At 52.2% G+C, this 57,874-nt stretch overlaps 1 protein-coding gene and 5 long non-coding RNA genes across 6 annotated transcripts; all 6 read right to left on the reverse strand.

Moving 5' to 3' along the window:
* Nucleotides 1-13,684: 13,684 nt before the first annotated feature.
* LOC128804499 (uncharacterized) lies at nucleotides 13,685-20,707 on the reverse strand. Its single transcript, XM_053972271.1, has 5 exons — nucleotides 20,665-20,707; nucleotides 17,740-17,954; nucleotides 17,324-17,483; nucleotides 15,011-15,092; nucleotides 13,685-14,667 (listed from the first exon to the last, which is right to left on the reverse strand). The coding sequence occupies exons 1-5, from the start codon at nucleotides 20,705-20,707 to the stop codon at nucleotides 14,466-14,468; spliced, it is 702 nt and encodes a 233-aa protein (XP_053828246.1). The 3' UTR covers nucleotides 13,685-14,465.
* Nucleotides 20,708-32,301: 11,594 nt separating this feature from the next.
* Nucleotides 32,302-32,670, reverse strand: LOC128804460 (uncharacterized). The gene is made up of 3 exons (XR_008436081.1): nucleotides 32,598-32,670; nucleotides 32,490-32,517; nucleotides 32,302-32,389 (listed from the first exon to the last, which is right to left on the reverse strand). It is a non-coding gene; the product is annotated as an uncharacterized LOC128804460 (long non-coding RNA).
* Nucleotides 32,671-33,945: 1,275 nt separating this feature from the next.
* LOC128804464 (uncharacterized) lies at nucleotides 33,946-34,314 on the reverse strand. Its single transcript, XR_008436085.1, has 3 exons — nucleotides 34,242-34,314; nucleotides 34,134-34,161; nucleotides 33,946-34,033 (listed from the first exon to the last, which is right to left on the reverse strand). It is a non-coding gene; the product is annotated as an uncharacterized LOC128804464 (long non-coding RNA).
* A 9,457-nt stretch (nucleotides 34,315-43,771) lies between these two features.
* Nucleotides 43,772-44,140, reverse strand: LOC128804463 (uncharacterized). The gene is made up of 3 exons (XR_008436084.1): nucleotides 44,068-44,140; nucleotides 43,960-43,987; nucleotides 43,772-43,859 (listed from the first exon to the last, which is right to left on the reverse strand). It is a non-coding gene; the product is annotated as an uncharacterized LOC128804463 (long non-coding RNA).
* A 6,128-nt stretch (nucleotides 44,141-50,268) lies between these two features.
* LOC128804459 (uncharacterized) lies at nucleotides 50,269-50,637 on the reverse strand. Its single transcript, XR_008436080.1, has 3 exons — nucleotides 50,565-50,637; nucleotides 50,457-50,484; nucleotides 50,269-50,356 (listed from the first exon to the last, which is right to left on the reverse strand). It is a non-coding gene; the product is annotated as an uncharacterized LOC128804459 (long non-coding RNA).
* A 1,275-nt stretch (nucleotides 50,638-51,912) lies between these two features.
* On the reverse strand, nucleotides 51,913-52,281 carry LOC128804462 (uncharacterized). Its single transcript, XR_008436083.1, has 3 exons — nucleotides 52,209-52,281; nucleotides 52,101-52,128; nucleotides 51,913-52,000 (listed from the first exon to the last, which is right to left on the reverse strand). It is a non-coding gene; the product is annotated as an uncharacterized LOC128804462 (long non-coding RNA).
* Between the last annotated feature and the right edge of the window lie 5,593 nt (nucleotides 52,282-57,874).

The raw sequence follows: 57,874 nt of genomic DNA on the forward strand, positions 1-57,874 counted from the left end.
GGCAGTTCCACCTTATGGACCCAAGATTGCTAGTCCAAGATGAGTCATAGGCCGATGATGCCAAAGGAAAGAAAGCCCTAGGGCAATAGCATATGATGATGAAATTTAACTCCTTTCAAGATGTTAGTGCCAAAGGACTTAAGAGGAAGCCTAAGAAGCTCAGTAGGCCTAGACAAGAAAGCCATGACTACGGCGTGACCGTGGCTAGAGCTCCGGACGTGAAGGCGGGCTCCTCGGGTGAAAAGATCCACGACGACGTCGAGAGTCGAAGAAGGCCGCCGACGCGAACCTCGCGAGGACGCGAAGACGGATCGGAACTGCCCTGCCCGGCGAAGACTCTGGTGAGGCTGAGGAGAAACCCTCTCCCTCTGCTTCCGAGGGGCCCGGCCCACTATGGGCCTCTCCTCTAAGCTAACATCTAATTGTCTCCTGTGATAGTAAAGGTTTTTCCCCTTCTCCCACCTACTGGCCCCGACACTTAGCTTTTGCAAGACGACCGGTAAACATCCATCGTCAGCCGGACGTGGACGGCGACGCGTTCTCTACGTCCGCTTCGGTGCTGCCGTTTCCGAACTTCGGCTATGCGCCTCCTCACGGTACCTAAGACAAAACAGAAAATGCAACTGGCGCCCTGCAAAAGAGGAATCCCCGGAACTCTGACGCACCGCTGCCCCGGCTCACCTGAAATCTTGATGCGACTCAACAGGCTGCCGGGAGGATACCTACAAAAGGAAAAGGTACAGGCTTAGCGTGCTGCCGCATAACGGTCACCTATGAGTCACCCAGCCTAAATGCCGACTCACCCGCTTGACTCTGTTCCTTCACACGCCTAGGGCGGCAATGACACCTGCAAAGAAACAAAGCAAAAAAAACCACACTGAGATACCGAGAAAAGACCACCACCCTGACCCGACGAGTACGCCCACCTACACCTTAAGCTTGCACCCACCTGGCCTCAGACATCTGGGATCAGAGACATCTCGCAAGAGGACTGCCTAAAATAAAAAAAATAAAAAAAAAAAAAAAAGGGGATGCTTAGACTTTCACCAGAAACTGAGACCTGTGCGAGAACAAGTGCTTCTGTCCGCTGCTCACCTGGCACACTTGGCCTTGACTGCAGCTATCTGCCTGGACTTCCTAATAATAGACAAAGAACAGTGCTGTAACATAGTCACCATTTATGCTTCCCCTGCAAATACAAACAGCAACTGACCTTCTCAGGGAAAACCCCCTGACCCGGGAGGGGCGCTCTGCCACAGATCTTAAATGTCTGCATCTGAAAGAAAGTTAGGAGAAAATTCAAACAACTGTAGGATAACTTAACAGGTCCAAGCATCCTGTGTGAATCTAGGAATACCATCTAGAATACAACTACATCCCCCATTCCAAATTGCAGGTCTCCAGGACTTGTGCAATTACACCAGGCTATGCAGCAGGACAGAGCAGCTCCGGGACAAATACGTGCAGACACCCGTGACACGGGACGGGACACGACAAACGAGGGGACGCCACGAGGAGAAAAATCTCTTGGCGAGAAAAATGCCCGCGAGGACAGAGAGATTGCGGAACGAGATGACCTAGGCGAGACGGCCGGCTCGGAGCCGATGAGGCTCAAAGAACCCTGCAGGAAGAAGATGCTAAGAAAACAATGTCTTCCGAGAACCGCACAAGGGGATGCCTGAAAAGCCTACGGTAAGAATGAGCTACCTAGCTTGGCGTTCTCACAAGTCCTAAGCCGCTATAATGGATCGTTGGGGTGCGCGGCTGTCGCTACAGCTCGGAACGAGACCTTAAAAGACATCCGACCAGATGCTTCTAAAGACAGATACGACCGCGATGCCTGTCCGGACTCCCGAGTCAAAAGGCCTGTGGCGTTGGTGCCGGGCCGAGGAACGCAAAGATCGCAGATGCCAAGATGACCCTCAGACAGCTAAGGTAAAAAAAGACAAGTGACGTGACAGACCCAAACAACAAAGAATGCACGAGAGACAAGTGACACGACACACGCCGGAACTGCTCTGCCCTGCGCGCCTCAGCGCTGAGATCAAAAGAGACGCTTTCCCTTCAGGTGGCCTAAGGAGACGCTTCTTAGACATCCCCATCTCCAAAGCAGACTCCAAAATCCCTTCCGGGCAGTCCCAAGCCAGCACCCCCCGCTTCCCTCCCCTCAGTGGGTCGTAGCCCTGGACTTATCTTGCACATTTCTGGGCATGCAAATCCCTGTCGAGTGCAAAAGAAGGCCGCCTCCCCGTCTGGGAAGTTCCAGCTGTCACCAGGCTCTTATCTCGTCGTCTGCCAAGACAAAGAAAAGGAAACATCAGTGCGCAATCTTAACGGCACATGGGCCAAAACCTGACAATTCTGCTACTCACCTTCTCCTAAGAGGGCCCTGGCGCTCGGGCCGCACGCTTCGGCCGTGCTCCGAGGCCGACGCTGCCGCCACGAGGTACGCCTAGGTTAAATGGAGACAAGGTGACTGGGCACGGCTGAAACTGGAGCGGACCCCCCGCTCCTCCTCCCTACCTCCCCGACTCACCGCAGCTCCTCGGCCGTTCCCGTGAGCTACCCAGACGGGACCTTGAAATACAAGATGTGTGGGCTTCATCACGGGGTCCCCTCATACTTCCGGAGGGCTCACGAGTGCAGGAAACCCGGTCCGTCCGCCGCCTGATGACAGGGGCTCAGCGTACGCCGAGTGGATGGTCTAAAGCACGCAAATGAGAACGGATGGTTAGAGGTGCACCAGAAATTGAGACCTGTGCGAGAACAACTGCTTCTGTCCGCTGCTCACTGACCTTGCACGCTTGACCTTGTCTGCTGCTATCTGCCTTGACTTCCTAAAAATAAAGACAAAGACGAGTGCTGTCACATAGTTACCATTTATGCTTCCCCTGCAAACACAAACAGTGACTGACCTTCTCAGGGAAAACCCCTTGACCTGGGATTGGGGGCTCTGCCACAGATTTAATCCATCTGCATCTGAAAGAAAGGTAGGAGTAATGTCAAATGGCTGCAGGATAACTTAACAGCACCAAACGTGTCAATCTACAAATACAATCTAGAGCCCAACTACACCCTGCATCAGAAATTTCAACTCATGGGACTTGTCCTGTTACAGGCCATGCAGCAGGGCAGAGCACCTCCGGGACAAATATGTGCAGACACCCGTGACACAGGACAGGACGTGACAAACGAGGGGACGCAACAGGGAGAGAAATCTCTTGGCAAAAAGAATGCCCACGAGGACTGAGATTGCGCAACGAGATGACCTAGGTGAGATTGACGGTGAGCCGACGGGGCTCAGAGAACTCTGCAGGTACAAGATGCTAAGAGAATGATGTTTTCCAAGAACTGCACAAACTGATGCTCAAGAAGCCCATGGTAAGAACGATCTACCTAGCTTAGCATTCTCACAAGTCCTAATCTGCTATAATGGATCGTTGCGGCGCACTGTTGTCTGTACAGCTCAGAACAAGACCTTAAAAGACATCTGACTGGATGCTTCTATAGAGAGGTGTGATTCCAATACATGTCAGGGCTCCCAAGTCAAGAGACCTAAGGCACTGGTGCCAGGCCAAGGAACGCAGAGATCACAGATGCCAAGAATGAGGCCAGGGTGACCCATATGCTCCTCAAAGGGCTAAGGTAGAAAAAGATATAGGACATGAGAGACCCAAACAACACAGAATGCACAAGAGACAAGTGACACGACACACACCGGAACTGCTCTGCCCAGCGCACCTCAGCACTGCGATCAAAAGAGACCCTTTCCCTTTAGGTGGGTTAAGGGAACACTTCTTGGACATCCCCATCGCCAAAACGGAGACAAAAACCCCTCCCGGGGAGTCCCAACGCAGCACCCCACTTCCATCCCCCCTGTAGCCCCACGACTTATCTTGCACGCATCTGGGGATGCAAATCCCTGTCGGGTGCAAAAGAAGGCCGCCTCCCTGTCTGGGAAGTTCCAGCTGTCCACCAGGCTGTTGGCTCTTAGTCTGCCAAGAGAAAGAAAACCAAACATCAGTGCACAATCTTAACAGCACATCGGCCAAAACCTGACAATTCTGCTACTCACCGTCTCCTAAGAAGCACCAGTGCTCAGGCCGCGCTCTTCGGCCACGCTCGGAGGCCGACGCCATTGTCGCAAGGTACGCCTAGGTTAAGTGGAGACAAGGTGACTGGGCATTCCTGAAACTTGAGTGGACCCTCGTTCCTCCTCCCTACCTCCCCGACTCACCGCGACTCCTTGGCCATTCCCTCGCCCTACCCAGAGGGGACCTTGAAATACAAAATTTGAAGGCTTCATCACGGGGCCCTGTCCTACTTCCAGAGGGCTCAAAAGCGCAGGAAACCCGGTCCATCGGCCAGTTGGTGACGGCGCTTGGCATACTCCGGGTGGATTCCCTAAAGCACACAAATGAGAACGGATGCTTAGAGTTGCACCAAAAATTGTGACGTGAGCGAGAACAACTGCTTCTGTCCACTGCTCACTGACCTTGCACACTTGACCTTGTCTGCTGCTATCTGCCTTGACTTCCTAAAAATAAAGACAAAGACGAGTGCTGTCACATAGTTACCATTTATGCTTCCCCTGCAAACACAAACAGTGACTGACCTTCTCAGGGAAAACCCCTTGACCTGGGATTGGGGGCTCTGCCACAGATTTAATCCATCTGCATCTGAAAGAAAGGTAGGAGTAATGTCAAATGGCTGCAGGATAACTTAACAGCACCAAACATGTCAATCTACAAATACAATCTAGAGCCCAACTACACCCTGCATCAGAAATTTCAACTCCTGGGACTTGTCCTGTTACAGGCTATGCAGCAGGGCAGAGCAGGTCCGGGACAAAGACGTGCAGACACCCGTGACACGAGACGGAACGTGACGAACGAGGGGACGCGACAGGGAGAGAGAGATCTCGGCGAGAAGAATGCCGGCGAGCGCCGGGAGAATGTGGAACGAGATGACCTAGAGACCTGAGACGGACGGCTCGGAGCCGATGAGGCTCAGGGAACCCTGCAGGAACAAGATGCTACGGAATGATTTCTTAAGAGAACCGCAGAGATGAATGTCCAAGAATCTTACGGTCCGAAGGCTCTAGCTAACTTCGCGTTCTTATCGGTCCTAATCGGCTATAATGGACCATTGCGGCTTGTGGCTGTCGACACAGCTCAGAGCAAGACCTTAAAAGACATCTGACCGGATGCTTCTAAAGAGAGATGCGATTCCAATGTCTGTCAGGGGCTCCCGAGACAAAAGTCCTAAGGCGCTGGTGCCAGGCCAAGGAATGCAAAGATCACAGATGCCAAGAATGAGGCCAGGGTGACCCATATGCTCCTCAAAGGGCTAAGGTAAAAAAGATATAGGACATGAGGGACCCAAACAACACAGAATGCACGAGAGACAAGTGACACGACACACACGGGAACTGCTCTGCCCAGCGCACCTCAGCACTGCGATCAAAAGAGACACTTTCCCTTTAGGTGGGTTAAGGGAACATTTCTTGGACATCTCCATCGCTAAAACGGAGACAAAAACCCCTCCCGGGGAGTCCCAACCCAGCACCCCGCTTCCATCCCCCCTGTAGCCCACGACTTATCTTGCACGCATCTGGGGATGCAAATCCCTGTCGGGTGCAAAAGAAGGCCGCCTCCCTGTCTGGGAAGTTCCAGCTGTCACCAGGCTGTTGGCTCTTAGTCTGCCAAGAGAAAGAAAACCAAACATCAGTGCACAATCTTAACAGCACATTGGCCAAAACCTGACAATTCTGCTACTCGCCTTCTCCTAAGAAGCGCCGGTGCTCAGGCCGCGCTCTTCGGCCACGCTCGGAGGCCGACGCCATTGTCGCAAGGTACGCCTAGGTTAAGTGGAGACAAGGTGACTGGGCATTCCTGAAACTTGAGTGGACCCTCGTTCCTCCTCCCTACCTCCCCGACTCACGGCAACTCCTTGGCCATTCCCTCGGCCTACCCAGAGGGGACCTTGAAATACAAAATTTGAAGGCTTCATCACAGGGTCCTGTACTACTTCCAGAGGGCTCAAAAGCACAGGAAACCCGGTCCATCGGCCAGTTGGTGACGGCGCTTGGCATACTCCGGGTGGATTCCCTAAAGCACACAAATGAGAATGGATGCTTAGAGTCGCACCAAAAATTGTGACGCGAGCAAGAACAACTGCTTCTGTCCGCTGCTCACCTGGCACGCTTGACCTTGTCTGCTGCTATCTGCCTTGACTTCCTAAAACTAAAGACAAAGAAGAGTGCTGTCACATAGTCACCATTTATGCTTCCCCTGCAAACACAAATAGTGACTCACCTGCTCATGAGAACCCCCTTGACCTGGGATTGGGGGACTCTGCCACAGATTTAATCCATCTGCATCTGAAAGACAGTTACAACTAATGTCATAGGGCTACAGGATAACTTTACAGCACCGATCGTGTGATGTCAATCTACAAATACAATCTAGAGCCCAACTACACCCTGCATTACAAATTTCAAGTCCCCCGAACTTGTCCTATTACAGGCTATGCAGCAGGGTAGAGCAGGTCCGGAACAAAGACGTGCAGACACCCGTGACACAGGACGAGACGTGACAAATGAGGGGACACGACAGGGAGAGAGAGCTCTCGGAGAGAAGAATGCCTGCGAGGACCGAGAGATTGCAGAACGAGATGACCTAGGTGAGATTGATGGCAAGCCGGCGTGGGTCAGAGAACCCTGGAGGAACAAGATTCTAACGGAATGATTTCTTCAGAGAATCACAAAGATGAATGCCCAAGGATCTTATGTAAAGAAGGCTCTAGCTAGCTTTGCATTCTCACAAGTCCTAATCTGCTCTAATGGATCGTTGCGGTGCGCAGCTGTCAACACCGTTCAGAACGAGACTTTAAAAGACATTTGAGAGATGCCATTCAGATGCCTGTCTGACCTACAGAATCAAGAGTCCTATTGCATTGGTGCCTGTCCAAGGAACGCAGAGATCACAGATGCCATGAGGCCAGGTTTCTGATAGGCCCCTCCAAGGGCTAAGGTAAAAGCCATATGACATGATATACCCAAACACACAGAATGCACAAGAGACACGTGACACAACACACACCAGGATTGCTCTGCCCTGAGCACCTCAGCACTGCGATCAAAAGAAACACTTTCCCTTTAGGTGGCCTAAGGGGACGCTTCTTGGACATCCCCGCCACCAAAGCTGACTCAAAAAGCCCTCCCAGCGCCTCGCTTTCATCCCCTCTATTGTTTGTAGCCCTTGACTTATCTCTAGGATGTCCGGGGATGAGAATCCACATTGGGTGCAAAGGAAGGCTGCCTCTCTTCCTGGGAATTTCCTGCAATCTCCGGGCTGTGGTCCCTTGCTCAGCTACAATCGAGAAAACCAAACAGCGCTGCGTGATCTTAGCTGCACGACAGACAAAACCCACCAATTCCGCTACTCACCGTTCTCCTAAGAACACCCGGGTGCTCGGGCCGCACGCTTCGGCCGTGCTCGGAGGCTGACGCAGTCATCACGGGGTATGCCTAGGTGAAGAAGAGACAAAGTGATGTGCCATTGCTGAAACCTAAGTGGACCCTGGCTCCTCCTCCCGATCTCCCTAACTCACCGCAAATCCTCAGCCATTGCCAAAGGCTACCTGGATGTCACCTTGAAATACAAGATTTCAAGGCTTCATCACAGAGTCCTGAAATATTTCCAGACGGCTCACAAGCACAAGAAACCTGGTCCATCAGCCAGATGGTGATGGGGGTTTGGCATACTCCGAGTAGATCGCCTAAAACGCACAAATGAGAACGGAGGCTTAGAGTTGCACCGGAAATTAAGACCTGAGCGAGAACAACTGCTTCTGCAACCTGCTCACCTTGATCGCTGACATCCGGATTTAATGCCTAAATATAAAGACAGAAAACAGTGCTCTAACACACAGTCGCCATTTACACTTCCACTGCAGAGAGAAATGGTGACTGACCCACCCAGGGAACCACCTCTCCAGGGATGGGGCGCTCTGCCACGGATTTAATCCGCCCGCATCTGAAAGAAAGTTAAGGACAAAAGTCAAATAGCTGCAGCATAACTTAACAGCTCCAGACACCTTACGTTAATCTAAGAATACCATCTAGAGTCCAACTATACCCTGCATTACAAATTTCAAGTCCCTGGGACTTGTCCTATTACACCAGGCAATGCAGCAGGGCAGTACAGCTTCGGGACAAATAGGTGCTTACACCCGTGACACAGGACAGGACGTGACAAACGAAGGGACACTAAAGACAAACAACGCATTATGTTAATAAGATTGTGACAGAAGGATGATAGAAATCTTCCTGGCAAGAAGAATAATGGCAAGGACCGAGAGGATGCCGAAAGAGTTGCCTGATGCTATGGCAACGGTGGATGGCGGAAGCTCTAGGGAGCAAAAGAAAAGACTGACAGAGTGACCTGTTAGAAGAACTGTTGGTCACAATGATCGAGTTGACCATGAGACAATGCTACATTTAGAATGCTCTCTGTATCCCTACAATCTTATAAGCTCCAGGACGTTACAACTCATGGCTGGAAAGGATGGACGGTGATATTGCTGGGAGCAAGACCTCAAAAGTCATCTGACTCGATGCTTCTGAACTGGGACTCGGAGACGTGGCCGAGGCCGCCGGGAAAAGAACAAACTGTATCGGCGTCGTGCCGAGAAGCGCGAGCGTTCGAGAACCTAGAGATCGTGGCCGATGCTTGCGGTAAGGCCCTCGAGGGGAAAAGGCAGATACCTGATCCGAGGCACCCCAATGATACGCTACGAAACACGGTACACGACACAACACGACACAGACCGAAACTGTTCTGCACTGCACACCCTACAGCTGCAGTCAAAAGTAGGGCCTCTCCCTTGAGCTGTCCTAAAAGCCCCTTAGAGGACATCCCTTTACCCTCTGCTAATTTTTAAATCTGTCCCAGGAATTTCCAGTCCACTACCCGACGATCATGCCATCTCCAGGCCGTGGCCCGTGACTTATCTTTCGGATGACTGGCGATGTGAATCCACGTTGGACCTGAAATGAGTCAGGCCTCGGAAGGCCCCGTGATCGCCGGTTATCCTCTTAGTGAGCTACAATAAAGAACACCAAAATCAATGCGTGACTATGTAGCGCTATGTGGGCCAAATCCCAGCGAGTCAGCTCCTTGACCTCTCCTAAGTATGCCTAGGTCCTCAAGGCTCCAGCTTCACCCTGGGTCCAAGGCCATAGCTGTTATGACTAGCACCTGGGTTACAGAGATCCAAAGTTACATGGTATTTCTGCGAGTGCTGTAGATGAGCTGGGGTGCTCTAAGACACGTGAATGCCTCTGCCACGCTTGCTAAAAACCTTGGGGGGGCCCTCAAATAGACACCATTTCTCACCCTGCTGCCCCCCTCCCCCAGTAACTCCTAACCAGACATCTACTCACCCTCCCTCTCCTGGTCACAATCCTCAGCTTGACTCATCCGAAGCCTCAATCTCAAACATCATCTTCAACACGGAGCAGATCCCTCTTGTGATATGATGAATTTGCTGAAAAAAATCTGAAGTGTCACACTTGACACAGCCCAGAATTTCAGGAAGTTGGCCTCCTTGTAAAAAAGAAAATAAAAAAAAAACAAACCCAGAAACTACAAAAGCACCTAATCGCCCCTGAACACACAACCCGAAATCATGAATTTAAATACTCCCTGTGCTCATTTCTGTATTCTTCGCAGTATGTTCAAAGCCCCTATTGCTTCAGAGGCTGAAAAGCACCTGCTGAAAACAAGCTGAGATAAGCTGAAAGAGCCTCTTCACTGAAATGAGAGGAGACCTCTTACCTCAATGGATCCCAAAGAGGGAATGAAGCCCCTTAGCGAAGGCTGGGGTTAATATACCCCTGATTGGGCCCGCCTCTCGTTCCCACAATGCCCGGGAAAAGGGAGGGGGGGCAAATCCCACCGGGTATAAAAGCCCTCCCAGGAGTTACAGCTGTTTGGCTCCTCTGACTTGAATTCAAGGTGAGTAAAGGGCTTGATCCTCAGGGAAATGACAATGCTTTTGCTTTTTTTTTTTTTTTTTTTTTTTTTTTTTTTTTTTTCCCCTTCTATAACTGCTTTGAGCAAAAGGGCAGAAAACCGGTAAGAAATAAAACTTTATGTTTAGGTAGCACAGTTAAGTAAGTTGGGTAACTTGTTATTAGCTCACATAATTATTCTTTAGTAGCTGCTAAGTAGTATTCCACATGTGACTAAGTAGGGTGGAGAACAATACTGATTATATAAATGGCCCAAGTCTCCTTAGGACCTCTAATTAGGGCTATCTATATTATATATAAAAATAAGAAAAATAATAGACTCCTGGGCAGCATTAGGGTTAAGTACAGGCCTGGCTTGCCCTTGTCTGAGGTATTCAGTCCCAGGGCACAGATACAAGTGCCCTGAAATGTAGTTTGAAACCATTAAATTGCTGAAAAAGACAGAGCTTCCATCAGGTGAACCCCTCAAAACAAGGAAATTAGGCGGTTACGTCTTTAGTTACCGGTCTACTGAAACTGATACAATGGCAAATAAATGGCTTCTCTCCTTTAATTTAGTCCCATAAAATATTGGGAAAAGAGGGGTGTTCCTCGCTTTAAATCTCTCCGGCGATGAAACAAAGTAGGTACGGCTGGCTTCCCCCTCAATTTGAGCCTTAGGACAACAAAAAGGGGCAGTGACCCTTAATTCAAACCCGCAAGTAAGCTCTGCCAAGGTTTTCCCCTTCTATTTAAAGTGGAAAATAATGAAAAATGGGAATTGCCTGTTAATTAACACCCCTAACAGCATAAAAGAAGCAGGAATCCTTTCAGCTGAGACCGTTAAAACTGCAAGAGAATGGGATTCCCTCACAATGTGAACACAAAAAATAATGGAAAAGGAAGCTTTTTCCATCAATTTAAACCCCTTATCTCTGAATAACCCCTCGGTTTTCTGGAGGTGCTGCAGAAGGACACAGGACTCTAGGGAGGGATTGACACGATAAAAGCAGACAGTTGAAAGCTCTCCCCTGGAACCCCGCACGCTGCCCTGCTGGCTCAGGTGCTGCCCCTCGGTAAGAGGGCTTTTCCCTCGGCGTTTTCTCGAATGGATGTTCCGTGAACGGACGCGTCCGGCTGCCCCCCGGGCCCTCAAGGATGGTTCCTAGAAGGACAGTGGGATAGCCTCGTTAGCGCCTCTGGAGTAACAACTCCCTGTGCGGGTGTGCCCGGGTGTGGCGGGTTTGGTGTTGGTTAATTACTAAAACACTTGCTTCTTGCTGGCAGATAGGAGAAAAGTAAAGTAGATTGAAAACTTTAAAAGGGTATAAAAAAATTTTAGTAAAAGTAACTAGAAGATAAAAAAAAGATAGTAAGAATTAAAACAAACCTTTTAGAACACTTCTCTTCCCCCACAACTTTTTCTTTCCCACTGATAATATAAAGAAACTAAAGGTAAGATTTGCAGACCGTTTATTACTTTTATAATAGTTTTTTTCCACTTAGCGAGAGAAAGCTGTGTTGTTAGGGTGATGGAGATTTCTTTACAAGAGGGAAAAAACCGTTTTCTTGTGGTGCTTAATTCCGTTATGAATAACGGTTGTCTGGGGAATTCTGCTATTGTGAATTTTTTTTCATTTTTACGAGCCTTCCCACACCTTGTTGATGGGCTTTGTTGACTTATGGGGGATTGTTTTAAAGATGAGCTGTTTAAAGGCAAAAGTTTTTATTATTCATCTCTAAAATTACTTTTATCTCTGATAACAGAAATCTTTTTCTTTTTCTGTTTAAACTTCTTATGGGATTACAGTTATTTTAACATTTGTTTCTTTTAGCACGGAGGCTTTTCCTTGATATCAATTTGAACACTTTCATCTCTTTATAGTTTCATGCATTATAAGGAAAAAGAGTCCTTCTTTTAATAACTCGTAAGAGGATTTTAGCTCTAAAAACAAGGCATCTCCTCCTCCCTCCCATTCGGGACTTAACTTCTTCTTTACTGACTTCGATGCCTTTATGTTGTTCTTTTACGTGCTTGCATTTTGGTTTTTTCTCTTACTCGAGAGACGACTGAAGTATTGAAAGGGTTACCATTACGCCCGAGGCCCACCTGACCCGCCGGTAACTCGCGGCGAGGATCTGCGACTGGGCTGTGTTGGGACTGGCTTCGCGGCAGGTTTTGGTTTTGGGCGCGAGCCGCAGGGGTCTCTGATGTCAGCCACGCTGAGGGGGACGGGCCCTGACGGTAAGCGCTTCACAGCCACGGCCAGCGCCGCTCCGGCCAGGGCTCCGCAGCCTCCCCCGCCTTCCCGCCCGGCAGCTGCTGGGGCCCGGCCAGACCGGAGCCGATGGGGGAGCCGGCGGACGGCCCGGGGAGGGGAGAAGGGGCCCGGCCCGCAGCGGGACCGCCTGGACCGGCCTGGCTGACATGGGGGGCCGGGGCCCGCCACCTCCTCACCGACCGAAAGGAAAGAGAGAGTTCCCGGGTTTTTTCGTCTTTAACGTGTCTGTTTCACTGAGGCGTGTCCAGCTTCGCAGTGGTTCAACAAGCTTATAGCATCCCATGAACTCTCCCACCTCAGTCAATTCCCAAGTCCTCACCCCTGGCAACGGCAGTAACTACTCACCGTAGAGTTAGTCCTCCTGAGGAGAAAAACAGTCTGCCCTTTGGGCTTCGGCCGCAACTTCCCGCGTGTAACTTCCCCTGGTTTCTCCTTTCCCTGTCCTCTCGCTGGATTGGTATCCCTGGTGGCCACCCCCCTTTCCCTGGAGACCAAACCCCTCTGCCCAGCCCTTAGCTCTGCCCCCTTCCCCTTAAGCTGTCTTCTCCACATGGTCAGTCTCTTTTTTTACCTCGCTGGGTTCCCTTCAGCCGCGTGTGATATCCTCCGCCAGAATAAAACCATGTAAAAAGAGCCTTTCTTGCCTTTATCGCTGAGCCACCTGCAGTGAGTGTTGGCTGAGGGTCTGACCGCGTCGCCTGAAGGTTATCTCAATTTGCTTTTCCACGGGAGAGGCTCGTGGGGGACGGATTTTAGGCAGCGGCGACCGCTACTCCGACACCGGCACCTTTACGAGCTGTCAGTTACGCACAAAGCTTTGTATCGCTTCCCTGAATTTCCTCCCGTTCGAAACCGTGACGCCGGGTAACCCTCTAAAAGCAGCCGGTCACACGGGGAACTGCTACGCCGTGGAGTGGGGGATGACGTGAAGAAAGGTCCCGTGGGCAGTTCCCTCCCCTACAAAACCCTTCGTCTACCCCGTGAACGATGAACTTTACTTTCCGAGGAAATTAAGCGTATATCCTCTCTCCGTGCCCGTGGCCAAAACTGGGATTCGACCTCCAAAACTGCAGACAGTGAACGATTCCTGAGAGACCGCAGCTGCCGACGCTGAGAACTCTCGATGCCCTCGGAGTGCCGCACGCCTCCTGCGAACGGACGATGCGCAGGGAGGGTGAGTTTGGTTTCACGGGGAAAAGGGGCAGAAGATGTGTCCGGGGGCCTGTGGCCCCGAGTGGCCTTCTGCCTCCTCCAAGTCCGAACACGACGGGATTTTTCCCGGAGCGAAGCTGCCTGCGCCAAGGACTCGGGCAGCCCTTGAAGTCTCAAATACCTCCTCTAAACTGATATCAACACATGGGAGTGGCAAGTTTTGTTTCACAGGGCATTCACACTGTGGCCCCGAGTGGGCTGCTGCCTCCTAAAATTCCAAAAGGCGCGGGATGTCTCCCAGACCCAACTTGGTACTGCCTCCAGCTCAGGCTACCCTGGCAGTGCCAAGTACCTCCTACAAATTGACTTCAGGAACCCAGGGTGGTGAGTTTTGTTTCACAAGGAAACGCGCTGGCGTTCGTGTTCGGGGGCCAGTGACCCTGAGTGGCCAGGCGCCTCCTGAAATTGCGAACGGCGCGGGGTGTCTCCCGTACCCGACCTGCCGCCGCCTCCGACTCGGGCTGCCCTGGCAGTGCCGAGCGCCTCCTGCAAACTGGCGTCAGGAACCTGGGGTGGTGAGTTTTCGTTCCCACGGAAAATGGACGGCGTTCGGGTCCGGGGCCCTGCGGCCCTGAGCGGGCTGCTGCCTCCTAAAGCTCTAAACGGCACAGGATGTCTCCAAAAGGCAACCGGCCTCCACCTGCTACTCGGGCTACCCTGGCAGTGCCGAGCGCCTCTTGCAAACTGACGCCAGGAACGCGGGGTGGTGAGTTTTGTTGCACGGAGGAGAGGGCCGGCATTCGTGACTAGGGGCCCGTGGCCTTGAGTGGGTGGACGCCTGTGGAAATTCCGAATGGTGCGGGATGTCTCCCGAACCCAACCTGCTGCCACCTCCGATTTGAACTGCTCTGGCAGTTCAAAGTGCCTCCTACAAACTGACATCAGGAACCCAGGGTGATGACTTTTGTGTCACAGGGAAAAGGGCCGGCATTCGTGTCCAGGGGCCCGTGGCCCTAAGTGGGCCGGTACCTCCTGAAATTCTGAACGGCAAGGAATTTTGTCGGTTTCAGTTTGAAACTGGGCAGAAATGGTTCTGAAATACTTCGTGTGAACTGTGTTGTTAAGCTGTACATTAAGGTTGAGCCTGAGTTGAAGGGGTTAAGCAACCCTTTTCGAAAAGTTTTAACTTGAGCCGGTGTTTGTGGGCTAGCAGAGCTGTAATAGAGAGAGCATATTCTAAGCTGATTCCCTAGATTTCAGGTACAGGGGAGTTGTGTGGCTTTTTCCCCCGCATTGTGGTAATTTGATTCTTGAGACTGTATAGTTGTGTCTGTAGAGATTTTAAGATTTTGTTTGCAACAAGTGCAGCATTTTATGTGGAAAAACTAGTGTGGGAATTTATATACGTTTAAAACAAATTAAAAGAATTGCAGGAATTGCCCCCCCCCCCCCCCCCCCCCCATTTGTGTTTGTAGGCGTATCAGAGCTTTTGCTGTAACAGGCACGGCCTTTTCGTTTGTTTTAATCGTGGTGAAACGGATCAAAGGAGTCCCTTTACCTCACTGCTTTGGACTTGATCTTGGGGAATGTGTGCAAAACAATATTATTGTTATTCCACGAGGCAGCAAATTGAGTGTGCCCTGTATCAATAGAAACAAAACTTTAGTTGAGCAGATTTTGAACCAGAGATTTTAAAGTTACTGTGTTCAAAGTCATACTTAGTACATGAAGATTGGATTATGCAGGAAAAACTAGGAAAGGACTGTAAAATTTTGTGAAATAACATTTAGGTACAGTGCATAACAATAAGTAGCTCGGGTGTCCTATAAATAAAATCAGAAATCAGAAGAGACAGAATTTGGTAGAGGTTGCTCATTGAAAAAGCTACCCTTGTGAACCCTGGGTTTGTTTTTGCTGTGTTCGGTGTAAAACGTTGAGGTATACGCAGACGTTTCGGTAGAGAAGGGCGAGACTGGCGCTTTATCATCTTAAAGAAACAAAGGCTACTCGGAGAGCTATAAGGATTTTAGTAGCCGCTGGTCGTGAGGAGCAAGGAAATAACAGCAAGTTCTTGGAGAAAAATGGCAATGAAGAAAATAGAATTTATAGTAGACGTGGGGGAAACCTACTCGGTATTAAGTAAAGCCTTAATGTCTATAACAGATAATTATGTTATGGGAAGGGGAGCAACTGGCCAATCTGAAAAAGCGTATTTTTGTAAATTTGGAAAACAAGTGGGCATTTATAGGTTTGTGTAGCAGTTAAAAGCAAAAGATGGGGAGATTATTTTGGAGGTAAAGGAAAATGATGGATCAGGTATCTTCTGAGGTGTGGGCTTCTAACATACCAGGAAGAGCAAAGAATGCACCCTCGGTGCAAGTTAATCTTAAAGAAAGGAAACAACCAGTTAGAGTTAAACAATATCCCTTAAAGAAGAAAGAAAGAAGGGATTAGTCCGTAATTGAGAATTTTTTATATGTAGGGCTATTAAAAGAGTGTCGGTCTGAGTGCAATACTCCTATTTTACATGTTAAAAAGCCTGATGGATCTTACTGAATAGTACAAGATTTAAGAGCTGTTAATAAGATAACCGAGGATTTATACCCGGTGGTTGCCAACCCCTGCGCTTTGTTGGCCTGTTTAACAGCCGAATTAACCTAATTTACCATTTCTGATTGGAAGGGTGCCTTCTTTTGCCTCCCTCCTCGTGAAGCCAGCCAGAAAATTTTTGCCTTCGAATGGGAAAATCCCAAAAGTGGGCGTAAGACTCGGCTCACGTGGACGGTATTAATAACAGCCCCGGGATATTCGGAGAGCAACCTACAAGAGATCTAGAGTCCTGGGCAGCTTCATCAGAGGAAGGACAGCTGCTGCAGCGAGTAGACGGCCTCCGGATAACTACCGGAACCCAAGAGGCGTACGTGGAGTGGACGGTAAGCCTCCTGAACTTTCTGGGTTTACAAAAATATAGAGTACTTCAGAAAAAGGCTCAGGTAGTAAAACAAACAGTCGTCTCCTTGAGTTATGAGGGCAGTGCTGGACAAAGACTCTAATGCAAAATGAGAAGGAAGCGATATGCCAAACCCCAAAACCCCAGACGATAAAGGACTGTAAGTGTGTGATAAGTTAGAGAAGACTCTTTGTTCATCAAGACAGAAAGGAGAAGCCTTGTGTAGATAACAGAAAATCAAAGGAGAAGCCTTGTGTAAGATAACAGAGAGCCAAAGGAGAAGCCTTGTGTAGATAACAGGAAACTGCCAGACAGAAACTAGCTAATATGTTGCTTACTTAAGCTAGTTGTGTAATTAGAACTTAGGTGCATATAACATATAACCTTATATGGAAAAGACCATTACAGGGCCGTGGACTTTCACCAAGGAAGAAGAGAAGAGCCTTCGTCAAACGACCATCAGAGAGTAGAGGACGACCCCCTGGCAACAGAAGGTGCAAGCGCAGAGTACACCCAGAGATACCGCGGCCCCGGGAAAAAAAAAAGTATAAAAAGACTGTGGGAAGGGGGAAAACGGTGTGTGAGCCGTAGGCGGAGCGGGGACTCCCCGGCTGCACCCGGCGCCGTTTGCTTGCCATCGCTCGCTGTAATCAATAAATTTCTGATTGACTCTTGAAAGGCTGAACAAATTATTCGCCTCTATTTATAACAATCTGGTGCCATGACTCAGATAAGGGCTATCCGTTGGAAGCTCCTCACGGGGAGGTGCCCTCGCTGCCTTGGCAGCGAGCCCCGTTCAGGAGACCTCCTCCTGGGACCCTTACCGACGAACCCAAATTCGGTGGCAAGCAAAGAATAGCCGGCAACCCCTTAATCTTTGTGCACCAAGTCCCGGGCGAAGACACAGGACTGTGTAAGTACCTTTCAGTGGTCCTTCGGGGCTACTGAGGTTGCCCCGTTCGGAGGCAGCGGGGCCCGCTCTGTCGGGGTTGGGATCCCGGAGTGTGATGAGTGAGACGTCTCTGTGAGACGACGTGAGTGTGGACCTCGTAGTAGTGCGTTTCCCACACCCGGCGACGGGCTGGGCCACGAATTGAGGGAAGCGTAGAGGTGTGTGTGAGAAGGCGCTCTGGAAGATGGGACAGAGGAAAAGCAAGCCCTCTGGTCCCATGGGTAGGGGAAACCCTGTAAAGCTTCCCCAAATTCCTCCAGATAGTCCATAAGGACTAATGATTAAAAATTAGGATGCCTTCCCCTCCAGGAAAGGACGAGGTAGGATACAGACCTACCCGACTCCACCCCTCCACCCTACATACCTCCTCCCCCTCCACCCCTACCTCCGCATTCACCACAACGTCCCTCTGCCCCGGTTCGGAGGGGGATGAGGTGAGAATGAGGTGAATGTTGAGCTCCAGGGCAATAACCAGCGGGTAACTAGAATCCAGACTAGGAAAAGGCAAGAGGACCTCCCCAGCTGATAGCGCGGCTCGGGGAGGGAGAAATCTCGATTTCAGTGTGTTGTGTGTTGTGTCCCGATTGCAGTGTGGTGTGCCTCAGTTTCGGTGTGGTGTGTCTGTTACATCCGGACGTGCGTGCTTGTGTGTGTGTGTGTGTGTGTGTGTGTGTGTGTGTGTGTATGTGTGAAGCGCGGTGCGGCTTTACTAAGATACAGAGACGCGGCGCGGCGGTGCCGAAGAGCGCATGCGCGGGGCAGTTCAGCTGCACTCCCTGATGGAGCGGGTGGTGCGCATGCGCGGCACGGGCTGTCTCTGGTGAGCGGGCGGAGCGCGGCGCGGGGCTTAAGTCGGGGCTTGCAAAGGTGCTTTAGGCGCGGCCCAGCTGATAGCGCAGCGGGCGCGCGGGCACAAGCCGCGGTTTGAGGAGCTGCTTTGAACGCCGCTAGCTGATAGCGCAGCTAGTGGGAGCGTGGTACAAGCTAGGAGTTACAAGCACCGCTTACAAGCATCGCTAGTTGGTAAAGAGCTTGCAAAAGTAGCCAGCGAGCCCGGCTGGGCTAAGAGTTAAGTGTTCGTTATACAATAGCACTGCCCTTTAGTGTTAAAAGCTGTCATTGGGAGATCCTTTGCATTACAGGGCGAATAAAGGGGGGATGAATGTGTGTGAATGAGAGGCGGGCTGGTTACCCCAGACCTGCTAAGCGAGAGCGGTAGTCTCCCATGCTGCGTTTCCGTCTTTTTCGCGAGAAAAGCGGCCAGTAAAGAGATGAAGTGAGTGATAAAAAGAGTGAGAGAACCCCCCCTGGGACTGGGTCTCAGAGAAAGAGTGGGGACCCCTTGGTGGGGGGGGAATAAAAGGTAATTAATTAGAAAAAAAAAATTATTAAAAGGTAAAAAGAGGGTTTTCTTGGCATAATCTATTGGGGAAAAATAAAAGGTAAAATGTGTAGGAGGGGCCCCTAAAAATTCTGCTGGATTGAGGGATAAGAATGCCCAAGAACATCCACGGTTGATTAAACCTGCTGGATTGACGGATTAATATTCCAAGAGCATTCAGGCTTGATTAAACCTGCTGGATTGAGGGACTAATGTTCCAAGAGCATCCAGGGTTGATTCAAACCTGCTGGGTTGAGGGATTAATATTCCAAGAGCATCCAGGGTTGATTCAAACCTGCTGGGTTTAGGGATTAATATTCTAAGAGCATCCAGGGTTGCTTCAAACCTGCTGGGTTGAGGGATTAATATTCCAAGAGCATCCAGGGTTGATTCAAACCTGCTGGGTTGAGGGATTAACATTCTGAGAGCACCCAGAATTAAGTTTGCTGGGTTGAGATATTAATATTCGAGAGCACCCAGAATTGAATAAAAATTTTGCCAGTTTGAAGATAAATCGGAGAGGATCTGGAGTTAGGAACAACACAGCTGGATTGAGGGGTATCCGAGAACATTGAGACTGGCCAGGGAAACCTAAAAGTGTAAAAAGTGTGTTGAAAAATAAAAGGTACCTTGTTGTTGTGATTGTTTTGTTGTGCGTGAGAGTAAGTGAAAAATAAAGTTAAGATAATGTGGACGAATAAAAGTATACGTATGCATCCTGCCCTGTTAGGAAGCCTCACTGTGCTCCCCTAGTGTGACCCACAGACGCAGGTTACAATCCGATAGACAAAAGGACTACAGCTGACTGTTGGAGAGTAACGAGCCGACCCGGAAACCTGAAGGTCACCTCGAAGAAAAACTGTCAGACTCAGTCTGGGTAATCCAGATAGACCAAGAAGGGGAACGGAAAAGATACACTTACCCCTTGGCTGATGATTATGGAGTAGTGTGTAAAGAAATACGTTGTGATTGTTATCCTTTTGTGTGCTTTGTTTGTAAAGCTTGCCAAGAACGGTGGTGAGTCCGTTGCCGCAAAGGAAAGCCACCTACTGGGATTTGCTCCAGCTGCTACAAGCTAGAGCAAGGATTAACAAGAATCATATTAGAGTTAGGGGAATTGGAGAATAAGTGGGTAAGGTTCAAATCAGAAGAGTGGTGGGAGGTTCACAGAAAAGGGGTTAACCCTGAGAATTTTTTTCCACCTGAATGAACCTGTCCCCCCCCTTGCTGCCCATATTGTAAACCGGTGTTGTCGGAAAGAGCTGAAAGAAATCCCATGTGACTCATCCCCGGTCAAGGATAAGAACTGGGAGCGGTATACGGCTAGAAGGGGAAAAGGTAACGGATGCGCTGGAGAGTACCGCTGCTGCCGAGAAGATGGTAATCCCCGCGGCTCGAAGCACCAGAGTCGGCGGGCGAGGCAGAGGGGCAAGAACCAGGCTCTTCCCGATCCCAAGTGGAATAATGCAGAGATACTCCAAATATTACCGACTGGGTATTGATAATCTCCCCAAAAGGTACTGACTCAACCACCCTGGGTAAACAAAAAGGGCAACAAGCTAAAAGGGAAATGGTAGGAAATTATGAGTTAAGTACAAAACCTGGACTCTGTCCTCCTTGGCAAGTTATCGTTATTGTAATTCTGATGATGTTATTACCAGGAAGATATTCTCAATTTTCACATCGACCCTTTAAATAGATATTACCCCGAGTAGATAGGAAGGAAATTCAAACTCAGCTATTGTCCAGATCTCCTAGTTTTACATCGTCATTATGCACATTGGCCCCCATCGATGTGTCCAGCATCAAATCCAGGAAAGGGATATTGCAATTACCCCGGGGAATACTTCTGTGGGTATTGGGGCTGTGAAACAATAGCATCGGATTGGTCAGTAGGAGGAGATCAATGGCTTACTGTTTCTTAAAGACCCCATGGCTGTAAAGCTCCGCAGAAGGACTGGTCGAGCGGCATGGTCAATCCGGGGAATTGTCAATTTGTGTATATGAATGTAACTAAACTGTCAGATCCGAGATAGACAGTAAGACGAACGTGGGGTTTTCAGTACATAGAACCCAGTAAGAAAGAGCCTATCCCACCAGATACCCGGCCAGTAGGCCCTAACCTGGTAATAGCCAAAGATAGAGAGCCAGGTTATGTTGAAATAATCAGTAATCAAAGTAACTCAGGAATAGAAAATTCAACAAGTGATAACCAGACAATAATACCCACTAGCAAAGATTCTCTATTTAACACCCTTTAGAAGCTAGTAGAGAGAGCGTGCCTAACCCCCAGATTACAAAACGTGGTTAGCTTTGTTTTGATGTTAAACCCCCATTTTATAACACTGTTAAAATAACTAAAAAAGTTTGATGAACAAAAGAAAGAAAAAGAAAAGGGGGGATTGTAATAAGGTAGAAAAGACTCTTTGTTCATCAAGACAGAAAGGAGAAGCCTTGTGTAGATAACAGAAAATCAAAGGAGAAGCCTTGTGTAAGATAACAGAGAGCCAAAGGAGAAGCCTTGTGTAGATAACAGAAAACTGCCAGACAGAAACTAGCTAATATGTTGCTTACTTAAGCTAGTTGTGTAATTAGAACTTAGGTGCATATAACATATAACCTTATATGGAAAAGACCATTACAGGGCCGTGGACTTCCACCAAGGAAGAAGAGAAGAGCCTTCGTCAAACGACCACCGGAGAGTAGAAGACGACCCCCTGGCAACAGAAGGTGCAAGCGCAGAGTACACCCAGAGATACCGCGGCCCCGGGAAAAAAAAAAGTATAAAAAGACTGTGGGAAGGGGGAAAACGGTGTGTGAGCCGTAGGCGGAGCGGGGACTCCCCGGCTGCACCCGGCGCCGTTTGCTAGCCGTCACTCGCTGTAATCAATAAATTTCTGATTGACTCTTGAAAGGCTGAACAAATTATTCGCCTCTATTTATAACAAGTGTATAATTATAAACTGTTAATTAAACCCCTGTATGCTGTGATCAGGGAAGGAAACGGATATCTCCGATGGACGACAGAATCGGTACGACCCTTTGGCCAGCTAAGGAAGGCCCTCGTGTCACCTCGAGCACTAAGACTTCCAGATGTGAGTAAACAGTTCCTGTTTTCTCGTGAAAAGCAGGGAATTGCTTTGGGAATGTTAGCGCGAGATCTGGACCCGTGCCGCGGGGCGGTCGCCTGCCTCTCTAAGCGGCTGGATGCGGCGGCTAAGGGATGGCCGGGACGCCTTGGAGCTTTGCGGCGGTGGGGGCGAACGTCCGAGAAGCACGCGGCTTCGCCCCGGGCCAGAAGATGACTCTGCTGGTGTCCCGCGCGATGTCTGCAATGTTGGAAGGAAAGGCTGGAAGTAAAAGGGACGTTGGCTCTCTCCACAGAAATTCTTGAAATACCAAGTCATAATGGTGGACCGAGATGATGTAGAAATTGTGGTGACTAACATTGTGAACCCAGCTTCTTTCCTCAGTGGTAGTATGGGAGAACCGGTGATCCAGGATGGCCTGGAGACTATCAAAGCTACCTACTCCAGTTGCCCGGATCTGAAGGACAACCCTCTCGAGGACACTGAGACCTGGTTTACTGATGGAAGTAGCTATGTCATCAGCAGAAAAAGATATGCTGGGTATGCGGTTAGCACGAGCCGAGAGGTAATAGAGTCTAGATCGTTACTGACCGACACCTTGGCACAGAAGGCTGAAATAATTGCCTTAACCGGGGCTTTAGAGCTGGCAAAAGGAAAGAAAATCAATATTTATGGACTCGAGGTATACGTTTGGGGTAGTCCGTGTGCGTGGAGCCATCTGGAAGGAAAGAGAACTGTTGAACTCGCAAAGAAAAAGCATTAAACGTGCACAAGAGATAATAAAGCCGTTGGAGGCAGTCCAGCTGTCGCGCACATCGAGGCACACAAAAAAGTGAGCTCTGAATTAGAAGAAGGGAATGAGCTGGCAGACAGAGAGACAAAAGAAGCAGTTAAAGGTGAGGTAATTGTTGAGACAGTTGAGGCAGCCTTAATCCCAGATGGACAAATTTCTATGGAAAGTAAGCCAAGATACGGTAAAAAAGAAAAAAGGCTTGCTGAAAAAGTAGAAGTTATAATCGAGAGGGGTAGGCTGTTACAGATGCGGAGAAAGGAAAGCTGGTGATCTCCTCTTACGTGCTATAGTCATAAGTGAAAGATGAACGTGAGAGAACACATTAGGGAATAGATGCCTTGTATAATTACTTGAAAAAGAGAATCCTAGCCAGTAACTTGCAAAATACAGTGTTTCGGGTGACTCGCCAATGTAGCCTTTGCCTCCAAACTACTCCCAAAAATATTCCTAAAACAAAACTTGAACCTGGACAACAACGGCAAACTAATTTTTCAGAAGTACCCAGGAGAGGGGGGTATTGATACCTATTGATGTTAACAGATACCTTTTCAGGGTGGCCAGAAGCTTTCCCTACTAGAACTACCAAAGCACAAGAGGTGACCAAAGAATTGTTATGAACCAGTACATAGTGTACAGCCTGGGGATTATGTATATCTTAAGTCTGTTGCAGAGAAGACTCTGGAACTGCAGTGAGAGGGACCATTCCAAATGCTCCTCACCACCTTTACTGCAATCAAGATTAAGGAACAAAACGCCTGGATCCGTATTTCCCAAGTGAAGAAACTCCTGAGGGACTTGAGAAAGTTATACCAGTTATTTTATAAACTAAAATTAAAACTTTCTAGAGGAAATAACTAGAGTGTGAGTAAAATGATAAGCATAGTGATATAATCCTCCCAAAGAATAGAAAAGCTTGTAGTTGTAATAGATAATCAGGTAGGTGTAGCTTAGAGAGTTGTGGCATTTATACTTATTGCTATAACCGCAGCTAATACGGTACTGCTTATATATAATGTGACTGGTATATAAGTGCCAAGGGAAAGCCTATGATTTTGACTCCTGTAAGTCTCTGGATCAAACGCTACAAATTACAAATGCAACTGTATAAGGAGGAAAAAATGTGTAAAGATATAAATGTGTGTACATCCAGGATGGATTTCATGAATCTCATCAAGAATCCCAAATACTGATACAAATGCTTAACAAACTGCTCTGAATTTAGGCTCTGGATACAGAGCAAAGTATTTATCACTTTGAAATGCATCCCATTAACCAGACAACCTTGCTCATGTATACAGGACAAGGCTGTGTCTGCCTCGAATAGCACGCCCCGCTATAATAGTGGATGAGATCACTGTGAAAAAAACTCAATTTAACTTGTGCATTTAGAACTTTGTCAAAATTGATTATTCCTGTCAGGTACCTGGGGTATCATACCAACATATAAAGGCAAACTTAATTACTGTCAAAGAAATATTGCCTGTGCCTATAGGGATGAACAACTTTGGTTACCCAATGTTTGAAACATCATGAGTTAAAGGAAATTCTTAAAGAAATTCAAGATGAAGGAAAGAGAACTCTGATTACAATATACCATGACATGGAGACTATACGGAAGGTATTTAAATTATTGGAAAAAGGCCAATTCCATCATTGGTGGAATGTGCTTTTTGGGTGGTCTCCAACAGCAACCAGCTTGCTCAATACCTTGGTTCATCCAATTAAAAAACAACAACTCATACCATCCCAACTACCGTGATTAGAACACATATTCTATGCAAAAATGTTCTCTACCCTGCCATCAACTCCACATAAAACAAAGAAATTACTCTCATCATACAGTACACCCCTGTCAAAACTCTAATTGCCCTAAAACCTTAAAAATCATTACAAATTAACCCCAAAATAAAAACTTTAATCTCTAACAAAAAAACCTAATCTCTAACAAACAAAAAACCCCAAAACCAAATAACGCTAATTTAAAAAACTCCACCATAGAACCAACTACCAGCAAAAAAACACACTACGCTCTTTTCACTAACAATTCTTATCACATCACAAAAATGAAACAGAAATAAAAAACAACCATATAGAAACCCACAGAGCAAATCACAACAAACACTAAAAAAATAAATCCAACCAACTTACTAAAACTCTGTCTCTACACTAACTCATAAAGAGCAACCAATACTCTATAAAACTTACAAAAAAAACCCACCAACCTAATTAACGATATAAAAAAATCTAAACCACCAAGAAATAAAAAATCACTACCAAAATAAAACTACCTTAAAAAATCCACCATAAAAATACCCATGTTCCCAAAATAAAACTAATAAAAAACAACCACCAAATACATCAAATTACAAAAAAAAACCCTTACATTAACAACAACACAAAAATTATTCCTAACTCAATGAACCCATAATGTCTCAAACCATCAAAACAAAAATACCACCTAGAAATAAACACGATGCCAAAAGATAAATGTAGCCATAAACAATATCTCCCAAAGGATCCATAACCATAAAACATACAGTACAATCAAACAAACCAAAGAAATAAAATCCCTATAATAAACGGTAATGTAGTTAACAATATTTTAAAAACCTCACCAATTAACTATAGGACACTACCTCAAACCCACCAAAACAAACACTACATACGCTAATAAGAGCCATTACAAGAGAATTAAAAACTTACCCTCTACTTCATGCAACGACCTATAAAAAACATTGTGAACCTTAAAAAACACGTCCTTTAAAAACATAATACACCATCAAAAAAAAAAAAAAAAAAAATCCAACAGCAAAACTCAATTCAAAGAAAACCCTTATCATCAACACATGAACCAAGAACCATAACATTCAAGAAGTAGACCGTATTCCTTATCATACGCCAACTACAAAAAAAAGAAAACGATACAATCAATTCCTAAGAACCACCTCCAAACCGCTACACCAAGGACCTTCGGAAAATGAAAAGCCGCGCTCCCAGCACCGGGCGGAGCGCGGCTCCCGGCAGGAAAGCGGCTCCTGCGGCAGGCAGAGGCGGCGCCGCGCCGGGAGCCCCCCGCCCGCTCCCCCTGCCCGGCGGGGCCGGCACCGGGCCCAGGGGGCCCCGGCGGCGCCCGAGCCCCGCGCCCTGAGCGGACGGGGCGGCCGGCACCGGCCGGCATCGGCGCAGCGCCCGCGCCGCCTCTCCCGCCCGCCGGCCCGGCAAAGCTCCCCTCGGCTCCGCACGCCTCGCTCCGGCGCGGCTCCGGCAGTCCCGCGCCAGCCCGGCCGCGCCCAAGTCCCCTTCCACCTCGGCAGCTCCCCAGGCAACGCCAGCAGCTCCCGCGCCGGAACCTTTGGTGCCGGGCCAGGGGCAGAAGAAGCGCCCTCAAATGCAGCGGCACACCCCGATATCAACCCTTCAAACACTGCGAGAGCTGCAGCTTCCTTCAACTGAACCCGCAAAACTGACGCCACACTCAAGTGCTCACCTCACTTCAACAAGGGCAAATAAATGAGTTCTCCCCATCAATTTCATCCCCTATAATAGCAGGAAAAGGGGTTTTACTCAAATGATGGTAAAAGGGGGATTTTAACCTCAATCCAAACCCTTTACAAGGACGGACAACAGGGCTGCCCCCTCAGTTGAAAACTTAGGCAGATGAAAATGGAGGGGCTAGCCTCAGATTAAACCCATCATACGACAACAATATTTTTCCCCTTCCATTTAAAATACAACACAAGGATCCCCAGTCACCCCTGTGATACCCCTAACACCGTGGAAAAGGCAGGTTTTCCTTCAATCAGTACCCTCAAAAGCACAAGTGAAGGAGGATCCCTCCCAGTTCAAACAGACAATAATGGAAGAGAAGTCGCTTCTCTCAATTTGAATTTCTTTTGTCCTCAAAAGCCCTTTTTTTTTTTTTTTTCCGGGGCAGCAGAAAGTGATTGCAAGATGAAACTTAAAAGGGAAAGGAGAAAAGTCCCTGCTACAAATCCACACCGGCTTACGTGTTTGGCTGCAACTTCCCGGCACAAAGGTTTGTCCCTCGGCACCTCCCTTGAGCAATGCTCCACGTATCCAGGTGCTCCCCCAGACCCTGTCAGAAGCTCCCACCGTCCTTCCATGAGACAGCCCCCGGAGCTCCCCATAAACCCCTCTGCTCCAGCAGCTCCATGCAAAAGGGACCTGAGGCAAACCCTTTCCCTAAAATAGCCTGCGGTAGGAGCCGCCCCCGTCCTCATTCTCAAAGCTCACACCTGGGGCTGCTCTGGGTTTCTTTCCAAATGAATTTAGCAATAAATTCCTATTCTTTAGCAATACCTATAAAAACGAAACACTTGCCAGAATTTAGTATTCTACACACCCCCCTCCCTGTGCATTTTGGGGCAGCATTGGGTCCCTCTGGGGGACGGCACCCGGCATGACCCCCCCTCATTCGCCACCCACCTGCTCCTCCACCGCAGTATGCCTCCCCCTCCTAGGGACCTTGGGGTGCCCCAAATGACACCAGAGCCCCGAATCTTCACCCCCTTTTCCTGGCCGCCAAAGAAGGCACAGAACGAGTCTAACTGCCCTGGACAGCAGCCCAGCACTTGCTTCCATCCCTTTCCACATGTACATCCCCCCCGAAAGGGACTCTGCCGCAACAAGAAAGGGGGGCAGCCCCCAGAAGGGTCGAAGCTCCTGCCCAGCCTCGCTGTCACGGGCGAGGGGCAGAGAGAGGGAGCGGCAGAGACGGCGGGGACGCGGCACGGACGGCACGGCACCGAGCGGGGGCCGCTCTCAGCGCGATGCCGGCAAAGCCGCAGGTCCGGCGGGGCCGGGCGGGGTTTGACCGGCACGGGGGGATCCGCCGAGAGCCTCCGGCCCCGTGCGGAGACTCCCGCAAGGGCCCGGGGCCGCCGGGCTCCGGCCCTCTGGGCTTTATTCTCCGGCGCCCCCGGCCCCGCGGCTGCGGGGAAAGAAGGAACGGGGCGACGGGAAGAGAGGAGGGCTAGCAGGGCATGAGAAAGGGTAGGGAGGGAGGGAGGTCGGGCTGTGGAGGAAAGCGGGAGGGCAAGGGAAAGGCCGGGAGCGGGGAAGAGGGACGGTGCACAGAGGAGGGAGAGAAGAGGAATAGAACGGAGGAGCGGGATAGGGACGGGACAGGAAGGACGTGAAGGCAGTGGGGGGTGGAGTTTAGGAGGGAGAGGAGGGGAGGGTCTGGGGGACAAAGAACAGTAATATGGGGAGAAAGAGGGAAGCGTAGCGGGAAAGGGAGAGGGGATGCCAAAAAGGAAGAGAAAGGAGCTGGCTTTGGGCAGAGCGGGAAATGGGGGAAAGAGAGAGAGAAGAGGAGAAATACGGGGAGGAGGAAGGAGGAGTAGAGAGAGGGATAGGAGGGGAAGCCTCACAGAGCGCCTGTCCACCACGAGCCCGCCCCGGCGCCCAGCCCTGCTCGGAGTGCTGCGCTCGGCAGAGCTCGGCTCGGTTAGACTCGGCTATTATTGGCCAAACTCGGCTGGATTCGCCTCTTCGGCGTAGCTCGGCTCGGCTGAACTCGCTGCCGCTCGCTGCGTTCGGATCAACTCGGCTCGGTCAGGCTCAGCTTGGATCGGTTCCACTCCCTGGGGGCGGCGCCGCCTCCCGTGCAGCGCGCACAGCTCGGGGCTCTCCTGATGCCGAACCCCGCGGCCGGCCGGACAGTCGCACGGAAACCCCCCACGCCAGATTAGACCAAGCAGTTTCTATGTTAAACCCTTTTTGTCCTAGAAGAAAAAAACTTATCTACCTCTTGCGTTTTCTCATTTTTCTTCATTGATTTCAAAATCAGAGTATAAAAAAGTTCCCCTAAAAAAGATTTGGTAAGAAGTCAAGAAAGTAGTCCCGTAAACTTTATAACCTGAAGATATACTTAGGTTTCTACAAAAAATAGACCACACAAGTGTCCTACTCACTATGTCAAACCTTATGTAAAGTAGTAAAAAAAAAAAAACAAACCAAAAAAAAAAAAAAAAAAAACACCACCAAGATAAAGAGTTCCACAACCAAAACAAAACATAAGCAACACTAAAACCACCCATCCAAATACAATATGTTTATTGGTCACCAATCCTAAAAATCTATTTTCTAAATGCCATGTTAAGTATACCTCTTCACAACTAACCTTTATCCCTCACAGAATTCACAGAGTAAATACAAAAATTCCTCCACATACCATACATTTAAAATAACAGCTATACACTCTTATACCAAATTACAACTAAACTACAAAACTACAAATTACAAAAAACATTTAAAAAAATCCAAGTATAACACTTACATTCAAAAAAAAAAAAAAGAAAAACTTAACAAAAAGAAACCACAAGGAAGTTATCTCAAAATATAACACCTAAAATTTAAAACAATAATACATCAAAAATAACCAAAAATACCCAAAAACTACAACAAAAATTTAGTTCACAATATCAATTCCCATAGAAGCGAAACCGGGGGTCCATTGGCCACTTGCGGACGTGGACTCACTGTGACAGAGCACGCAAACAAGAACGGAGCCTAAGAGCTGCACCGGGAATTGAGACCGGAGCAAGAACAACTGCTGCCTGCCACCGCTCACCTTACCCACTTACCTTGACCGCTAGTATCTGGCTTTAGTTCCTAAAAATAACAACAAAGAAAATAGCTGTAATACAGAGGCACCATTTATACTCCCCCTGCAAAGACAAACGGTGACTGACCTTCTCGGGGGACCCCCCTCACCCGGGACGGGGCCCTCTGCCACGGATTCCATCTGGCTGCGTCTGAAAGAACGTTAGCACAAAAGTCAGAGCACTGCAGGGTAACTTAACAGCTCCAGATAGCCTTCATCAATCTACAGATCCCATCTAGAGTCCAAATACACCCCACATTACAAATTTCCAGGCCCCAGGACACGCCCCATTCTAGACCTACACCAGGCTATGCAGCAGGGCAGAGCAGCTCCAGGCCAAATACCCAGACACCCGTGACACAGAACAAGACAAACAAGGGGACACAACAGGGGGAGAAAGCTCTGAGCGAGAAGAATGCCCTCAGGGAGCCAGAGACTGCAGAATGAGATGACCTAGCTGAGACTGATGGCGAGCCTCTAAGGCTCAGAGAACCCTGCAGGAACAAGATGCTAACTGAATGACCTATTCCAAGCAAGGCAGAGAAGGATGCCCGAGAACCCTAGCGTCAGAATGCTCTACGGATCTCCGCATCGCTACGAGTCCTAATCTGCTAGAACGCATCCTTGCCGTCACTATTGTCACAAATCACAGCTGTCGAGAACAGCCCAGAACAAGACCTCAAAAGACATCTGACCGGATGCTACTCTGATGCCTGTCCGGGCTCCCGAGCCAAAGGCAAGAAGGAATCAGCACGGGGCCGAGGAACACAGAGATGAAAGATGCAAAGATGGACGCCCGGGCTTCCGATAAGCCCCTCAAAGGACTAAGGCAAAAGACACAGAGGGCACGACAGACGAGTGACACACCGTGCACCGGCACTGCTCTGCCCTGAGCACTTCAGCACTGTGAGGCTTTTCCTTTATGTGGCCTAAAGGGCCACCCCCATCTCCAAAGCTGCCTCCAAAAGCCCTCCCAGCGCCTCGCTTCCATCCCCTCTCAGGGTCCCAGCCCTCGACTTATCTCTCGGACGTCCGGGGACGAGAATCCACGTCCGGTGCCGAGGAAGGCCGCCTCGCCCGCTGGCAGTCTCCTAGAGTCACCGACTGTGGCCCCTTGCTCAGCTACAATCAAGAACACCAAACATCACTGCAGGATCTTAGCTGCACAGCGGCCAATAACCAATAACAATTCTGCTACTCACCATTCTCCTAAGAACGTCCGCCTCATCTGGCCGCGCCCGGAGGCCGATGCCCTCGCGGCAGGGTCTGCCTGGGTGAAGAGGAGACGAGGTGACGTGGCATTGCTGAAACTCGAGTGGACCCCGGCTCCTCCTCGGCCGCTCCTGAAGGCTCCCCAGGTGACACCTTCAAATGACAAAGATCAAGCCTTCATCACAGATCCGTGCACTGCTTCCCGAATTCCCACGAGAGTGACGAAGCGGGTCTGCGGCCCCGTTGCTGAGGGGGGTCTCGGCGTAAGACGAGCGGACCGCCTAGAGCACGCAAACAAGAACGGAGCCTAAGAGCTGCACCGGGAATTGAGACCGGAGCAAGAACAACTGCTGCCTGCCACCGCTCACTGCTCACCTTGCCCACTTACCTTGACTGCTAGTATCTGGCTTTAGTTCCTAAAAATAACAACAAAGAAAATAGCTGTAATACAGAGGCACCATTTATACTCCCCCTGCAAAGACAAACGGTGACTGACCTTCTCGGGGGACCCCCCTCACCCGGGACGAGGCCCTCTGCCACGGATTCCATCTGGCTGCGTCTGAAAGAACGTTAGGACAAAAGTCAGAGCACTGCAGGATAACTTAACAGCTCCAGATAGCCTTCGTCAATCTACAGATCCCATCTAGAGTTCAAATACACCCCACATTACAAATTTCCAGGCCCCAGGACACGCCCCATTCTAGACCTACACCAGGCTATGCAGCAGGGCAGAGCAGCTCCAGGCCAAATACCCAGACACCCGTGACACAGAACAAGACAAACAAGGGGACACAACAGGGGGAGAAAGCTCTGAGCGAGAAGAATGCCCTCAGGGAGCCAGAGACTGCAGAATGAGATGACCTAGCTGAGACTGATGGCGAGCCTCTAAGGCTCAGAGAACCCTGCAGGAACAAGATGCTAACTGAATGACCTATTCCAAGCAAGGCAGAGAAGGATGCCCGAGAACCCTAGCGTCAGAATGCTCTACGGATCTCCGCATCGCTACGAGTCCTAATCTGCTAGAACGCATCCTTGCCGTCACTATTGTCACAAATCACAGCTGTCGAGAACAGCCCAGAACAAGACCTCAAAAGACATCTGACCGGATGCTACTCTGATGCCTGTCCGGGCTCCCGAGCCAAAGGCAAGAAGGAATCAGCACGGGGCCGAGGAACACAGAGATGAAAGATGCAAAGATGGACGCCCGGGCTTCCGATAAGCCCCTCAAAGGACTAAGGCAAAAGACACAGAAGGCACGACAGACAAGTGACACACCGTGCACCGGCACTGCTCTGCCCTGAGCACTTCAGCACTGTGAGGCTTTTCCTTTATGTGGCCTAAAGGGCCACCCCCATCTCCAAAGCTGCCTCCAAAAGCCCTCCCAGCGCCTCGCTTCCATCCCCTCTCAGGGTCCCAGCCCTCGACTTATCTCTCGGACGTCCGGGGACGAGAATCCACGTCCGGTGCCGAGGAAGGCCGCCTCGCCCGCTGGCAGTCTCCTAGAGTCACCGACTGTGGCCCCTTGCTCAGCTACAATCAAGAACACCAAACATCACTGCAGGATCTTAGCTGCACAGCGGCCAATAACCAATAACAATTCTGCTACTCACCATTCTCCTAAGAACGTCCGCCTCATCTGGCCGCGCCCGGAGGCCGATGCCCTCGCGGCAGGGTCTGCCTGGGTGAAGAGGAGACGAGGTGACGTGGCATTGCTGAAACTCGAGTGGACCCCGGCTCCTCCTCCCTAGCTCCCCGACCTACAGCAACTCCTCGGCCGCTCCTGAAGGCTCCCCGGGTGACACCTTCAAACGACAAAGATCAAGCCTTCATCACAGTTCCGTGCACTGCTTCCCGAATTCCCACGAGAGTGACGAAGCGGGGGTCTGCGGCCCCGTTGCTGAGGGGGGTCTCGGCGTAATACGAGCGGACCGCCTAGAGCACGCAAACAAGAACGGAGCCTAAGAGCTGCACCGGGAATTGAGACCGGAGCAAGAACAACTGCTGCCTGCCACCGCTCACCTTACCCACTTACCTTGACCGCTAGTATCTGGCTTTAGTTCCTAAAAATAACAACAAAGAAAATAGCTGTAATACAGAGGCACCATTTATACTCCCCCTGCAAAGACAAACGGTGACTGACCTTCTCGGGGGACCCCCCTCACCCGGGACGGGGCCCTCTGCCACGGATTCCATCTGGCTGCGTCTGAAAGAACGTTAGCACAAAAGTCAGAGCACTGCAGGGTAACTTAACAGCTCCAGATAGCCTTCATCAATCTACAGATCCCATCTAGAGTCCAAATACACCCCACATTACAAATTTCCAGGCCCCAGGACACGCCCCATTCTAGACCTACACCAGGCTATGCAGCAGGGCAGAGCAGCTCCAGGCCAAATACCCAGACACCCGTGACACAGAACAAGACAAACAAGGGGACACAACAGGGGGAGAAAGCTCTGAGCGAGAAGAATGCCCTCAGGGAGCCAGAGACTGCAGAATGAGATGACCTAGCTGAGACTGATGGCGAGCCTCTAAGGCTCAGAGAACCCTGCAGGAACAAGATGCTAACTGAATGACCTATTCCAAGCAAGGCAGAGAAGGATGCCCGAGAACCCTAGCGTCAGAATGCTCTACGGATCTCCGCATCGCTACGAGTCCTAATCTGCTAGAACGCATCCTTGCCGTCACTATTGTCACAAATCACAGCTGTCGAGAACAGCCCAGAACAAGACCTCAAAAGACATCTGACCGGATGCTACTCTGATGCCTGTCCGGGCTCCCGAGCCAAAGGCAAGAAGGAATCAGCACGGGGCCGAGGAACACAGAGATGAAAGATGCAAAGATGGACGCCCGGGCTTCCGATAAGCCCCTCAAAGGACTAAGGCAAAAGACACAGAGGGCACGACAGACGAGTGACACACCGTGCACCGGCACTGCTCTGCCCTGAGCACTTCAGCACTGTGAGGCTTTTCCTTTATGTGGCCTAAAGGGCCACCCCCATCTCCAAAGCTGCCTCCAAAAGCCCTCCCAGCGCCTCGCTTCCATCCCCTCTCAGGGTCCCAGCCCTCGACTTATCTCTCGGACGTCCGGGGACGAGAATCCACGTCCGGTGCCGAGGAAGGCCGCCTCGCCCGCTGGCAGTCTCCTAGAGTCACCGACTGTGGCCCCTTGCTCAGCTACAATCAAGAACACCAAACATCACTGCAGGATCTTAGCTGCACAGCGGCCAATAACCAATAACAATTCTGCTACTCACCATTCTCCTAAGAACGTCCGCCTCATCTGGCCGCGCCCGGAGGCCGATGCCCTCGCGGCAGGGTCTGCCTGGGTGAAGAGGAGACGAGGTGACGTGGCATTGCTGAAACTCGAGTGGACCCCGGCTCCTCCTCCCTAGCTCCCCGACCTACAGCAACTCCTCGGCCGCTCCTGAAGGCTCCCCGGGTGACACCTTCAAACGACAAAGATCAAGCCTTCATCACAGTTCCGTGCACTGCTTCCCGAATTCCCACGAGAGTGACGAAGCGGGGGTCTGCGGCCCCGTTGCTGAGGGGGGTCTCGGCGTAATACGAGCGGACCGCCTAGAGCACGCAAACAAGAACGGAGCCTAAGAGCTGCACCGGGAATTGAGACCGGAGCAAGAACAACTGCTGCCTGCCACCGCTCACCTTACCCACTTACCTTGACCGCTAGTATCTGGCTTTAGTTCCTAAAAATAACAACAAAGAAAATAGCTGTAATACAGAGGCACCATTTATACTCCCCCTGCAAAGACAAACGGTGACTGACCTTCTCGGGGGACCCCCCTCACCCGGGACGGGGCCCTCTGCCACGGATTCCATCTGGCTGCGTCTGAAAGAACGTTAGCACAAAAGTCAGAGCACTGCAGGGTAACTTAACAGCTCCAGATAGCCTTCATCAATCTACAGATCCCATCTAGAGTCCAAATACACCCCACATTACAAATTTCCAGGCCCCAGGACACGCCCCATTCTAGACCTACACCAGGCTATGCAGCAGGGCAGAGCAGCTCCAGGCCAAATACCCAGACACCCGTGACACAGAACAAGACAAACAAGGGGACACAACAGGGGGAGAAAGCTCTGAGCGAGAAGAATGCCCTCAGGGAGCCAGAGACTGCAGAATGAGATGACCTAGCTGAGACTGATGGCGAGCCTCTAAGGCTCAGAGAACCCTGCAGGAACAAGATGCTAACTGAATGACCTATTCCAAGCAAGGCAGAGAAGGATGCCCGAGAACCCTAGCGTCAGAATGCTCTACGGATCTCCGCATCGCTACGAGTCCTAATCTGCTAGAACGCATCCTTGCCGTCACTATTGTCACAAATCACAGCTGTCGAGAACAGCCCAGAACAAGACCTCAAAAGACATCTGACCGGATGCTACTCTGATGCCTGTCCGGGCTCCCGAGCCAAAGGCAAGAAGGAATCAGCACGGGGCCGAGGAACACAGAGATGAAAGATGCAAAGATGGACGCCCGGGCTTCCGATAAGCCCCTCAAAGGACTAAGGCAAAAGACACAGAAGGCACGACAGACAAGTGACACACCGTGCACCGGCACTGCTCTGCCCTGAGCACTTCAGCACTGTGAGGCTTTTCCTTTATGTGGCCTAAAGGGCCACCCCCATCTCCAAAGCTGCCTCCAAAAGCCCTCCCAGCGCCTCGCTTCCATCCCCTCTCAGGGTCCCAGCCCTCGACTTATCTCTCGGACGTCCGGGGACGAGAATCCACGTCCGGTGCCGAGGAAGGCCGCCTCGCCCGCTGGCAGTCTCCTAGAGTCACCGACTGTGGCCCCTTGCTCAGCTACAATCAAGAACACCAAACATCACTGCAGGATCTTAGCTGCACAGCGGCCAATAACCAATAACAATTCTGCTACTCACCATTCTCCTAAGAACGTCCGCCTCATCTGGCCGCGCCCGGAGGCCGATGCCCTCGCGGCAGGGTCTGCCTGGGTGAAGAGGAGACGAGGTGACGTGGCATTGCTGAAACTCGAGTGGACCCCGGCTCCTCCTCCCTAGCTCCCCGACCTACAGCAACTCCTCGGCCGCTCCTGAAGGCTCCCCGGGTGACACCTTCAAACGACAAAGATCAAGCCTTCATCACAGTTCCGTGCACTGCTTCCCGAATTCCCACGAGAGTGACGAAGCGGGGGTCTGCGGCCCCGTTGCTGAGGGGGGTCTCGGCGTAAGACGAGCGGACCGCCTAGAGCACACAAACAAGAACGGAGCCTAAGAGCTGCACCGGGAATTGAGACCGGAGCAAGAACAACTGCTGCCTGCCACCGCTCACCTTACCCACTTACCTTGACCGCTAGTATCTGGCTTTAGTTCCTAAAAATAACAACAAAGAAAATAGCTGTAATACAGAGGCACCATTTATACTCCCCCTGCAAAGACAAACGGTGACTGACCTTCTCGGGGGACCCCCCTCACCCGGGACGGGGCCCTCTGCCACGGATTCCATCTGGCTGCGTCTGAAAGAACGTTAGGACAAAAGTCAGAGCACTGCAGGATAACTTAACAGCTCCAGATAGCCTTCATCAATCTACAGATCCCATCTAGAGTCCAAATACACCCCACATTACAAATTTCCAGGCCCCAGGACACGCCCCATTCTAGACCTACACCAGGCTATGCAGCAGGGCAGAGCAGCTCCAGGCCAAATACCCAGACACCCGTGACACAGAACAAGACAAACAAGGGGACACAACAGGGGGAGAAAGCTCTGAGCGAGAAGAATGCCCTCAGGGAGCCAGAGACTGCAGAATGAGATGACCTAGCTGAGACTGATGGCGAGCCTCTAAGGCTCAGAGAACCCTGCAGGAACAAGATGCTAACTGAATGACCTATTCCAAGCAAGGCAGAGAAGGATGCCCGAGAACCCTAGCGTCAGAATGCTCTACGGATCTCCGCATCGCTACGAGTCCTAATCTGCTAGAACGCATCCTTGCCGTCACTATTGTCACAAATCACAGCTGTCGAGAACAGCCCAGAACAAGACCTCAAAAGACATCTGACCGGATGCTACTCTGATGCCTGTCCGGGCTCCCGAGCCAAAGGCAAGAAGGAATCAGCACGGGGCCGAGGAACACAGAGATGAAAGATGCAAAGATGGACGCCCGGGCTTCCGATAAGCCCCTCAAAGGACTAAGGCAAAAGACACAGAAGGCACGACAGACAAGTGACACACCGTGCACCGGCACTGCTCTGCCCTGAGCACTTCAGCACTGTGAGGCTTTTCCTTTATGTGGCCTAAAGGGCCACCCCCATCTCCAAAGCTGCCTCCAAAAGCCCTCCCAGCGCCTCGCTTCCATCCCCTCTCAGGGTCCCAGCCCTCGACTTATCTCTCGGACGTCCGGGGACGAGAATCCACGTCCGGTGCCGAGGAAGGCCGCCTCGCCCGCTGGCAGTCTCCTAGAGTCACCGACTGTGGCCCCTTGCTCAGCTACAATCAAGAACACCAAACATCACTGCAGGATCTTAGCTGCACAGCGGCCAATAACCAATAACAATTCTGCTACTCACCATTCTCCTAAGAACGTCCGCCTCATCTGGCCGCGCCCGGAGGCCGATGCCCTCGCGGCAGGGTCTGCCTGGGTGAAGAGGAGACGAGGTGACGTGGCATTGCTGAAACTCGAGTGGACCCCGGCTCCTCCTCCCTAGCTCCCCGACTTACAGCAACTCCTCGGCCGCTCCTGAAGGCTCCCCAGGTGACACCTTCAAATGACAAAGATCAAGCCTTCATCACAGATCCGTGCACTGCTTCCCGAATTCCCACGAGAGTGACGAAGCGGGTCTGCGGCCCCGTTGCTGAGGGGGGTCTCGGCGTAAGACGAGCGGACCGCCTAGAGCACGCAAACAAGAACGGAGCCTAAGAGCTGCACCGGGAATTGAGACCGGAGCAAGAACAACTGCTGCCTGCCACCGCTCACTGCTCACCTTGCCCACTTACCTTGACTGCTAGTATCTGGCTTTAGTTCCTAAAAATAACAACAAAGAAAATAGCTGTAATACAGAGGCACCATTTATACTCCCCCTGCAAAGACAAACGGTGACTGACCTTCTCGGGGGACCCCCCTCACCCGGGACGGGGCCCTCTGCCACGGATTCCATCTGGCTGCGTCTGAAAGAACGTTAGGACAAAAGTCAGAGCACTGCAGGATAACTTAACAGCTCCAGATAGCCTTCATCAATCTACAGATCCCATCTAGAGTTCAAATACACCCCACATTACAAATTTCCAGGCCCCAGGACACGCCCCATTCTAGACCTACACCAGGCTATGCAGCAGGGCAGAGCAGCTCCAGGCCAAATACCCAGACACCCGTGACACAGAACAAGACAAACAAGGGGACACAACAGGGGGAGAAAGCTCTGAGCGAGAAGAATGCCCTCAGGGAGCCAGAGACTGCAGAATGAGATGACCTAGCTGAGACTGATGGCGAGCCTCTAAGGCTCAGAGAACCCTGCAGGAACAAGATGCTAACTGAATGACCTATTCCAAGCAAGGCAGAGAAGGATGCCCGAGAACCCTAGCGTCAGAATGCTCTACGGATCTCCGCATCGCTACGAGTCCTAATCTGCTAGAACGCATCCTTGCCGTCACTATTGTCACAAATCACAGCTGTCGAGAACAGCCCAGAACAAGACCTCAAAAGACATCTGACCGGATGCTACTCTGATGCCTGTCCGGGCTCCCGAGCCAAAGGCAAGAAGGAATCAGCACGGGGCCGAGGAACACAGAGATGAAAGATGCAAAGATGGACGCCCGGGCTTCCGATAAGCCCCTCAAAGGACTAAGGCAAAAGACACAGAAGGCACGACAGACAAGTGACACACCGTGCACCGGCACTGCTCTGCCCTGAGCACTTCAGCACTGTGAGGCTTTTCCTTTATGTGGCCTAAAGGGCCACCCCCATCTCCAAAGCTGCCTCCAAAAGCCCTCCCAGCACCTCGCTTCCATCCCCTCTCAGGGTCCCAGCCCTCGACTTATCTCTCGGACGTCCGGGGACGAGAATCCACGTCCGGTGCCGAGGAAGGCCGCCTCGCCCGCTGGCAGTCTCCTAGAGTCACCGACTGTGGCCCCTTGCTCAGCTACAATCAAGAACACCAAACATCACTGCAGGATCTTAGCTGCACAGCGGCCAATAACCAATAACAATTCTGCTACTCACCATTCTCCTAAGAACGTCCGCCTCATCTGGCCGCGCCCGGAGGCCGATGCCCTCGCGGCAGGGTCTGCCTGGGTGAAGAGGAGACGAGGTGACGTGGCATTGCTGAAACTCGAGTGGACCCCGGCTCCTCCTCGGCCGCTCCTGAAGGCTCCCCAGGTGACACCTTCAAATGACAAAGATCAAGCCTTCATCACAGATCCGTGCACTGCTTCCCGAATTCCCACGAGAGTGACGAAGCGGGTCTGTGGCCCCGTTGCTGAGGGGGGTCTAGGCGTAAGACGAGCGGACCGCCTAGAGCACGCAAACAAGAACGGAGCCTAAGAGCTGCACCGGGAATTGAGACCGGAGCAAGAACAACTGCTGCCTGCCACCGCTCACTGCTCACCTTGCCCACTTACCTTGACTGCTAGTATCTGGCTTTAGTTCCTAAAAATAACAACAAAGAAAATAGCTGTAATACAGAGGCACCATTTATACTCCCCCTGCAAAGACAAACGGTGACTGACCTTCTCGGGGGACCCCCCTCACCCGGGACGAGGCCCTCTGCCACGGATTCCATCTGGCTGCGTCTGAAAGAACGTTAGGACAAAAGTCAGAGCACTGCAGGATAACTTAACAGCTCCAGATAGCCTTCATCAATCTACAGATCCCATCTAGAGTTCAAATACACCCCACATTACAAATTTCCAGGCCCCAGGACACGCCCCATTCTAGACCTACACCAGGCTATGCAGCAGGGCAGAGCAGCTCCAGGCCAAATACCCAGACACCCGTGACACAGAACAAGACAAACAAGGGGACACAACAGGGGGAGAAAGCTCTGAGCGAGAAGAATGCCCTCAGGGAGCCAGAGACTGCAGAATGAGATGACCTAGCTGAGACTGATGGCGAGCCTCTAAAGCTCAGAGAACCCTGCAGGAACAAGATGCTAACTGAATGACCTATTCCAAGCAAGGCAGAGAAGGATGCCCGAGAACCCTAGCGTCAGAATGCTCTACGGATCTCCGCATCGCTACGAGTCCTAATCTGCTAGAACGCATCCTTGCCGTCACTATTGTCACAAATCACAGCTGTCGAGAACAGCCCAGAACAAGACCTCAAAAGACATCTGACCGGATGCTACTCTGATGCCTGTCCGGGCTCCCGAGCCAAAGGCAAGAAGGAATCAGCACGGGGCCGAGGAACACAGAGATGAAAGATGCAAAGATGGACGCCCGGGCTTCCGATAAGCCCCTCAAAGGACTAAGGCAAAAGACACAGAAGGCACGACAGACAAGTGACACACCGTGCACCGGCACTGCTCTGCCCTGAGCACTTCAGCACTGTGAGGCTTTTCCTTTATGTGGCCTAAAGGGCCACCCCCATCTCCAAAGCTGCCTCCAAAAGCCCTCCCAGCGCCTCGCTTCCATCCCCTCTCAGGGTCCCAGCCCTCGACTTATCTCTCGGACGTCCGGGGACGAGAATCCACGTCCGGTGCCGAGGAAGGCCGCCTCGCCCGCTGGCAGTCTCCTAGAGTCACCGACTGTGGCCCCTTGCTCAGCTACAATCAAGAACACCAAACATCACTGCAGGATCTTAGCTGCACAGCGGCCAATAACCAATAACAATTCTGCTACTCACCATTCTCCTAAGAACGTCCGCCTCATCTGGCCGCGCCCGGAGGCCGATGCCCTCGCGGCAGGGTCTGCCTGGGTGAAGAGGAGACGAGGTGACGTGGCATTGCTGAAACTCGAGTGGACCCCGGCTCCTCCTCCCTAGCTCCCCGACTTACAGCAACTCCTCGGCCGCTCCTGAAGGCTCCCCAGGTGACACCTTCAAATGACAAAGATCAAGCCTTCATCACAGATCCGTGCACTGCTTCCCGAATTCCCACGAGAGTGACGAAGCGGGTCTGCGGCCCCGTTGCTGAGGGGGGTCTCGGCGTAAGACGAGCGGACCGCCTAGAGCACGCAAACAAGAACGGAGCCTAAGAGCTGCACCGGGAATTGAGACCGGAGCAAGAACAACTGCTGCCTGCCACCGCTCACTGCTCACCTTGCCCACTTACCTTGACTGCTAGTATCTGGCTTTAGTTCCTAAAAATAACAACAAAGAAAATAGCTGTAATACAGAGGCACCATTTATACTCCCCCTGCAAAGACAAACGGTGACTGACCTTCTCGGGGGACCCCCCTCACCCGGGACGGGGCCCTCTGCCACGGATTCCATCTGGCTGCGTCTGAAAGAACGTTAGGACAAAAGTCAGAGCACTGCAGGATAACTTAACAGCTCCAGATAGCCTTCATCAATCTACAGATCCCATCTAGAGTTCAAATACACCCCACATTACAAATTTCCAGGCCCCAGGACACGCCCCATTCTAGACCTACACCAGGCTATGCAGCAGGGCAGAGCAGCTCCAGGCCAAATACCCAGACACCCGTGACACAGAACAAGACAAACAAGGGGACACAACAGGGGGAGAAAGCTCTGAGCGAGAAGAATGCCCTCAGGGAGCCAGAGACTGCAGAATGAGATGACCTAGCTGAGACTGATGGCGAGCCTCTAAGGCTCAGAGAACCCTGCAGGAACAAGATGCTAACTGAATGACCTATTCCAAGCAAGGCAGAGAAGGATGCCCGAGAACCCTAGCGTCAGAATGCTCTACGGATCTCCGCATCGCTACGAGTCCTAATCTGCTAGAACGCATCCTTGCCGTCACTATTGTCACAAATCACAGCTGTCGAGAACAGCCCAGAACAAGACCTCAAAAGACATCTGACCGGATGCTACTCTGATGCCTGTCCGGGCTCCCGAGCCAAAGGCGAGAAGGAATCAGCACGGGGCCGAGGAACACAGAGATGAGAGATGCTAAGATGGACGCCCGGGCTTCCGATAAGCCCCTCAAAGGACTAAGGCAAAAGACACAGAAGGCACGACAGACAAGTGACACACCGTGCACCGGCACTGCTCTGCCCTGAGCACTTCAGCACTGTGAGGCTTTTCCTTTATGTGGCCTAAAGGGCCACCCCCATCTCCAAAGCTGCCTCCAAAAGCCCTCCCAGCACCTCGCTTCCATCCCCTCTCAGGGTCCCAGCCCTCGACTTATCTCTCGGACGTCCGGGGGCGAGAATCCACGTCCGGTGCCGAGGAAGGCCGCCTCGCCCGCTGGCAGTCTCCTAGAGTCACCGACTGTGGCCCCTTGCTCAGCTACAATCAAGAACACCAAACATCACTGCAGGATCTTAGCTGCACAGCGGCCAATAACCAATAACAATTCTGCTACTCACCATTCTCCTAAGAACGTCCGCCTCATCTGGCCGCGCCCGGAGGCCGATGCCCTCGCGGCAGGGTCTGCCTGGGTGAAGAGGAGACGAGGTGACGTGGCATTGCTGAAACTCGAGTGGACCCCGGCTCCTCCTCGGCCGCTCCTGAAGGCTCCCCAGGTGACACCTTCAAATGACAAAGATCAAGCCTTCATCACAGATCCGTGCACTGCTTCCCGAATTCCCACGAGAGTGACGAAGCGGGTCTGCGGCCCCGTTGCTGAGGGGGGTCTCGGCGTAAGACGAGCGGACCGCCTAGAGCACGCAAACAAGAACGGAGCCTAAGAGCTGCACCGGGAATTGAGACCGGAGCAAGAACAACTGCTGCCTGCCACCGCTCACTGCTCACCTTGCCCACTTACCTTGACTGCTAGTATCTGGCTTTAGTTCCTAAAAATAACAACAAAGAAAATAGCTGTAATACAGAGGCACCATTTATACTCCCCCTGCAAAGACAAACGGTGACTGACCTTCTCGGGGGACCCCCCTCACCCGGGACGGGGCCCTCTGCCACGGATTCCATCTGGCTGCGTCTGAAAGAACGTTAGGACAAAAGTCAGAGCACTGCAGGATAACTTAACAGCTCCAGATAGCCTTCATCAATCTACAGATCCCATCTAGAGTTCAAATACACCCCACATTACAAATTTCCAGGCCCCAGGACACGCCCCATTCTAGACCTACACCAGGCTATGCAGCAGGGCAGAGCAGCTCCAGGCCAAATACCCAGACACCCGTGACACAGAACAAGACAAACAAGGGGACACAACAGGGGGAGAAAGCTCTGAGCGAGAAGAATGCCCTCAGGGAGCCAGAGACTGCAGAATGAGATGACCTAGCTGAGACTGATGGCGAGCCTCTAAGGCTCAGAGAACCCTGCAGGAACAAGATGCTAACTGAATGACCTATTCCAAGCAAGGCAGAGAAGGATGCCCGAGAACCCTAGCGTCAGAATGCTCTACGGATCTCCGCATCGCTACGAGTCCTAATCTGCTAGAACGCATCCTTGCCGTCACTATTGTCACAAATCACAGCTGTCGAGAACAGCCCAGAACAAGACCTCAAAAGACATCTGACCGGATGCTACTCTGATGCCTGTCCGGGCTCCCGAGCCAAAGGCGAGAAGGAATCAGCACGGGGCCGAGGAACACAGAGATGAGAGATGCTAAGATGGACGCCCGGGCTTCCGATAAGCCCCTCAAAGGACTAAGGCAAAAGACACAGAAGGCACGACAGACAAGTGACACACCGTGCACCGGCACTGCTCTGCCCTGAGCACTTCAGCACTGTGAGGCTTTTCCTTTATGTGGCCTAAAGGGCCACCCCCATCTCCAAAGCTGCCTCCAAAAGCCCTCCCAGCGCCTCGCTTCCATCCCCTCTCAGGGTCCCAGCCCTCGACTTATCTCTCGGACGTCCGGGGACGAGAATCCACGTCCGGTGCCGAGGAAGGCCGCCTCGCCCGCTGGCAGTCTCCTAGAGTCACCGACTGTGGCCCCTTGCTCAGCTACAATCAAGAACACCAAACATCACTGCAGGATCTTAGCTGCACAGCGGCCAATAACCAATAACAATTCTGCTACTCACCATTCTCCTAAGAACGTCCGCCTCATCTGGCCGCGCCCGGAGGCCGATGCCCTCGCGGCAGGGTCTGCCTGGGTGAAGAGGAGACGAGGTGACGTGGCATTGCTGAAACTCAAGTGGACCCCGGCTCCTCCTCCCTAGCTCCCCGACCTACAGCAACTCCTCGGCCGCTCCTGAAGGCTCCCCGGGTGACACCTTCAAACGACAAAGATCAAGCCTTCATCACAGTTCCGTGCACTGCTTCCCGAATTCCCACGAGAGTGACGAAGCGGGGGTCTGCGGCCCCGTTGCTGAGGGGGGTCTCGGCGTAATACGAGCGGACCGCCTAGAGCACGCAAACAAGAACGGAGCCTAAGAGCTGCACCGGGAATTGAGACCGGAGCAAGAACAACTGCTGCCTGCCACCGCTCACCTTACCCACTTACCTTGACCGCTAGTATCTGGCTTTAGTTCCTAAAAATAACAACAAAGAAAATAGCTGTAATACAGAGGCACCATTTATACTCCCCCTGCAAAGACAAACGGTGACTGACCTTCTCGGGGGACCCCCCTCACCCGGGACGGGGCCCTCTGCCACGGATTCCATCTGGCTGCGTCTGAAAGAACGTTAGCACAAAAGTCAGAGCACTGCAGGGTAACTTAACAGCTCCAGATAGCCTTCATCAATCTACAGATCCCATCTAGAGTCCAAATACACCCCACATTACAAATTTCCAGGCCCCAGGACACGCCCCATTCTAGACCTACACCAGGCTATGCAGCAGGGCAGAGCAGCTCCAGGCCAAATACCCAGACACCCGTGACACAGAACAAGACAAACAAGGGGACACAACAGGGGGAGAAAGCTCTGAGCGAGAAGAATGCCCTCAGGGAGCCAGAGACTGCAGAATGAGATGACCTAGCTGAGACTGATGGCGAGCCTCTAAGGCTCAGAGAACCCTGCAGGAACAAGATGCTAACTGAATGACCTATTCCAAGCAAGGCAGAGAAGGATGCCCGAGAACCCTAGCGTCAGAATGCTCTACGGATCTCCGCATCGCTACGAGTCCTAATCTGCTAGAACGCATCCTTGCCGTCACTATTGTCACAAATCACAGCTGTCGAGAACAGCCCAGAACAAGACCTCAAAAGACATCTGACCGGATGCTACTCTGATGCCTGTCCGGGCTCCCGAGCCAAAGGCAAGAAGGAATCAGCACGAGGCCGAGGAACACAGAGATGAAAGATGCAAAGATGGACGCCCGGGCTTCCGATAAGCCCCTCAAAGGACTAAGGCAAAAGACACAGAAGGCACGACAGACAAGTGACACACCGTGCACCGGCACTGCTCTGCCCTGAGCACTTCAGCACTGTGAGGCTTTTCCTTTATGTGGCCTAAAGGGCCACCCCCATCTCCAAAGCTGCCTCCAAAAGCCCTCCCAGCGCCTCGCTTCCATCCCCTCTCAGGGTCCCAGCCCTCGACTTATCTCTCGGACGTCCGGGGACGAGAATCCACGTCCGGTGCCGAGGAAGGCCGCCTCGCCCGCTGGCAGTCTCCTAGAGTCACCGACTGTGGCCCCTTGCTCAGCTACAATCAAGAACACCAAACATCACTGCAGGATCTTAGCTGCACAGCGGCCAATAACCAATAACAATTCTGCTACTCACCATTCTCCTAAGAACGTCCGCCTCATCTGGCCGCGCCCGGAGGCCGATGCCCTCGCGGCAGGGTCTGCCTGGGTGAAGAGGAGACGAGGTGACATGGCATTGCTGAAACTCGAGTGGACCCCGGCTCCTCCTCGGCCGCTCCTGAAGGCTCCCCAGGTGACACCTTCAAATGACAAAGATCAAGCCTTCATCACAGATCCGTGCACTGCTTCCCGAATTCCCACGAGAGTGACGAAGCGGGTCTGCGGCCCCGTTGCTGAGGGGGGTCTCGGCGTAAGACGAGCGGACCGCCTAGAGCACGCAAACAAGAACGGAGCCTAAGAGCTGCACCGGGAATTGAGACCGGAGCAAGAACAACTACTGCCTGCCACCGCTCACTGCTCACCTTGCCCACTTACCTTGACTGCTAGTATCTGGCTTTAGTTCCTAAAAATAACAACAAAGAAAATAGCTGTAATACAGAGGCACCATTTATACTCCCCCTGCAAAGACAAACGGTGACTGACCTTCTCGGGGGACCCCCCTCACCCGGGACGAGGCCCTCTGCCGCGGATTCCATCTGGCTGCGTCTGAAAGAACGTTAGGACAAAAGTCAGAGCACTGCAGGATAACTTAACAGCTCCAGATAGCCTTCATCAATCTACAGATCCCATCTAGAGTTCAAATACACCCCACATTACAAATTTCCAGGCCCCAGGACACGCCCCATTCTAGACCTACACCAGGCTATGCAGCAGGGCAGAGCAGCTCCAGGCCAAATACCCAGACACCCGTGACACAGAACAAGACAAACAAGGGGACACAACAGGGGGAGAAAGCTCTGAGCGAGAAGAATGCCCTCAGGGAGCCAGAGACTGCAGAATGAGATGACCTAGCTGAGACTGATGGCGAGCCTCTAAGGCTCAGAGAACCCTGCAGGAACAAGATGCTAACTGAATGACCTATTCCAAGCAAGGCAGAGAAGGATGCCCGAGAACCCTAGCGTCAGAATGCTCTACGGATCTCCGCATCGCTACGAGTCCTAATCTGCTAGAACGCATCCTTGCCGTCACTATTGTCACAAATCACAGCTGTCGAGAACAGCCCAGAACAAGACCTCAAAAGACATCTGACCGGATGCTACTCTGATGCCTGTCCGGGCTCCCGAGCCAAAGGCAAGAAGGAATCAGCACGAGGCCGAGGAACACAGAGATGAAAGATGCAAAGATGGACGCCCGGGCTTCCGATAAGCCCCTCAAAGGACTAAGGCAAAAGACACAGAAGGCACGACAGACAAGTGACACACCGTGCACCGGCACTGCTCTGCCCTGAGCACTTCAGCACTGTGAGGCTTTTCCTTTATGTGGCCTAAAGGGCCACCCCCATCTCCAAAGCTGCCTCCAAAAGCCCTCCCAGCGCCTCGCTTCCATCCCCTCTCAGGGTCCCAGCCCTCGACTTATCTCTCGGACGTCCGGGGACGAGAATCCACGTCCGGTGCCGAGGAAGGCCGCCTCGCCCGCTGGCAGTCTCCTAGAGTCACCGACTGTGGCCCCTTGCTCAGCTACAATCAAGAACACCAAACATCACTGCAGGATCTTAGCTGCACAGCGGCCAATAACCAATAACAATTCTGCTACTCACCATTCTCCTAAGAACGTCCGCCTCATCTGGCCGCGCCCGGAGGCCGATGCCCTCGCGGCAGGGTCTGCCTGGGTGAAGAGGAGACGAGGTGACATGGCATTGCTGAAACTCGAGTGGACCCCGGCTCCTCCTCGGCCGCTCCTGAAGGCTCCCCAGGTGACACCTTCAAATGACAAAGATCAAGCCTTCATCACAGATCCGTGCACTGCTTCCCGAATTCCCACGAGAGTGACGAAGCGGGTCTGCGGCCCCGTTGCTGAGGGGGGTCTCGGCGTAAGACGAGCGGACCGCCTAGAGCACGCAAACAAGAACGGAGCCTAAGAGCTGCACCGGGAATTGAGACCGGAGCAAGAACAACTACTGCCTGCCACCGCTCACTGCTCACCTTGCCCACTTACCTTGACTGCTAGTATCTGGCTTTAGTTCCTAAAAATAACAACAAAGAAAATAGCTGTAATACAGAGGCACCATTTATACTCCCCCTGCAAAGACAAACGGTGACTGACCTTCTCGGGGGACCCCCCTCACCCGGGACGAGGCCCTCTGCCGCGGATTCCATCTGGCTGCGTCTGAAAGAACGTTAGGACAAAAGTCAGAGCACTGCAGGATAACTTAACAGCTCCAGATAGCCTTCATCAATCTACAGATCCCATCTAGAGTTCAAATACACCCCACATTACAAATTTCCAGGCCCCAGGACACGCCCCATTCTAGACCTACACCAGGCTATGCAGCAGGGCAGAGCAGCTCCAGGCCAAATACCCAGACACCCGTGACACAGAACAAGACAAACAAGGGGACACAACAGGGGGAGAAAGCTCTGAGCGAGAAGAATGCCCTCAGGGAGCCAGAGACTGCAGAATGAGATGACCTAGCTGAGACTGATGGCGAGCCTCTAAGGCTCAGAGAACCCTGCAGGAACAAGATGCTAACTGAATGACCTATTCCAAGCAAGGCAGAGAAGGATGCCCGAGAACCCTAGCGTCAGAATGCTCTACGGATCTCCGCATCGCTACGAGTCCTAATCTGCTAGAACGCATCCTTGCCGTCACTATTGTCACAAATCACAGCTGTCGAGAACAGCCCAGAACAAGACCTCAAAAGACATCTGACCGGATGCTACTCTGATGCCTGTCCGGGCTCCCGAGCCAAAGGCGAGAAGGAATCAGCACGGGGCCGAGGAACACAGAGATGAGAGATGCTAAGATGGACGCCCGGGCTTCCGATAAGCCCCTCAAAGGACTAAGGCAAAAGACACAGAAGGCACGACAGACAAGTGACACACCGTGCACCGGCACTGCTCTGCCCTGAGCACTTCAGCACTGTGAGGCTTTTCCTTTATGTGGCCTAAAGGGCCACCCCCATCTCCAAAGCTGCCTCCAAAAGCCCTCCCAGCACCTCGCTTCCATCCCCTCTCAGGGTCCCAGCCCTCGACTTATCTCTCGGACGTCCGGGGACGAGAATCCACGTCCGGTGCCGAGGAAGGCCGCCTCGCCCGCTGGCAGTCTCCTAGAGTCACCGACTGTGGCCCCTTGCTCAGCTACAATCAAGAACACCAAACATCACTGCAGGATCTTAGCTGCACAGCGGCCAATAACCAATAACAATTCTGCTACTCACCATTCTCCTAAGAACGTCCGCCTCATCTGGCCGCGCCCGGAGGCCGATGCCCTCGCGGCAGGGTCTGCCTGGGTGAAGAGGAGACGAGGTGACGTGGCATTGCTGAAACTCGAGTGGACCCCGGCTCCTCCTCGGCCGCTCCTGAAGGCTCCCCAGGTGACACCTTCAAATGACAAAGATCAAGCCTTCATCACAGATCCGTGCACTGCTTCCCGAATTCCCACGAGAGTGACGAAGCGGGTCTGCGGCCCCGTTGCTGAGGGGGGTCTCGGCGTAAGACGAGCGGACCGCCTAGAGCACGCAAACAAGAACGGAGCCTAAGAGCTGCACCGGGAATTGAGACCGGAGCAAGAACAACTGCTGCCTGCCACCGCTCACCTTACCCACTTACCTTGACCGCTAGTATCTGGCTTTAGTTCCTAAAAATAACAACAAAGAAAATAGCTGTAATACAGAGGCACCATTTATACTCCCCCTGCAAAGACAAACGGTGACTGACCTTCTCGGGGGACCCCCCTCACCCGGGACGGGGCCCTCTGCCACGGATTCCATCTGGCTGCGTCTGAAAGAACGTTAGGACAAAAGTCAGAGCACTGCAGGATAACTTAACAGCTCCAGATAGCCTTCATCAATCTACAGATCCCATCTAGAGTTCAAATACACCCCACATTACAAATTTCCAGGCCCCAGGACACGCCCCATTCTAGACCTACACCAGGCTATGCAGCAGGGCAGAGCAGCTCCAGGCCAAATACCCAGACACCCGTGACACAGAACAAGACAAACAAGGGGACACAACAGGGGGAGAAAGCTCTGAGCGAGAAGAATGCCCTCAGGGAGCCAGAGACTGCAGAATGAGATGACCTAGCTGAGACTGATGGCGAGCCTCTAAGGCTCAGAGAACCCTGCAGGAACAAGATGCTAACTGAATGACCTATTCCAAGCAAGGCAGAGAAGGATGCCCGAGAACCCTAGCGTCAGAATGCTCTACGGATCTCCGCATCGCTACGAGTCCTAATCTGCTAGAACGCATCCTTGCCGTCACTATTGTCACAAATCACAGCTGTCGAGAACAGCCCAGAACAAGACCTCAAAAGACATCTGACCGGATGCTACTCTGATGCCTGTCCGGGCTCCCGAGCCAAAGGCGAGAAGGAATCAGCACGGGGCCGAGGAACACAGAGATGAGAGATGCTAAGATGGACGCCCGGGCTTCCGATAAGCCCCTCAAAGGACTAAGGCAAAAGACACAGAAGGCACGACAGACAAGTGACACACCGTGCACCGGCACTGCTCTGCCCTGAGCACTTCAGCACTGTGAGGCTTTTCCTTTATGTGGCCTAAAGGGCCACCCCCATCTCCAAAGCTGCCTCCAAAAGCCCTCCCAGCGCCTCGCTTCCATCCCCTCTCAGGGTCCCAGCCCTCGACTTATCTCTCGGACGTCCGGGGACGAGAATCCACGTCCGGTGCCGAGGAAGGCCGCCTCGCCCGCTGGCAGTCTCCTAGAGTCACCGACTGTGGCCCCTTGCTCAGCTACAATCAAGAACACCAAACATCACTGCAGGATCTTAGCTGCACAGCGGCCAATAACCAATAACAATTCTGCTACTCACCATTCTCCTAAGAACGTCCGCCTCATCTGGCCGCGCCCGGAGGCCGATGCCCTCGCGGCAGGGTCTGCCTGGGTGAAGAGGAGACGAGGTGACGTGGCATTGCTGAAACTCAAGTGGACCCCGGCTCCTCCTCCCTAGCTCCCCGACCTACAGCAACTCCTCGGCCGCTCCTGAAGGCTCCCCGGGTGACACCTTCAAACGACAAAGATCAAGCCTTCATCACAGTTCCGTGCACTGCTTCCCGAATTCCCACGAGAGTGACGAAGCGGGGGTCTGCGGCCCCGTTGCTGAGGGGGGTCTCGGCGTAATACGAGCGGACCGCCTAGAGCACGCAAACAAGAACGGAGCCTAAGAGCTGCACCGGGAATTGAGACCGGAGCAAGAACAACTGCTGCCTGCCACCGCTCACCTTACCCACTTACCTTGACCGCTAGTATCTGGCTTTAGTTCCTAAAAATAACAACAAAGAAAATAGCTGTAATACAGAGGCACCATTTATACTCCCCCTGCAAAGACAAACGGTGACTGACCTTCTCGGGGGACCCCCCTCACCCGGGACGGGGCCCTCTGCCACGGATTCCATCTGGCTGCGTCTGAAAGAACGTTAGCACAAAAGTCAGAGCACTGCAGGGTAACTTAACAGCTCCAGATAGCCTTCATCAATCTACAGATCCCATCTAGAGTCCAAATACACCCCACATTACAAATTTCCAGGCCCCAGGACACGCCCCATTCTAGACCTACACCAGGCTATGCAGCAGGGCAGAGCAGCTCCAGGCCAAATACCCAGACACCCGTGACACAGAACAAGACAAACAAGGGGACACAACAGGGGGAGAAAGCTCTGAGCGAGAAGAATGCCCTCAGGGAGCCAGAGACTGCAGAATGAGATGACCTAGCTGAGACTGATGGCGAGCCTCTAAGGCTCAGAGAACCCTGCAGGAACAAGATGCTAACTGAATGACCTATTCCAAGCAAGGCAGAGAAGGATGCCCGAGAACCCTAGCGTCAGAATGCTCTACGGATCTCCGCATCGCTACGAGTCCTAATCTGCTAGAACGCATCCTTGCCGTCACTATTGTCACAAATCACAGCTGTCGAGAACAGCCCAGAACAAGACCTCAAAAGACATCTGACCGGATGCTACTCTGATGCCTGTCCGGGCTCCCGAGCCAAAGGCAAGAAGGAATCAGCACGGGGCCGAGGAACACAGAGATGAAAGATGCAAAGATGGACGCCCGGGCTTCCGATAAGCCCCTCAAAGGACTAAGGCAAAAGACACAGAAGGCACGACAGACAAGTGACACACCGTGCACCGGCACTGCTCTGCCCTGAGCACTTCAGCACTGTGAGGCTTTTCCTTTATGTGGCCTAAAGGGCCACCCCCATCTCCAAAGCTGCCTCCAAAAGCCCTCCCAGCGCCTCGCTTCCATCCCCTCTCAGGGTCCCAGCCCTCGACTTATCTCTCGGACGTCCGGGGACGAGAATCCACGTCCGGTGCCGAGGAAGGCCGCCTCGCCCGCTGGCAGTCTCCTAGAGTCACCGACTGTGGCCCCTTGCTCAGCTACAATCAAGAACACCAAACATCACTGCAGGATCTTAGCTGCACAGCGGCCAATAACCAATAACAATTCTGCTACTCACCATTCTCCTAAGAACGTCCGCCTCATCTGGCCGCGCCCGGAGGCCGATGCCCTCGCGGCAGGGTCTGCCTGGGTGAAGAGGAGACGAGGTGACGTGGCATTGCTGAAACTCAAGTGGACCCCGGCTCCTCCTCCCTAGCTCCCCGACCTACAGCAACTCCTCGGCCGCTCCTGAAGGCTCCCCGGGTGACACCTTCAAACGACAAAGATCAAGCCTTCATCACAGTTCCGTGCACTGCTTCCCGAATTCCCACGAGAGTGACGAAGCGGGGGTCTGCGGCCCCGTTGCTGAGGGGGGTCTCGGCGTAATACGAGCGGACCGCCTAGAGCACGCAAACAAGAACGGAGCCTAAGAGCTGCACCGGGAATTGAGACCGGAGCAAGAACAACTGCTGCCTGCCACCGCTCACCTTACCCACTTACCTTGACCGCTAGTATCTGGCTTTAGTTCCTAAAAATAACAACAAAGAAAATAGCTGTAATACAGAGGCACCATTTATACTCCCCCTGCAAAGACAAACGGTGACTGACCTTCTCGGGGGACCCCCCTCACCCGGGACGGGGCCCTCTGCCACGGATTCCATCTGGCTGCGTCTGAAAGAACGTTAGCACAAAAGTCAGAGCACTGCAGGGTAACTTAACAGCTCCAGATAGCCTTCATCAATCTACAGATCCCATCTAGAGTCCAAATACACCCCACATTACAAATTTCCAGGCCCCAGGACACGCCCCATTCTAGACCTACACCAGGCTATGCAGCAGGGCAGAGCAGCTCCAGGCCAAATACCCAGACACCCGTGACACAGAACAAGACAAACAAGGGGACACAACAGGGGGAGAAAGCTCTGAGCGAGAAGAATGCCCTCAGGGAGCCAGAGACTGCAGAATGAGATGACCTAGCTGAGACTGATGGCGAGCCTCTAAGGCTCAGAGAACCCTGCAGGAACAAGATGCTAACTGAATGACCTATTCCAAGCAAGGCAGAGAAGGATGCCCGAGAACCCTAGCGTCAGAATGCTCTACGGATCTCCGCATCGCTACGAGTCCTAATCTGCTAGAACGCATCCTTGCCGTCACTATTGTCACAAATCACAGCTGTCGAGAACAGCCCAGAACAAGACCTCAAAAGACATCTGACCGGATGCTACTCTGATGCCTGTCCGGGCTCCCGAGCCAAAGGCAAGAAGGAATCAGCACGAGGCCGAGGAACACAGAGATGAAAGATGCAAAGATGGACGCCCGGGCTTCCGATAAGCCCCTCAAAGGACTAAGGCAAAAGACACAGAAGGCACGACAGACAAGTGACACACCGTGCACCGGCACTGCTCTGCCCTGAGCACTTCAGCACTGTGAGGCTTTTCCTTTATGTGGCCTAAAGGGCCACCCCCATCTCCAAAGCTGCCTCCAAAAGCCCTCCCAGCGCCTCGCTTCCATCCCCTCTCAGGGTCCCAGCCCTCGACTTATCTCTCGGACGTCCGGGGACGAGAATCCACGTCCGGTGCCGAGGAAGGCCGCCTCGCCCGCTGGCAGTCTCCTAGAGTCACCGACTGTGGCCCCTTGCTCAGCTACAATCAAGAACACCAAACATCACTGCAGGATCTTAGCTGCACAGCGGCCAATAACCAATAACAATTCTGCTACTCACCATTCTCCTAAGAACGTCCGCCTCATCTGGCCGCGCCCGGAGGCCGATGCCCTCGCGGCAGGGTCTGCCTGGGTGAAGAGGAGACGAGGTGACATGGCATTGCTGAAACTCGAGTGGACCCCGGCTCCTCCTCGGCCGCTCCTGAAGGCTCCCCAGGTGACACCTTCAAATGACAAAGATCAAGCCTTCATCACAGATCCGTGCACTGCTTCCCGAATTCCCACGAGAGTGACGAAGCGGGTCTGCGGCCCCGTTGCTGAGGGGGGTCTCGGCGTAAGACGAGCGGACCGCCTAGAGCACGCAAACAAGAACGGAGCCTAAGAGCTGCACCGGGAATTGAGACCGGAGCAAGAACAACTACTGCCTGCCACCGCTCACTGCTCACCTTGCCCACTTACCTTGACTGCTAGTATCTGGCTTTAGTTCCTAAAAATAACAACAAAGAAAATAGCTGTAATACAGAGGCACCATTTATACTCCCCCTGCAAAGACAAACGGTGACTGACCTTCTCGGGGGACCCCCCTCACCCGGGACGAGGCCCTCTGCCGCGGATTCCATCTGGCTGCGTCTGAAAGAACGTTAGGACAAAAGTCAGAGCACTGCAGGATAACTTAACAGCTCCAGATAGCCTTCATCAATCTACAGATCCCATCTAGAGTTCAAATACACCCCACATTACAAATTTCCAGGCCCCAGGACACGCCCCATTCTAGACCTACACCAGGCTATGCAGCAGGGCAGAGCAGCTCCAGGCCAAATACCCAGACACCCGTGACACAGAACAAGACAAACAAGGGGACACAACAGGGGGAGAAAGCTCTGAGCGAGAAGAATGCCCTCAGGGAGCCAGAGACTGCAGAATGAGATGACCTAGCTGAGACTGATGGCGAGCCTCTAAGGCTCAGAGAACCCTGCAGGATCAAGATGCTAACTGAATGACCTATTCCAAGCAAGGCAGAGAAGGATGCCCGAGAACCCTAGCGTCAGAATGCTCTACGGATCTCCGCATCGCTACGAGTCCTAATCTGCTAGAACGCATCCTTGCCGTCACTATTGTCACAAATCACAGCTGTCGAGAACAGCCCAGAACAAGACCTCAAAAGACATCTGACCGGATGCTACTCTGATGCCTGTCCGGGCTCCCGAGCCAAAGGCAAGAAGGAATCAGCACGGGGCCGAGGAACACAGAGATGAAAGATGCAAAGATGGACGCCCGGGCTTCCGATAAGCCCCTCAAAGGACTAAGGCAAAAGACACAGAAGGCACGACAGACAAGTGACACACCGTGCACCGGCACTGCTCTGCCCTGAGCACTTCAGCACTGTGAGGCTTTTCCTTTATGTGGCCTAAAGGGCCACCCCCATCTCCAAAGCTGCCTCCAAAAGCCCTCCCAGCGCCTCGCTTCCATCCCCTCTCAGGGTCCCAGCCCTCGACTTATCTCTCGGACGTCCGGGGACGAGAATCCACGTCCGGTGCCGAGGAAGGCCGCCTCGCCCGCTGGCAGTCTCCTAGAGTCACCGACTGTGGCCCCTTGCTCAGCTACAATCAAGAACACCAAACATCACTGCAGGATCTTAGCTGCACAGCGGCCAATAACCAATAACAATTCTGCTACTCACCATTCTCCTAAGAACGTCCGCCTCATCTGGCCGCGCCCGGAGGCCGATGCCCTCGCGGCAGGGTCTGCCTGGGTGAAGAGGAGACGAGGTGACGTGGCATTGCTGAAACTCGAGTGGACCCCGGCTCCTCCTCCCTAGCTCCCCGACTTACAGCAACTCCTCGGCCGCTCCTGAAGGCTCCCCAGGTGACACCTTCAAATGACAAAGATCAAGCCTTCATCACAGATCCGTGCACTGCTTCCCGAATTCCCACGAGAGTGACGAAGCGGGTCTGCGGCCCCGTTGCTGAGGGGGGTCTCGGCGTAAGACGAGCGGACCGCCTAGAGCACGCAAACAAGAACGGAGCCTAAGAGCTGCACCGGGAATTGAGACCGGAGCAAGAACAACTGCTGCCTGCCACCGCTCACTGCTCACCTTGCCCACTTACCTTGACTGCTAGTATCTGGCTTTAGTTCCTAAAAATAACAACAAAGAAAATAGCTGTAATACAGAGGCACCATTTATACTCCCCCTGCAAAGACAAACGGTGACTGACCTTCTCGGGGGACCCCCCTCACCCGGGATGAGGCCCTCTGCCACGGATTCCATCTGGCTGCATCTGAAAGAACGTTAGGACAAAAGTCAGAGCACTGCAGGATAACTTAACAGCTCCAGATAGCCTTCATCAATCTACAGATCCCATCTAGAGTCCAAATACACCCCACATTACAAATTTCCAGGCCCCAGGACACGCCCCATTCTAGACCTACACCAGGCTATGCAGCAGGGCAGAGCAGCTCCAGGCCAAATACCCAGACACCCGTGACACAGAACAAGACAAACAAGGGGACACAACAGGGGGAGAAAGCTCTGAGCGAGAAGAATGCCCTCAGGGAGCCAGAGACTGCAGAATGAGATGACCTAGCTGAGACTGATGGCGAGCCTCTAAGGCTCAGAGAACCCTGCAGGAACAAGATGCTAACTGAATGACCTATTCCAAGCAAGGCAGAGAAGGATGCCCGAGAACCCTAGCGTCAGAATGCTCTACGGATCTCCGCATCGCTACGAGTCCTAATCTGCTAGAACGCATCCTTGCCGTCACTATTGTCACAAATCACAGCTGTCGAGAACAGCCCAGAACAAGACCTCAAAAGACATCTGACCGGATGCTACTCTGATGCCTGTCCGGGCTCCCGAGCCAAAGGCGAGAAGGAATCAGCACGGGGCCGAGGAACACAGAGATGAGAGATGCTAAGATGGACGCCCGGGCTTCCGATAAGCCCCTCAAAGGACTAAGGCAAAAGACACAGAAGGCACGACAGACAAGTGACACACCGTGCACCGGCACTGCTCTGCCCTGAGCACTTCAGCACTGTGAGGCTTTTCCTTTATGTGGCCTAAAGGGCCACCCCCATCTCCAAAGCTGCCTCCAAAAGCCCTCCCAGCGCCTCGCTTCCATCCCCTCTCAGGGTCCCAGCCCTCGACTTATCTCTCGGACGTCCGGGGACGAGAATCCACGTCCGGTGCCGAGGAAGGCCGCCTCGCCCGCTGGCAGTCTCCTAGAGTCACCGACTGTGGCCCCTTGCTCAGCTACAATCAAGAACACCAAACATCACTGCAGGATCTTAGCTGCACAGCGGCCAATAACCAATAACAATTCTGCTACTCACCATTCTCCTAAGAACGTCCGCCTCATCTGGCCGCGCCCGGAGGCCGATGCCCTCGCGGCAGGGTCTGCCTGGGTGAAGAGGAGACGAGGTGACGTGGCATTGCTGAAACTCAAGTGGACCCCGGCTCCTCCTCCCTAGCTCCCCGACCTACAGCAACTCCTCGGCCGCTCCTGAAGGCTCCCCGGGTGACACCTTCAAACGACAAAGATCAAGCCTTCATCACAGTTCCGTGCACTGCTTCCCGAATTCCCACGAGAGTGACGAAGCGGGGGTCTGCGGCCCCGTTGCTGAGGGGGGTCTCGGCGTAAGACGAGCGGACCGCCTAGAGCACGCAAACAAGAACGGAGCCTAAGAGCTGCACCGGGAATTGAGACCGGAGCAAGAACAACTGCTGCCTGCCACCGCTCACTGCTCACCTTGCCCACTTACCTTGACTGCTAGTATCTGGCTTTAGTTCCTAAAAATAACAACAAAGAAAATAGCTGTAATACAGAGGCACCATTTATACTCCCCCTGCAAAGACAAACGGTGACTGACCTTCTCGGGGGACCCCCCTCACCCGGGATGAGGCCCTCTGCCACGGATTCCATCTGGCTGCGTCTGAAAGAACGTTAGCACAAAAGTCAGAGCACTGCAGGATAACTTAACAGCTCCAGATAGCCTTCATCAATCTACAGATCCCATCTAGAGTCCAAATACACCCCACATTACAAATTTCCAGGCCCCAGGACACGCCCCATTCTAGACCTACACCAGGCTATGCAGCAGGGCAGAGCAGCTCCAGGCCAAATACCCAGACACCCGTGACACAGAACAAGACAAACAAGGGGACACAACAGGGGGAGAAAGCTCTGAGCGAGAAGAATGCCCTCAGGGAGCCAGAGACTGCAGAATGAGATGACCTAGCTGAGACTGATGGCGAGCCTCTAAGGCTCAGAGAACCCTGCAGGAACAAGATGCTAACTGAATGACCTATTCCAAGCAAGGCAGAGAAGGATGCCCGAGAACCCTAGCGTCAGAATGCTCTACGGATCTCCGCATCGCTACGAGTCCTAATCTGCTAGAACGCATCCTTGCCGTCACTATTGTCACAAATCACAGCTGTCGAGAACAGCCCAGAACAAGACCTCAAAAGACATCTGACCGGATGCTACTCTGATGCCTGTCCGGGCTCCCGAGCCAAAGGCAAGAAGGAATCAGCACGGGGCCGAGGAACACAGAGATGAAAGATGCAAAGATGGACGCCCGGGCTTCCGATAAGCCCCTCAAAGGACTAAGGCAAA

Source organism: Vidua macroura, chromosome 3 (genome assembly GCF_024509145.1).
Source record: "Vidua macroura isolate BioBank_ID:100142 chromosome 3, ASM2450914v1, whole genome shotgun sequence".
Lineage (NCBI taxonomy): Eukaryota > Metazoa > Chordata > Aves > Passeriformes > Viduidae > Vidua > Vidua macroura.

Coding starts and splice junctions, on each gene's coding strand:
- LOC128804499 (XM_053972271.1), bottom strand. CDS start 20,707: ATGCCGCTCGACCAGTCCTTCTGCGGAGCTTTACAGCCATGGG. Junction 17,484..17,739: donor ACGTTGTGGTGAATGCGGAG/GTAGGGGTGGAG, acceptor TTCGTGGCCCAG/CCCGTCGCCGGGTGTGGGAA. Junction 14,668..15,010: donor ATCAAGTCCAAAGCAGTGAG/GTAAAGGGACTC, acceptor TCTCTATTACAG/CTCTGCTAGCCCACAAACAC.